The 50547-nt window shown below is 37.9% G+C and overlaps 4 protein-coding genes and 2 pseudogenes across 4 annotated transcripts; 3 read left to right on the plus strand and 3 right to left on the minus strand.

Annotated features, from left to right (window-relative positions):
* The first annotated feature begins 1596 nt into the window (after positions 1-1596).
* On the plus strand, positions 1597-2553 carry LOC108408888 (olfactory receptor 51H1-like). The gene has a single exon (XM_017679163.3). It carries the CDS (start codon positions 1597-1599, stop codon positions 2551-2553), a length of 957 nt encoding a protein of 318 aa, XP_017534652.2.
* An 8238-nt stretch (positions 2554-10791) lies between these two features.
* OR51T1 (olfactory receptor family 51 subfamily T member 1) lies at positions 10792-11769 on the plus strand. The gene has a single exon (XM_017679162.3). The coding sequence runs from the start codon at positions 10792-10794 to the stop codon at positions 11767-11769; it is 978 nt and encodes a 325-aa protein (XP_017534651.1).
* A 6379-nt stretch (positions 11770-18148) lies between these two features.
* Positions 18149-19028, minus strand: LOC108408896 (olfactory receptor 51A7-like; annotated as a pseudogene).
* A 4795-nt stretch (positions 19029-23823) lies between these two features.
* LOC140844199 (small ribosomal subunit protein eS1-like) lies at positions 23824-24583 on the minus strand (annotated as a pseudogene).
* A 3918-nt stretch (positions 24584-28501) lies between these two features.
* OR51A7 (olfactory receptor family 51 subfamily A member 7) lies at positions 28502-29440 on the plus strand. The gene has a single exon (XM_017679161.3). It carries the CDS (start codon positions 28502-28504, stop codon positions 29438-29440), a length of 939 nt encoding a protein of 312 aa, XP_017534650.3.
* Positions 29441-36471: 7031 nt separating this feature from the next.
* OR51G2 (olfactory receptor family 51 subfamily G member 2) lies at positions 36472-37413 on the minus strand. Its single transcript, XM_017679168.3, has one exon. The coding sequence runs from the start codon at positions 37411-37413 to the stop codon at positions 36472-36474; it is 942 nt and encodes a 313-aa protein (XP_017534657.1).
* Between the last annotated feature and the right edge of the window lie 13134 nt (positions 37414-50547).

A 50547-nucleotide genomic window follows, 5' to 3' on the forward strand; every position in this document is an offset into this window, starting at 1 on the left:
CTTTCAAAAAGGGTACTTTGGAAGATTTCAGAAACATTAATGTTTTTTGATTCATCATGAGCATGAGCAGCCAGAAAGGTTTATATAGCCTGGGGATAAGATATTCAATAATTGTAGAAGAGAGGCTAAATTAGTCAAAAATTACAAGAGCTAGAAAAGTACATGTGATTCTTTGCTGAGAGAAGAGATCTGGTGGTTTTTACTTCTACCAACTGAAAAGAACTTAGACTAAAAAATCCAAAACAATCAAACAAAAAGTAAGAAAGAAACAAATGAAAAAACCCAGTATCAACACTGAGAACATACAAAGAGAACTTTTTATTCCACGTAATCATAATAAAAAGCATACATTTTGCTAAGACCTTTACACTCTTAATCTTCACATTGCCACTGTGGGGTAGGCATTTACTGCCCAGTATTACACACGTAGGACTCTTCTGAGGTATGGGGGAATCTGAATACAAGATGTGTAGACCTAGAGTCCATGTCCTGAATACTACATTGTTCCTTAGCTTGATCCCAGTCAATTGATGAGGCAAAAATAACTAATGGGTATATTAAGGGTGAGAGCTTCTCAAAGGAAGTATAGTTACTGCTACTTGTGTTCATGTCTAAAGCTGAATGACCCCTCAGTGTGTTCTTTGGAATAAATACTAGTTACTGATTCCGTCAATATGAGCATGTCTTCCAGAACTCCACAGAGGTCTCTATACTGGCTTCCTCAATCAGAGTATAACCAATTACAATGGTTACTATGCCTTATCAATAGGAAATTGCCAGATGATCCTGATCCTGAAAAAGTTTTCAAGTAAGCCCTGGGTGTGGATGTTCTCACTTCATTTTAGAAAAAAATGAATTGTTCTAAAAAAGAAAGAACTGCAACTGTTGCTTTCCTAGGTATAATTTTTCCCCCTTCTATTAAGATTTTACTAGATTAGAGATGATAAATGTATTTCATTTTCTGTGATTAGAAATGATATCTGAGGTTCCTACATTGAGACTAATTCTGATTGATTCATCTGGGCTTAGGAGAAATGAAGGAGGGTCGTACTCATAACAGAAGCATAAGCATGTGTACCGGGCATTTCCATCCCTGCCCTAGATGCAGAACCCATTGCCTTCATGAGCATTCTGGGCATAAGGGGGGTGGTGTGTAGGAAGGACATCCCTTTTGGGGAATCAAATAATTCACATTTTGCATTGATTCTGTATTAATTATTATGTCCTCAGCCTCTGACTCAACATCTTATAAGATACTGATTAGAAAAAGGGGTGGAAAGGACAGGAGAGGCAGAACGTTTTACATAATGCATTGACACTGCAGTATGTGCTTTAATCTGAATATGACTTACTTGTACCTGGGTGGGTCTTGTTCCCCCGTTCCAGTGGAAACTCCCTCCACAGGATATACCTTGGAGCAGTACTTCAGGGATTCATTCCTCTCTGATAGTCTCTCCCACTCATGTGAAAGTAAAATTGTTCCACTCCCAGAGAGGTCTGATTCTAATATATTATTAATCCCTGCCACTGTATTTTCAGGAACCCACCCATCAGGATCCCACAGCTCCCTCCTCATGCCCATGTCACATTCGCCTCATGGCAGATAATAACCACTCCTACTTCCAACACCTTTACTTTGTCTTAACTGGAATTCCAGGGCTTGAACAGAAGTATTACTGGATGGCATTCCCACTGGGTGCTATATATGCCATTGCCCTCTTTGGTAATTGTGTCATCATCTCTACCATCAAGTCTGAAGTGTCCCTGCATATTCCCATGTACTACTTCCTATGTATGCTGGCCTTGGCAGACATGGGACTTGCTCTTTGTACTTTGCCCTCTGTGCTAGGCATATTCTGGTATAATTACAAGCTCATCGCCTTTGATGCCTGCCTTGTTCAGATGTACTTCATCCACACCTTCTCAGCCATTGAGTCCGGCGTGCTGGTGGCCATGGCCTTTGACCGGGTTGTGGCGATAGGGACCCCTCTCAGGTATGGCACGATCCTAACCAGTGATGGGGTCTGCAGAGCAGGTGCAGTCATCTTGACAAGGGCAGTCTGTGTGGTCTTCCCTGTTCCTTTCCTCATCAAAAGGCTCCCCTTCTACCGTTCCAACATCCTCTCCCACTCCTTCTGCCTCCACCAAGATGTCATGCGCCTTGCCTGTGCCAGCACCCGTGTCAACAGTCTCTATGGCCTGATTGCTGTCATCTTCACCAAGGGTTCTGACTCACTGTCCATCCTCCTTTCCTATGTGTTCATACTCCGAACAGTAATGGCCATTGCCTCAGGGGAGGGCCAGCGGAAGGCACTCAACACCTGTGCTTCACACCTCTGTGCTGTGCTCCTCTTCTACGTGCCCCTCATTGGGGTGTCTGTCATTCATCGATTCGGAAAGCACCTCTCACCACTGACTCATGCCCTCATGGCTGATGCCTACCTTCTCATCCCCCCTGTGCTAAACCCCATAGTCTATGCTGTGAAGACCAAGGAGATACGAAGGAAAATCATCCAGATATTTGTTCAAACCAAGATCACTGCAGAGCGTTAGGGTCTGTCAATTTGAGAGAGGAAGAATCTACTTTGTAGAGGCTCAGTTATGACTATGAGAAATACAAGTTTACATTTTTTCACATATTCTATGGATGTGAATTGAGCAAAAAAATATTTCCCTGCTCTCAGAGCATACTTTTCTTTTCTTATGCCAAATTATCATTTGCCTAGTATAGAATGAGTGGCATCTATAGGAATTGTTCAGTGTTCTGTCCTGTAGCCCTATACTTATGAGCTGGCATATAGCAGCTGAAGGCAGGAGATATTACTAATTCAATTTTTAATAACTTTTTTGAAGAGAAATTGGCGATTTCTGTTTTATGCCTTTTAAATTGGACCTCATTAAATTAACTTAATAATATTCTAGCTCAAGTTAAGAATGGCCTCCATTAGCTTAAAGGGGGGGGGAAATAAACTATATTCACTAAATAATAAGAGAACACCTGAGGATAATACATTATTAAAATAAAATATGAATCAGAAGAAATATCAAATTTGAGGATTAAGATTATAAATACATACAACTGAGCAGGGGTCAGTTGTGTTGCATAACTTGGGATCAAAAGATTGAGGGGAAGTTTTAGCTCTTCCTTGTGTGACATTGTGTATTCTTACCTTGACATACAGTGTTGTTATGAAATTAAATGTAATCATATTAGTACAATTATTAGTAAACTGTGAAGTGCTATGCAACTCTAAGAAGGGCTCAAGAATCAAATGTAACAGAATAAGAATACTTGTATTTATAGATTGATATTTTATATGATAATTACAGCATCCCAATGAAAGAGAGTGTTATAATGTCTCTGTGATAAGGCAAGTAGAGACAGACTGTTTCAAAATGTTTATGGCAATTTGACTTTGCAGAGATATAGAAGCACATGATTTTGTATACAAACTCAGAACAATAAAATTGCATTGGTTCAATTTTTTTTTTCTTGGTCAGAGTGGGAGCAGTGTTGTGTTTCCCAGGAAGGCAGACAGGGTACAGTTGGAGCTCACAGGGTATGATTGTGGTTTCTGGTGTGAGGAGGCGAGTAAGTGCAGATCCAGATGGAGGGGCAGGAAGAGGATGGGATGAGCTGAATGCAAAAAAAAAAAAATCCAAAAAACTTAAAATTAATTGACCTCATACAGTTTGAGAAATACTGATTTAGTAGAAAAAATGCATCTTATTTTTTTTCATAGTTAATGAAAAATATCTATCCTGTATGTATCTGAGTTAGGCACAGAGCTACATTATAAAGATGATGAAACCCACAAAATCCAAGACTGAAAAATAAAAAAAGTCTGATGATAGATAGGCAAGAAAAGTGCCTGTAAGGGCCCCTGGGGAGTAGGTGTGCCATGTGCTCCCCAGGTAAGGATGGTCCAAGGTCAGGATGCCTTTTAGAGTTTATTAATACTGTGAACCTAATACTCCTAGTGATATGGCTAGATCCTATAATCAGTCTGGAGGGTACATTCATTAGGCCATGGTGTGATTCCAATTTCTTTCTGTATACCCATCTCAGAAATCTAGATAGACTATGACTGTTCTTTAAAATGTTCTGTAACCCGAGTTGTGCTCTTTGCAATGTTGAAAAACATCAGTAAGTGGATCCAACATTATCTGAAGACTTTCCACCTGGCTTCTACCCCAGCTCCCAGAGACACACATTACTCTCTTAAAGTCAGGGAATTTGGTGGTAGAACAATGCATTCCCCAAATTTCCACAACTTAATCTCTGGAACCTGTGAATGTGTTATGATACATGGCAAGGAAGAATTAAAGTTGTAGATGGAATTAAAGTTGCTAATAAAATGACTTTAAAATAAAGTGATTATTCTGGATTACTTTGGGGGCCCCATGTAGTCACAAGGTTCCTTTAAATATGGAAGAGGGATGCAAAGCATCAGTGTAAGAGTGATGTGACAGCTATTGTTAGCTTTGAAAGGGGCCACAGTAAGGAATGAGGCCGGCCTCCAGAAACAGCTCTGTTGACACCTTGATTTTAGCCCCGTGAAACCCATTTTAGACTTCTGACTTCCAGAATGGTAAAATAGTGAATTGATGTTGTTTCAAGCAACTAAGGTTGTGGTGACTTGTTATAGCAGCAATAGGAAACTAATACAGGGACCAATGTTGAAGATGAAGAAATAAAGGTGGAACTTTTTGTATGGATAGGCACACTCCTACGCTATCTCCTAATTCTTTCTGTTTGAACTAATGCTTAGGCTCAATGCAGTTACCCTTGGTGGCAAACACTTTGTACTTATCTACCTGCTGCTTCCTCCTGTGCTCAATCCTATTGTGTACAGTTTTAGGACCAAGCAGATCTGGGAGCTGATTGTCTGAGTGTTCTGTGGAGTCAGAAATCTGTGACTTCTGTGCAAATGCAAATGCAAATGAAAATGCAAAGGGCTATTAGTAGTTATATTTTTGGCAAGTCAAAAGTTATATGTGGATTTTCAACTGCACAGGGGTTTGGTGCTCCAAACCCTCACATTGTTCGAGGGTCATCTGTACTTAATGTAGTTCAGAGCACATGGTGGATACTCAATGTGTATTTTTAAAATTTGTGAATGAGTAAAATCTGTACTTTATCAAGATTGAAAACATGCTTTCTAACCAATTTGTTTCATTTAATATTGGTAAATTACATTTGAAATTTCCAGAGTCACTCATTTTTGCTGATGGGAGCCAGTTGAAAGGGGTGGTGTTTACTGAATATGAACAATACTTGCTGTGTAACTTTATGGAGTTACCTAATCTTTCTAGATACTTATTGGAATCGGCATCTTTGTTCAGTGTGTGTATTAAAGATATAATGAAAATATGGATGGGAAAATGTTTCAAAAGAATGAAAAGGAATTATTAGATATGGTCAGAATTATTAATATGCTGCCTGCAATAAAGAAGTAGATTCTGGTCAAAATGAGGCTTAAAACAAGATGTGGGCATGCAGTTGAGAATCAAATAATCTATAGAATGGACAGACTGAGGACTGTGTATTACAACCATATTTTCTAAAGATATGAGTGGAAGGAGTTGATCATATAAGGAGATATAGCACTTTAAGATAAAGAGCTTTGGAGTAAGATAGACATGGACTTGAATACCAGTTTTGTAACTTGCTAACTTTTGGATCGGTAAAGTTATTCAAAACATCTTGGCGTTTCAATTTTCTCATCTGTGAAGCAACAGAATACAATACATAACTCATAAGCTTAATAATGAGGAAATATGACAATATGTTTAAAGGATATAGTGCAATTTTTGGCATGTATTATGAGTTCATCAAATGCGTGTTTATGCACAGAAGGGTAAGTGGGCTGCAGATGTGACTCAATTAATAGGATGGCTTCTTAGGAGGGGTTCCTGGGTAAGAGAAGGGACATGGAAATGGCCAGGGGGACAATGAGACCTGTTAGGAAGAATACATATTGGAGCAGAGAATAGAGGGACGACTCTGCACAACCCTGATCCTGCTTTGATATCCAGGGAACCTCTGTGGATGAGAATCTTTAGCCTAAGTCAGGGCGAAGAGGAATGGTTGCAGTTAACTGACTCAGGCAGGCAGTTTTTGAAAATACCCATTACTGTCAGCCCTCAGGGCCAGGGCTCTGCTTACAGCCCCTAATGTATGGGGTTTGCTTGGGCCAGGCAGAAGGGTTAGAGGCTGTGCCAGGGACATGTGTCTGAGCTGTTGTAGAGGAACAGCTCAGACATGTTATGGGTCGCATAACTCTTGTTCCAACCAGTGCACTCACTAATGAAATTAGCTCTCTGTTGCCTGGTGACTCTACTAAGCTTCCTATAAAGCTTCCACCCTTGGGAGCTGGTTTAGTCCCTGCTCTGTGATGGAACTGAAGAGAAGTTGGTGTTGTTTCCTGCAGATATGAGCAGGTAAGAGAGTGCATAAGTGGGAAGGGGTGGAAGGGAAAAGGGTAAAGAAGTGAAGTGAGCCAGGACAAGAAAAAAGGGAGAAGAACAATTAAATGATTAGAGCTACAAGTCAGGTGGGATGAAGAAATGGAGAGGAACAGTGGAGCCAGAAAGAAATTGAGATAGGGAGGTGGAAGACAGTAGGGAACAGAAGGAAGAAAGAGGAAAAGGGGTGGGACTCAGAACTTTTCCTGTGGCCAAGAGCATTTAGCAATCAGTTAACATTATTAATTGAACCTTTCTACTATTCCAGATCCTTCACTAGCTAACATTGAGAGAAGAAAAATAGGCATAGCTAAACTTTTAAGGAACTCATATTCCAGGCAGGTAAAGGAGACAACACTTGGATATATAAATTAGCAATGCCAGCTGTGCCTCATTAAGGCAAACGAGTGAGATGTCCAAGCATGAAGTGGTGCAGAGATTTAGAAGCCAAGGGGAAGTTTCAGGTTAAGTGGCCTGGAGCTGTCACAGCAGGCTCCAGATTATGGAGAGAATAGATTTCAGTTGGGAAATGACCAAAAGGTGCTGATTGGTTAATGAGGAGGATGGGTCTATACCACTACTGATGCCAGAAAACAGGGGTGTTGACCTTTGGATCACTAAGTTATTGAGTTCAGTGTATCTTATCCAAGTCATTTAATCTAGCCTTCTGTATATAGATTGGTAGATGTTACCTTCTGCCTGGAGAGGAACTGAAGATAGAAAGCACTAGTCTATTCCAGTTAGTGAGTAATGCAAAGAAAACTTTGAGTGCACTGAACTTGTCCTACAGCTGTCTCCCAGCCTGAGCTCACTGGCACCCTGCTCCTTCTTGGGTATACAGGAAACACACTCTCCAGCAGCAAAAGAAGCCATTGTCTCCTCTTTGCCTGCCCCCTCACATTATCCAGTGCCATCTTTTTGTCCTTAATGAGATACAGTTCAAAGAACAGAAGATGACTGGTGTCTGCTTTGTGGCCATCTTTCCTCTAGATTGCTCCTCCCTCTGGAATTCCTCTGTCCTTACAACAGCACACAGAGATACACAGGATACAAACATATGCAGACAGTCACACATGTATTTCACACAATTTCACATGTATTTTCATATCTTTTTATGCACATGGACTGATTCCATAGGTATTCTTCTTTAAAAAAGCCATGAGGACATTATTCTCTCTTTTACTTATTTCTCATCTCTCTCCCTCCTTTAAATCATACAGATGTATAATAGAATATAAATAATTCTAATATTTTAAAAGAAAGAAATCACACTGCTCAGCTGTTCTACTTCTCTGATAAGCTTGGCTTCTCTAATGGTCTGTGATTTAATGAAAAATAATGGTCTTTGGAGTTAGTCAATCTGGTTTTGAATTTTGAATCTGTATCCAACTATTTTTCCTTTAATATACTATTCTACCTTGCCAGGTCCCTTTCCCTTACTAAAACAGGAGAAAGACATCTTTATCAGTTTTTCATATACATAAGGTATATGAATGTTGACATAAGTAAAAGATTTTAATTCTTTTCCTTTTCTTGTAACCTGCCCTTCTCTTTCCAGCTAATGAGAGGACAGTTACTCTCCTTGTGTCCACTGACGTGTAAGGAAATGATTTCCCTCTGGCTCATCCTTCCCTCTAAACGTTCAGGCTCAATTCCTATTTCCTGCCTCTAGTCTTTTTTCATTTCTGTAATGGTGGGGAGGGAGAAATTTACTCCTTGAGGTCATTCCAGCTGGTTTAATGATCTAATTGCCATGGACAGATTAACAGGACAAAACCCCAACGTTCATTTATGTGTGTATGGGGAATCCATAGATGTAGATTCTCAAGCAGTCACAGATAAGGAGGTATATTGCCATCCTAAACCAAGGAGAAGAGGGTAGGGTAGGGGTCTGAGACTTCAAAGTAAAAGGGAAATAATTCACAGGAACATGAAAGAGTAAATGGTAAACAAACACTTGCTGGGCCACACAAAAACAGTGGGGCAGAGAGGAATTTTAACAGATACAGCCACATCCCTCCCTGTCTACCACACCCAGGTTACATCATAATATAGTTGTCTATGGTGACTCCTCTCCTCCTGGAGCAGTTTCTCTATATAAATAATTTTTATGCAGTTGGAGGTGGGGTATAGTTCAAAGTGTCTTTCTGAATCCTGTACCTTGATTGTTTTAGCTCACATCTCACATTAGCATATCTTGGAGCAACCTGCCCTTGGTCCCTGCACTACTATCTATCATTTATTTATCCATCCAGCCATACATTTAATGTAAATTAGATTATTTGAGTTTTTCTCATGTATCAATCATTGTACTTGTCTCTGGAGAAGCTATAAAGATGAGCACATATGTTTTAGGTTCCCAGAGAACCAGCATTCTAGAGGGAGAGAAATGTGATCAAGCAATATAAATTTGATGCTCTAAAAGCATAGGTAAAATACTATTGAAGGAGAGTTAGGAGATTATTTTGTATTGCAGAGTGATTCCTGGATGGTTATCACAAAGGAGATTCACTCTTAACATCTGTGTTCATCAGACTGAGAAGAAGAATGAAACAGAAATCTCAACAGCTTTCCATTTTCCTGTCTGGCTAGTCTTCCCTCTTCCCCAGGTAGTAATAGCTCTCTATTATTATTTTACCTTGGCTTCTTACATTATTCATTCCACTAGGTTGAGAGAGTTTTGAATGGAAAAACTGTTCTATGGTCATTTCTGTCCCCCTGCCCATTAGCACAGTAACTGGCTTTAAAACAGTCATTCAGAGTGCGAGTGGTTGATTTAATTCCACATTTGTAATCCATACCTAATTTGGCACTAGTTTTCCTGATTCTTAGTATTATTTGTCAACCATGTGTAACATAATACTAAATCTTATAGCAAGAAAAGCAATTAATCTTTTTTCCTTTGGAGTAACAAGTGATTATTTCTATCACCATCTTCAGTAAACTGAAGAAGGGGAGACTAACAATCCCTCCTATTTATTCTTATATAGAAACTGGTAGGGTCCGGTACTAGAAAATTCTTTGTATATACCAAGATAGAAGGTAGAGAGCCTAGACTGCTGAAAAATAAGAATACCTGTAGTTGGTCATATCCATACAACTGGGCCATGTATATCATTCCTTGTTAGCTCTTTGTTGATAACTAAATGTCCTGAGCAAAAATGTAAAAATCAGCAATGAAGACACCAGCACTCAGTAAATAGAGTGCTGAATAAAATTGCAATGATCATCTTAAATATAGATCCCAGAATCTACCTTCCTTCTGACACTATTTCCATTTTCTTTAAGCTGTCATTTTATGGTATTTCTCACCTAGTGAACTACTACATTTGTGATGCGATTCCTCAGCTTACCTGTCCCTGAGTCACTTTTAGTTATTCATCTCTACTTTTATCCCATTCACACTTTTTACAAAGTCATTCATCAAATGTTGCTGAGTATATCCCATGCCTTTCATTTGGGTGTTTTGTCTAGGCTTATTTATTACATCCGGATTAAGATGCTCAAAATCATATATTCCAGAATTCTGTTTGGAATTCTTCACAGGATTCATGAGGGTGTTGGTCCATAGTCACATGGTGGATACCCCTGGGAAGGAGTAAAGTACCCCAAGGTATAAGATGGAGAAAAGGAGAACAAGACCCAGTTATTTCAATATATCTGAAAATGTACATAGAGAAACAGAATTAGAGCACAAGATGAATCTAAGTCCCATACACATGTGGAGTGGGAAAGGGAGGAATTATAGGAACTTTTCATTACAGGAAAAGGAGTAAAGAAGCTGTGATACCCAAAGGAGACTTCTAATAGGGTCTACAAAGACAGGGTGGCTGATGATTCCGGGACAAAGATACCTCTGACTACAAAACATCATGGAGTAGACTACAGGCACCCAGTAGCTCTTCTGTGCTTCTCCATTATTTCTAGACCACTTCTATAGCTCAGAGACTTAATACAAAGACCCATTGGTTATAATTGTGGTAGAGGTTGTTTTGTTGGTGTATGCATGTGAAATAAATCTATAAGCATTTCCTACTTCAAGTCGGAGCAAGTCTAGGCAGTAGGGCAGGGAGGAGACTAGAGAGAATGATGGTTCTAACTGGGAGAGGGCAGAGGAAGAAAAATGGAGCCAGGTTCTGACAAGAAAAACTCAAGATACTGTTGAATTATGTGACAGATACCATGATTAGATTGGGGTTTTTAATACACAGAAACAATTGTGTCATTTGGGCAGAGTTTATGAAAGAGTTAGGGCTTGGAAAAGGATCGATATGACAAACACTATCACTCTTGTCTCTTTTCAGCGTGCGTCCTCAACCCACCATGGCAATTTTGAATAACACCACATCACCCCCCACAGACTTCCTTCTCACTGCGTTCCCTGGGCTGGAACTTGATCATGTGTGGATGTCTATCCCTGTCTGCTGTCTCTACATCATTGCCCTCTTGGGAAACAGCATGATACTGTTTGTCATTGTTGCTGAGCGAAATCTCCACAAGCCCATGTATTATTTCCTTTCCATGCTGTCAGCTGTTGATCTATGTCTGACTATCTCGACTCTCCCTACTGTGCTTGGGGTTCTCTGGTTTCATGCTCGGGAGATCAGTTTTAAAGCTTGCCTCATTCAGATGTTCTTTGTACATGCCTTCTCCTGGATCGAGTCCTCGGTGCTGGTAGCCATGGCCTTTGATCGCTTCATGGCTATCTGCAACCCACTGAAGTATGCCACTGTCCTCACAGATGTGATGATCGTGGCGATTGGAATGATTATCTGCATACGGCAAGTGACTGTCCTCTTCCCCATGGTTTTTGTCTTGAATAATGTGTCTTTCCAAGGAGGCGGGGAGCTTTCCCACCCATTTTGCTTCCACCCAGATGTGATCAAATACACAAAATCCAACCCCTGGATCAACAGCTTCTTGGGCTTGTTTCTCCAGCTCTACCTAACTGGTACTGACTTATTGTTCATTCTTTTCTCCTATGTTTTGATTCTCCGTACTGTCCTGAGCATCGTGGCCCCTAGGAAGCAACAAAAAGCTCTCAGCACTTGTGTCTGTCACATCTGTGCTGTCACTGTTTTCTACGTGCCAATGATCAGCCTGTCCTTTGCACACCGCCTCCTTAGCTCCACCCCAAGCACAGTCTGTAGCATTTTGGCCAATATTTATTTGCTCCTACCCCCTGTGCTAAATCCTATCATTTACAGCTTGAAGAACAAGATGATCCGCAAGGCTGTGCTCAGGCTGCTCCAATCGAAAGGTTCACAGGGCCCCGATATGAGGGGTCTTAGAGGAGGGTGAGCTTGGTGGAGAGAAATGGCCAGTACATAAATTATATTTAACTAAGAAAGGATTTTGGGTCCATATCATCCTCAGGCATTTTGGTTAGTGAGGCATTTTCAATTAAATTACAGAAAAAGAAAGAAGAGAATAATTTTCCTCTAAGCTTATCAGAGTTAAAAAAACAAACCACCATGATCACAAGCCAAATCAACTGTATATATGAGCCTTGAACATTTAAAACAATTACATGTATTCCTGTGCACATGAAAAGTACACTAAATCATTTTATTCCAGTTGATCAATTTAATTATCTGCTTAAAAATGGTCATTCTCAGACCAAAAATACATAACAATATTTTATTTTTGCATCCAGATGAGCAAAATCACTTATTTCTGTGGCCATATTTTCTGGGGTCAATGAAGATTTTTCTTGGAGCTGGTAAATGGAGAAGTTACAAGTGTGCTCAAAGGTACACACACATAATTTTGCGGTTTAAAACTCTAGAAAATTCTTGCACATTGGTTTCAGTTCTTAGAGTTACCTTTAGAGGGCCCCATCTCCTCACAGATGCACTCCTATCTTAATTCCTTTTTGCTTTAGCAGAAGTGAACTATTCAGTTCTTTGCTATTTGTTATTCCTCCAATGAGTCCAATATACAAAACAACACATTGTTTTTCACTATTTTTACCATTGCCTAGATATTCTAACACAGTTCTGATTCTGATTCCATATTCTTTCTTCTGGGTCTGCTCTGACTCACGACCATACCTTTTTTCTACTTGCCCTTCTTTCTTAGGTTGTTTCTTACCTAGCTATTAGGCTGCTTGACCTTTTGGTGTACTTGTCACTGTAGAATTGCACAGTGACTTTGATGCATTTAATAGAAAATCTTTGGATTCCCTTTATTACTAAAACTTGTTTTGTGAAAAAGTACCCTCAGTATAGGGTTGATGGGATGTCGGGAGAATTCTCCCAACTTCTCTTTCACACACAGTTAAGAAACCTTAGTTCCACCCAAGATGAATCATGTCTGAGCACAGAGGACCAAGCAGCTGTTCTATCCGAGCCACCGATTTCCTCCCTTAGCATCAACTTCCTACTCCTGGCGGACAGGGAACACCACCCCACACCCTGAGTCGTTTGCCTCGGCTTTCTGTTCAGCTCAAGCACAGACAACTTCATGATTCTGCTTTCCCCAAACTCCAAGCCCCATTTCTTTAATCATGATCAACAATATCCACATATTATTTATAGTTAAAATAATTGTGTGATTTCCCTTTTATGCAGTATAGTCAGGTGCTTTGATACCTTCCTGGCATTGTTAAACATCACACAAGACTGTATGTCAGAAGCCAGTATTTTAAGTGGAGGAAAACCAGTGTGGGATCATCCAGAAAGTAGTGCAAGTGGAAATGAACTCAGTTTTCCAGACTCCAGGGCCAGCGCTGCGGCCAGAACCTCTTTGGTCTTAAGCACATTGTGGGAAGTCTTTATACTCCATTATACCACAGTATTTCACATTTCAATTTTCCATTCTCACATTGCTGCCAAGTAAATGTCCCTTTGGTTCTGTCCTTCAACAGTATAAAATACAACTGTTTTGCAAAAGTTCAGAATCTCAAGATGCATCTAGTTTTTAAATCTCTGGGACCAAAGACTTTTTCTTAGTAAGAAATACTCAAGACTAGTTAGTAAGCTCAGAAGAAAACAACCTAAGGACAGGGACTTAAGTAAGAGAATGTGTCAGTTTAGATAAGGATATTAGACATGTGAATTTAGATAAGAATTGGAGGAATGAGGGAGAAGCACAGGAAACTGGCACAGAATTGAGCATGTTAGAAGCCTAGATGAGGTTACATGTATTCCCTTTGAGAACTGCAGGGAATGATACGATTATTTTTCAATATATATGTTTTTGAGCCCTGATTTGCTGTGCCTAGTGATGGAAGAGGGCTTGCACAACAGCTAAGAAAGGCCAGTGGACATGAAGAACTATGAAATTAGAAAGGAGAGAGAATTTTCCTTAGGCAGCATTACATTCCAACAGACTCTGACCCTCAAGTCATGTACAGGGTAGTCATCCCACACCGCACCCAAATCCAACCACCCAAACTCTTCCTCATCAGTTCTTACTGATATCCACAGCACTTTAATTACTTCTTGGGAAGACTACTCTAAAAGTTTTCCTTGGTAGACCCACAATTCTATTCACAATTCATAAATTTGAAAACATCTGAAAAGAACTTTAAAATAAAAAAGAAATTTCGTAAGTTTGGTGCCAAAACTAATTGGCAGCCAAAGCTAACCCAAACTGATGTGGGTATATTTATGGTTATTTTTTATTCCACATTGAGTGACTATTCACACATTTCACTTGGGAAATAAAGCTGAGGCTTGAGTAATGCCTCAAGGGTTGTTTTAGGGCCTTTTTAAGTATGGAAAATTCTGGATTCCAAGGGTTTTCACAAACTATTGTAGAAATGTAAATCATTCTTCCAATTTTGTGAAGGTCAGTGTCTAAGGCAGTCTGCCATATATGTATTAATCTGTTATTATTCCAAACGAGCTTTTCATATCTTGTTCAAAACGCAACTTGCTGGCTCAATATCAAAAATGTTTTCACCGGTATACTTCATCCCTATTGTAACTACTAACAGTGCAAGAGTTTGTATTTTGTTGATATTTAATATATTTGGAAGCTGTTCTGATCATAAATGTCACATATATATATAATACACACACACATATATATATATATATCTACACAAATGTATATTGTATAGAATTAAAATTTTGTGAACATGTTAAGGAATTCAGAAAAGAATTAAAAGTTAACAATAATCATTCACAGTCCTGTTAATGAGAAACTTTGGTATATGACCAAATCCTTTTAATAAGCAAACATATGTGCACACATATATTTATTAACTAGGATAATAGTTTATACTCAAGGGCTTGATATTATTCATTATTTTCTATTAAGTCATATTTTATATTAGACTTTACTTTCTTTAAGAAGCTCTTCCTTGTTTTTCCAGTAAAACTGTCAAGTTGCTATTCTTCTATTTGTGCTTTCTTACATATGTGCTTAAACTTACCATACTTTACTCAGTGAATCTAATTTTTTATTTACTTGTTTTCCAACACCAGACTGTAAGCTCTTTGATAGTAGTCCTCTGTTTTATGTCTCATTTAATTCTTAACATCTAATACAGTGTTTGGCAAACACCACTTACTTGTTGATATTGTGTTACATAGCTGAATAATATTTAATATTATTTGAATATCATGGTTTATGCTGCCATTTTCTATTATTTAACACCAGTAGTTTATAGTACTTTTATTATAGAAAATTATTGCCAATTATACTCTTATAAATGTATATTTGATCACACCTTTGATTATGTTCTTAGACACCTAGAATGTGAATTATTAAATTTAGAAGGAGGCAAAATAATAGTTGTTTCAGTGTATTGGATGAGGTTGTGGGATCGAGAAACATACTCCTTGGGTTTGATTCAAGCTCCTAACACTTTATAGTTCAGTGTCTTTGGAATTTGGAAGAGTTGTTTAACTTTTTAACCCACAAAGCGGGGAAGGAACTGAATCTATTTTCCCATGTTCTTGCAAAAGTTAATGGAATAAATACAGATAGCCTAGTATACAGTCCCTGGCAAGCACTGAATATATCCTATTATTTTCTAAATCATAACTATTTCAATGTTATTCATAAGCCTAATTTCTTTTCAATAAAAACACATGAAACTTTTCTGCTTTTTCATTTTTATTATTTCTTAGAAATTTATTACTAGAAAATTACTAGAAATTTAATCCCATCCAGAGATAACAATATATTTACTTATATTTAAACAGATTTTAAAATTTTCTTTGTACTTAATTATTTTTTATTTTTGTCTAATACAAGATCGCATACACATATTTGTCTTTATAAATAGGTCGCAATATTTTTCTACTACTATGATTTGAATAATCAATCTATTTTCAATAATTTCTGACAGTCTTTAATTGTATATTGTTTTCATATCATGTATGGTATATTGCGGTGTGTTTATTCCATTTCTTTGTTCCTCGCATTGATCTGCTGAGCAAACTACATGCAATTTATAGCTGTTTAACATCTATTACTATCATATGAAACTTTGCTACAGTTTCTATTTGTCTTTACTTTATCTTCTCCAATTCACCTCTTGTAAATTTATTTTTAGAATTCTTTTAGTAAATTCTCAATGAAATATCACAGGAAGCTTGATTAGAAACACATTAAACCTGTAATATAATTGAGAAAAACAGACAAGTTCCAGCCTATTAATTCTTCTTATACAGAAGCAACATGTGTTGACATCTCACAACTTGAGCCATTTCTGTCTTGTGAAAATTTGAATTTCTAAATTGAGGACAAATACTAAAACAAGGCAGATAAGTATTCTTCCTCATTCCTTTCATGACAACTTGTTTGCATTTTCTTGTGGCTGAGCAGGACATGAACTGTTTCTCAGGGAAGCTTTTTTGACTGAAAATTTACAGTTACTCCTTACTGATTTTGGCAGTAGGTTTAATACCATGCCAGATGGTCTGTGTGCTTGTAATTTATCATCAGATTCTGAGTTGCCAAAGGCTTTTTGTTGTTGTCTGATTGTTTTGTTTTGTTTCCATGCAAGTTGGGATATGCATCAGACTACTATCCAGATGTCATTTTTCTATGCTGTACAACTACTGGAGATATACCAACAAGTCTGATGTACACAGTTCTTTTAAGGAAACAAAATTTTAAAAAAAGAGACAGAGATGCGGACTGTGGGTAAAATTTCAGTATTTCCAGAATCTCTTACCAGGCCTTAGTGTATCTCCATATCAGTAGGTGTTTCCAGGGGATGGAGAGAAGTAGTCCATCTCCATATCAACAGGTAATTACACGGTGAGTAAGGGCATCTCTGGACTGGAGAGGTTGGATGGGGCTCCTTTTTTGCAGCCCGGTAGTGAGACACATAGGCAAGCACAAGTGGGTGAGTGCTTGTAAGCAATAAAGAGATTTCTCCCACTTTATTTCTCCCTTTAATTGATTTTGGTTTTAAAGATATTTTGCCCCAGACTGGGAGAATATTTTCCCCCCAGAGTTACAGGACTAATTAATAATAATAACATAATTGGAAACAACCTTGGAGGAGGCAATTAAGTCCCTCCCTCCCTTCATGAGGCTATGAGCATCTGTACATGGTCAGCTATTGACTTAGGGTCTTAAGAATTGGTTGACGTATTCTAAATTTTATGTTTTATACCTTTGTCTGCTATGAGGTACTTAAAAATAACAGATGAACATGAAACACATTAATTTTACAGAAAATAACTTTAGATAGCCAATTCATTTTTAGTTGGCTATATTTTAAAAAAAATAGAACCATATATGCCTGAAGATAATTTTATATTGCTTAATATGTGGTCATATTTTCTGCTCATTTAAAATTAGTTCTGACTTCTTTAGTATAACTGAGTATGTCATAGTTCAAAATATCAGGTATCTAAACAAGCATGAGTCATTATTTTATAACATGTATTTTAAGGTATTCTTTAACCAAGAATATCAGTGCTTTAAAAATCACCATACTACTAGTTTTCTTATTTCTTATCAGTAGCAGAAGAGTTCCTTTGTTCTTCTTTTGGTAACTATAACTTCTTGGAATTCTGTTGTAATATAGAGAAAAAAATCTAGTCTGTAAAGGAATGTTATAACAGAGTTTACTGTCATAATTCAAGGCTGTGAGAGCTCTAAGGTAAAAGAGAATCACTAGTTATTGCTATCTGATTACTAAAGAAAGAGCAAAGGGAGAAAATCTTTAACAGACATATACTTGACAATAGACTTCTTTTACTTAAATGGGAAATCTAGAATATGCATTAAATTGACTGAAGACTCCCTTAACTGATGCATGTCTAAAGGCTACCCAAAGGAAAATCAGTAACTGGATTGGGGTAACATCCTTTAATTTCCAGTTCCTTTAATATTCATTCTTTATAAGGGTGAGGGAGGCTTCAATCTATACTACCATGCATGTTTATTCTTGTGATGTAAACACTGGAAATAAAATTCCTTATCAATGTATTGATTCATGTTTTGAATAGTATTGCAAAACTATGGCATACTCACCTATTAATCCCCATATCAGTCCAAAGCTCACAGACCTCAGTGCCCAGCCCTTATGTTGTACTGGTTATAAGGAAGATTAAGAAAGAGAAGAATGAATCATTCATAATACTTTGCTTAGAAAGGTATTATTTTATTTTCTAGTCCATGGCTGACCCTTTCTCACTTTATCCCATACCATTATTTTAGACCCAGTTTCCCCAAAACCTTCTCATGAATTTGCCGTCTTCGCACACTAGACAATGGGGTTCATCAGAGATGGCACTAGCAAGAAAATGTCAGCAAAGAGGATCATGGCCAGGGAGGATGTGTGCTGGCCAAAGTGATGCATGGAGGTCAAAGCAATGACTGGCACATAGAAGATGATGAGCACAGTCCAGATGTGGGAGACACAGGTGTTGAGGGCCTTCAGCTGCCCCTTGTGGGATCCAGTCCCATCATGGTCTCAGGATGAATATATAGGACACAGCAATGAGTAGGCTATCTGACATCGTACAGAGAGCAATAAACAAACCATAGGAAAAGTTGACTGTGTTGTCGGAGCAGGCCAACTTCATGACATCCTGATGGAGACAGTAAGAGTGAGAAAGTAGGCTTTTCCTACAATATGTCAATCTTTTGAGAGTGAAAGGAAACAGCAGCACTGAAAGTATGATTTTAACAAGAAACACTGTGTCCATTTTGGTAACTGTGGCATTGGGTGAGGAGGGAGCTACACCTCAGAGGGTCATATATGGCCAAAAGCGGTCAAAAGACATGACCAGGAACACTGAGGACTCCGCATCTGTGAACCCATGAATAACGAATTATTGAGCAAAACAGGCATTTGGGGAAATTCCTGTGGCATTGAAAACAGAGGTCCTCAGTATAGTGGGGAGAGATAGGAGGGACAGGCCCAGGTCAGAAACAGCCAGCATGGGTAGGAAATAGTACATGGTTGCGTGGAGTGAGGGCTCTGTCCTCATCACAAACAGGATGGTGCAGTTGCCAAGGATGGCCACCAGGTACACGAGTCAGATGGGAATAGTGATCCATAAACGAACACGCTCCAGTCCTGGGATTCCAATCAGGAAGAAGGTGGTGATCTCAATTTCGGAGGAACTGAGAGTGTGCATGATGAGTCAGTTGGAAGGTATTTATTCCCACATCTGAAATGACACTTTCAACATAGGTTGTTATGCTCATAGCTTCTCCAAATTTGAATTAAACTCTCCTCTTGTCTAACAAACATAGCTCCAAGAAAAACTTCCTCTAGCCCCCACTTCAATTTTATTATTTATTTATTTACTTCTAAGCCCTTCCTATATCAAAATTCTGAGGCTTCCATACAGTCACCCTTACTTATCACAGTCCTAAAGTCCAGTTCTCCGAGTATTCATGTTTCAACATACTTGAGGATACAAAGCCATATTATAAATATTTCGTTAGGGCCCCGTTGCACTTACCGTCTGATCACATAATGAAACAAAATGGCTTTGGGCTACAGGTTTCTCAGTCGCAATGTATCACATTTATTAACCAAGTCCTTTATCTATAAGATCACAGACTCCTTGAGTTGACTTCTGAGTTTTGGACTTGTGGGACAGCAATTCTGTCAGCTGTACTACTTTATGTAAACAAATTGTTTCCCTGGGAAATTTCCTAGAAACTCCCACAGGAAGGTCTGGTTCAGGGCCTTAGTTTTAACTGATTGGTTCTCATGAGGCCATGAAAAGATCAGACTGAGATGTTCTACAGATTTTGGAGACCTGAACATATCAAGGAGAACCTGCCCCAGAGATCAGGGAAAACACTGGAGGCTACCAAGTAATCATCTAATTCCAAATTAATTGCTGTATTATTTTTGGCTCACCATTTCTTTGCTTCTTTTCTCTTAAAGTCAGTGAAGGTGTTTCTCTTTCTTTATTATGGAAACATAATTTGCATTTAGTAAGATGCAGAAGTGTGAAGACTACACCTCAATTAATTTTTACCTACATGTGTAGCCAAGTAACATTCAACCAGGGAAGTGCTAAAATCTCCAAGTCTGATTGTGAATTTGTTATTTTCTTTTTACTGCTGTTACTTTTTCTTTCTGTATTTTGAAGCTTTCCTATTACATGTATAAACATTAAGGTTGTTATAACTTCTTGATGAATTGACCCCGTTATCAGTACAAACTGTCTACTTTTTTCTCGGTGCTGTATCTTACTTTAAATTCCACATGCTGATAAAATATGGCCACATTCACCACATGTATTGGTATGTGCAACATATTTTTCCGTCCTTTTCATCTTAACCTAACTGTGTCTTTATATCTCATGTGCAACTTTTGTAGTCAGCATGTCTTTTCATGCTAAATAAAATCTGCTGACACAAGTGTGGCATGTGCTGTTTTATAACCGGGGTCTTTAGCCCATTGTATTTAATGTAATTATTAAGACATTTGTTTTTATGTCTATCGATGTTGTATATGTTTCCTCTTTGTCCTATCTGTGTTCTCTTCTCTTTTATAGCTTTGTTTAATTCTTTTGAATCTTTAAATCATATCAATTCAAGTATGTTTCAGTATTCTCTTTCCTCAGTTGGCTTTTTGGCTATACTCTTTTTTTTTTAGTTGGTCCCTGATACTGATATGCTATCTTAATTTATCAGAGTGCACTTGAGTTAATATTATACCCCCCTTAGGTAATGTAGGAAACTTTTAACAATCTAGTTCCATGTATCTCATTTTTAATCTGTATGCAAATTATTGCCAAGTACTCATTTCTACCCTCTACGAATTTCTCAATACATTCTTATTCTTTTACTTTAAAAAGGTAAATTATCTTTTCCAGCAATTCAGAAAAGATAAAAACAGTTTTATGCTTACTCACATATTCATGCCTTTTAGCAGTCTTCACTCTTTCCTGTTTATCTGAGTAACCACCCTGTATTATTTTACTTTAGCTTGGAAAACCTTAGCTTTTGTTGTATGCAGGTCTCACAGCTATGAGTTTTCTAAGGGTTTGTTTATCTGTAAATACATTTGTTTTACCTTCTGTTCAAAGATAAGTTTGACAAATATGGAATTCTGCATTGACAAATTTTTGTTTCGGTTCTTTCAAAATGTAATTCTACTGTCTGTCTTACCATTGTTTACCACTATTCAGAGATATCATCATTTTTCTTTGTTTTTAACATGTCTCTCTTTTTCTTCAGGACTTGACTATGATGTGTTTTGGGTTTGATTTTCTTTGTATTTATTCTTTGGATTTGCTGCTGTACTTTCATCTTAAATATGAAGGGTTCACTCTTCTCAGAGTTTCAGTTCACTAAAACTTTCTTCAATCTACCACTGTCTTATGACCATATAGGAAATTATGACTTTTATTCTGTCCAGAACTTACTCATCTTTATGGAAATTAATATATTTATATTTTTCCACATTCTAATTAGGGACAAAAGTCTTTGAATTATATTACTAAAAGTAAGGAGAAAACAGATATTTCTATTATAAATATTATTTATCTGCCTCAAAAATGTCTGTGGGTATGTTCTTTAACATATAAAAGACATTTAATTACCTCCTCCAAAAAGAAAAAATTCCCAAACCAGTGTCTCTGGAAGTTATTAGTTCGGACCTACTACCTAATTTAGGGTCCTTTAGAGAACAAACTCTTAGATGAAGGTTAGTGTGAAGGATTTTTCTTCTCTCTTATTTTCCCTCCTCCTCCCCTCCCCTCCCCTCCCTCCCTTCGTCCCTTCCTTCCTTCCTTCCTTCCTTCCCTCCCTCTTTCTCTTTCTCCCTGTGTGTGTGTATGTGTATGTGTGCGTACATGTATAGACTTTCAGCAAAAACAGTTGTGAGGGTGTGGAGGAATCTTGATTGGTTAGAAGAATAATTTGACATTTAAGGCAGTTATAATGCAGGCTTCTGCCAATCCTACAGAAAACTCTGAACCTGGAATGTCCCTTTAGTGTTATGCCAAATTAAAGCAAAGAGGCAAGATTCATGTACCTCTGCTTCAGTCACTGAATGAAGTCTGCCCACCTACAAGGGGCATAACTTGGGTGAGGCAGTTTCATTTGGATCAGAAAAATTCCAGAAGGACTCAGTTATATTCCAATAGCAGCCAACATTCCTAGAAACTGGGAAATGAGTGCCTCATTCTGATATAGGGCTGACTGAGAGATGCATTGAAACATTTAGTATGGTCCACCCTAATACCACTCATATACCAGCATTTCTTACAGTACATTCACTCAATCTTGGAATAGAGCCTCCAGTATTTGGGTTAGTTCCTTTGCCTGGGAAAATATAAGTATGAAAATTTAGTAAATGAACTACAATGAACACCACTCTCTGCAGGTGTTCTTGAAGCCTCACTTGATCTTCCCATCTCCCAGCTCTATTACCCATTCTAAATTCCCTCACCCTTGGCTAGTACCTTTATTGTGCAGATGTACATCATGGTGGGTGACCCAGATCCTTATGCCCAAAATTCTCTTAAGCCTCTGGACACCATACCCTTCTCAGGGTAGGGTTGCTACACTTATTCATTTATCATCAAAATTTGACAGGGGAGCATCAGGAGACAGCCATCAACTCCCTGGCACCGAGCATTTCATTTCACCCGTCCTTGTTTGGCAGCATCCCTATATTTTCCTGATGACCAGGGACTGATGATCCCTATCAAATTGGTGGCTTCTTTCCTCACCTGCTGTTGCTTGGGCTTGAGGACATCACAGTCACCAGGCAGGATATGAGACTCAAAGTTTAATTGGACACTTTCTAAATCCACTACTCTGTGGATGAGGGTCTCTAACACAATCAAGCTTGAATTACAGGAATGGAAACAAAATTCCCAAATATGTCACTGAAAGTGATGGTAAGTGGAGCCACTTTTACTTTCTACATCTTTGTTCCCAGACACACACATGCTAATTATTTGGGTCCCAGCTCTAGATAATGATTGTTGATGTATGTACGTACTGCATCTGGAATTCTGGAATATGTCATCTCATCCTCATAGGGTATCATTTATAAGGCAACAACTCGAGGGCACCTGTTCTATTCTGTACCAGCCTGGAAGATTCTGGATGGTGCAGTATGTGACAGGATCATGGCCCTGTGTCTACTGTTGCAATTTGCTCTAAAATGTATCCTTTTTTAAAATTTAATGTTACATGAGTCCCTGTGCTGGCAAACCAAACACTCTGTAAGCCATAGGATAGTAGGCTGGCCATGGTCTTGCAGAAAAAAAAGGCAAATGTTTATCCATTATATGTGTCAGTTCCTGGCAAATTGATTTGATACTGCTTCCAGAGTGGAATCACTTTCCAACTGGCTAATTTCTTCCCAGGGGATGATGCATATTAAGTGCTTAACCCTGTTCCGCTAGGTGGATGTTTAGTAGAAAGTAAAGTTTGATAGCCTTGAGTGAGGAATCTATCTGTGGGTCCATTCCTGACACCATAACTACTTCATTTAGGAGCCCCATTAAGGTTGCTTATGTTAAAAGCTAGCTGATATCATTTATCAGATCCATTCTGTGTTCTTGTTTTTCATGTAATCTTCCATAATTGAAAGACTGATTACCATTGGTCTGTAATATTTAGAGATACAGCAAAAGTTTATCGTGACAAAATCTGACCCTTGATCACAGCTGCAGTTAATCTCTGATTTACTTTCTGTTGTTACAGATTATATTTGTTTTTTCTAAAATTTCCTATAAATTGGGTTATATACTATATAATCTTTGTGTCTGACTACTTTCAGGGAGCATCAGATTTTAAAAATTCATCCATGTTGTAGCATGCATTAGCAATCAATTCTTCTATATTATTATATAATACTTTGTTGTATTAATATATTGTCTTTTCCACAAATAATACATTTTATTTGTCACCATTATAAGTATAAATTTTAAGCAGACTTTGAGCTGGTGCCTAATATCCATCACCTCATTCAACTTCAGCACCTGTCCCATCCCTTAGAAGCTTTTTCAAAACCACCACCTTTACTATGAAGCTCCATGAGTTTCCCCTATTCAAACTTGGGCTTATTCAGCATTTTTATGTTTCTAACAAGCATATCATGGAAAATATAAATCGATGGGAAAGTCTTTTCTATGTCTTTCCTAATGCTGTCTGAAATACATTTATTGACCACTTACTTCAAGTTTGTATAGACCTATTGGGTCATGAATTCCATTATCTCCTTCCCTATTTGTTGGATCTGTCGGTGTTGAAAGTAAGTCTTCTGGATCTGACTGTTGCATTTTCTCATAATTTCAACATAGGATAGATGAGCAAATAACCATTAGTAGATTTAACATCAATATCAACTTCAATCAAGATCTACCACATTTTAACTACAGAGTACATTTTGTCATAAGTAAAATCTATGCCATAGAAGTTGGTCAGGAAGTTTTTGCTTGGAACATCCTCATAATTAGCTTGAATTTTCTAAATGCAGCTCCACTGTTCTGCAGGTCAATAAGGCTCATTTCAAAAACATGACCTTTGAGGCCACCAGACACAATTCTGGTTGTAATCCTTGTGATTATTTTTTCCCAATATTTTTTATATTGAACATAGCTCGTGTTTTCACATCATACTGATATTTCTTAGAAAATGGATCAACCACTTTATTCTTGGCTCCTTTCTTGACACCTTTTGTAAGGTGCTTGTCTTTACCAACTGCCATGGTTCTACTGCTCAGAGAGCCTGTCACATTTTTTATATGAACCTATTAATGACCATGATTTGTTTCAAGTTTTTGGCTACCACTCATAGATTTGCTATGAGCGTTCATGAAGAAGTAATTGTGTACACAGTAATCATGTTAATTTCTTTTGAGTAAATACCTAGGCATGTAAATGGTATGTGACATGGTAGGTTGATATTTGACTTACTTAATGTATGTTTTGAGGATGTACATTTAGGTTCTATGACATAATGGAAAGAAATCATTTTTCAATTTCTCCTTTTACTGGTATCTACTGCCATTATCAGTAATTGTGTCTTGTGTTAAATACCCTTTGTATGATATTAATGTTTTTTCCTTTGATTTTATATTTGCCCCATAAATAATTTTTCTTCCTTTTTAAAAATTCTTTCCATGTTTTAATTCATCTTGCAAACAACATATTATTAGTTCAGTACCTACCTTTCTGTTTTTTAATTGGGAGGCTTAATCCATTTAAATTTCTTTCTTTCTTTTTTATTTAGAATTCTTTCTGCCATTTTATTTCATATCTTATATTTTACTTATTGTACTTTATTTTATTTCCCCCTCTTTTCTTGCTTTCTTTGAGAAGATCAAATCTTACCTTGCTCTTTAGAAATTGTTTAGTTTTTATTCTTGTAGATATTTCACTTAAATTCAGACCTGAATAGTAACAACTAGTCAATGAGGAGATCTCTGGGCACCACAGAGTTAATGTGCTTGGCCCAGCCCTTTCTGTGTAAGTTTACTGGAGATCCTAGAGAGCACCCTGTTTATCTATTCCTCCCAAGAGTCTAAGCTCCTGAGGGAAATAGTAATAAGTACATCTAGATAAAGTTGAGGTCAAAGTTAAGAGTTCTTGCCCATATCTTTCAGGGACATATTGGGCATATTTTGGTAAGTGCAGGTATTTAAAAATTCCTTTAGAAAGCTAATGCTAGGGTTTTGTTAAACAGTTTATATCTGAAGAAATGATTATGGGGAGAAAAGGAAGATACTGAGATGCTTGTATGCACACTCACGTGTGTTGTGTGTGTGTGTGTGAATGAAGTATGGATGGGATTGCATTGTCTGAAGGTTAGAAAGGATTTTATTAACTCTGATATTAGTAGGGTCCCATTTAGTTGATAATAGGACAAGTTAAAGTAAGCCTTATTGTCAATTTTAAAAAGAAAAATATCCTCTTTGCCTGTCTAAAACTTGATGGAAGGAATAGTTAAGGAATGTTTGTTGAAATAATTATTAATAACTGGTATTTACTGATTATCTTCCTTATGTTAAAGACTATATCAAACTATTTTATATAGTTATGTATATACACATATGTAGTTATGGTAGTTATATAATAACTATTTTAGATAGATACTACTATTTACAGCGTTTAACAGAAAAGTAAACATCTGCTTGGAAGCCTAAGCACCTCACCCAAATCCACACAGATGGTGAATTGCCAAGCAGAGATTTAGACCCATACTTTAAAGAACAGCAATGTTTGATCCAATGACTATCCTCCTTGAAGCACTCTCTTCCCTTGACACACCCTGCATCCCACTCTCCTGACTTCTTCTCCCAGATCTCTAGGTATTCTTGCACAAGATGTCCTCAACAATCTTGCTGCCCCTCAGGGTCCTATCTGTGATTTAAATTTTGTATTTTGTACATTTTTTTCTGGGTAATTTTGTCTACTCTCATAACCTCAGACACCAACTCTCACACCAATATTTTTGAATTCACAGCTCTATTGAGCTGTTTCTCCTGAAGTTCAGACTTCATGTCCAAAAGCATATTCTGTGTAAAAATGAGTTCACCATTGAAAATGTAGGTAAGCAGAGTGAGCATAATATTCTTTGGGTACTATTACATAAGAAAAGGAGAAAGCACTAAAATATGATTCTATATGTCTTACAGTTTTTCCACTCACGTTCACGTTTTGTGCATTTGCTAAGAGCTTTTATGTTCCAAAAAATATGAAGATAAAATCCCAACTTTCAGGATTTAGCAGTCAGTATATATGATGGTAAGGTGGTTGGATTGGGTAGGGATACATGAAAACAGTACATTATAAAACAGTGTAGAAATGACTAATAAGGGAAGCACAACAGAAGTATTTCCTGAAAGACCTAAGTCATACCCCTCAGCCAAAGAGAAAAAGAAAAGGAAGTAAGGGACAAGTGTTTTTGGAAATGAGAATTTATATATTCCAGGGAGGAGGCATCAGAATAAAATTTGTTAACTAGGCAAAGTCTGACAGATTACATATAGAATGATTTTCATGGCACTTGAAAATCTACTACTATTTCTAAAGTACACTTTCTGTGGCTTGGAGGATTATGCCTGCTGCCATGATGGGAGATAAAAAAAGATATGTCCAGCTGTTTACGAGCTCCCAGGCTAGCAGATGCAGCTTCATTTACAAGCTGACAAAACTGATCTACATAGATACTACCTAGAAATATCAAATATATTGGTCCAGGGATGCTTGTTATTTATCATCTTTTTCTTAGTTTTTTTCTAAAAAATTACAAAATAAATTATCAATTCATGACCAAGTTTTAATTTAGAGGAGCCCAATCATTTCCAGTGTCATCTTTGTGTCCAGTGTCCAGTGTTCCATTGAATATTGATTTTTCTTCTATTGCAAGGTGAACTTTAAAAACATTCTGGAGTGAGGTTAACATCTCATGTGAATTCTAGCCTCCTGTTTGCTCTCCCTTCATTTTTGCATCTTTGCCATTTTTTGCAATTAAAATTATTAATTTAATAAATTTCATTTATTTATGCATGTATTCATCAGGCTTACTAAATACAGATGGGATTTATAGTTGTTATCTTAGATATGTGTGTTTCTCCCATGATTTGAACCAGTCATTCGACATTGGGATATTCTGAAGCTCAAAAAATCCATAAGTTGTAAGAGTGTGCATTTTACTTTTGAAAATATAATTTGTTATCTCTTTAATAAAGATCTAACAGTACAATCAGGGTTTAGTTTAATATGTAGGTAGATTTAAATTTTTTACATTACAAAGAAATTTGAGTGATTTGGATTTTTTTTCATTTAGAATTTCTTTCACTAATTCAGTCATAGAGAAAAATATTGATAATTTTATCAAGCGAGATAAGATGAACATGTATGTTATACTATTGTATGACTTCAACAATTTACCTTGAAATGATAAAATAATAACCTGAAGTATGGCCCACAGATGTTTGAGCTAGGAGCTTTCACATTTCATGTAGGAGTACAAACATGAAGACAATAGGGATACATAACTTCTAAGGGTATATCCATGCTTCATTTCTCCTTCTTTGTCTTTGGCAACCATGGTATAATCAATACTAATATTTTACAGATGCTTCTTTATGATTTATTGAGCCTAGGTTGGTGTTTATACTCAGGTGCAAAGTGTGGATAGTAAGCACCTACTTTATAAATTTTAAGACAGAAATTAGTCTAAAAACTTACTTTCTAGCATTTAATATTTACCATAGTGTAGGTATTTTCAGGAATGCCTGATTATTTTCTTTGACTATTATGTTTAAACCTTCTAAAGTCAGGAATCTTGTTATGAAGCCAACAAGAGGCTTTTGAGTTCCTATTACTGAGTCAATCAAAGCATCTCTGCTTTGATAGGATTTTCATATTTAGCTAAAAATGTTGGAAAACCATCCTTAAGGATAAATTGTTTTAAGTGAAATTCCCATATTGGAGGACATTAACATGTGTTAAGGACTTTTGATAGATGTTGAACATTTCATTTTATGCCAAATATGCTCCTGAACATAGTATATGAAAGAACTGCTTATCCCTGTAATACTGAATTTTATCCAGAAGTATGATTCCTTTTTGTTTATGTGATTTCAGATTTAACTAAAGAGCTCATATCCTCACTCATTATGTCTGTTCTCAATAACTCTGAGGTCCAGCTTTTTCTTCTGATTGGAATCCCAGGCCTGGAGCATGCTCACACCTGGATCTCCATCCCCATTTGCCTCATGTACCTGGTTGCCATCACGGGCAATAGCACTATTCTCTTTATCATAAAGACAGACCCCTCACTTCATGAGCCCATGTACTATTTCCTCGCCATGCTGGCCGTTTCTGACCTGGGCCTGTCCTTCTCCTCCCTTCCCACCACGCTGAGAGTCTTCCTGTTCAATGCCGTGGGGATTTCACCCAGTGCTTGCTTTGCTCAAGAATTCTTCATCCATGGATTCACTGTCATGGAATCCTCAGTACTTCTAGTTATGTATTTGGATCGCTTTCTTGCTATTCATAATCCCCTGAGATACAGTTCTCTCCTCACTAGCAACAGAGTTGCTGGAATGGGACTGATCTTAGCCATCAGGAGCATTCTCTTAGTGCTTCCATTTCCTTTCACTCTAAAGAGATTAAAATATTGTCAGAAGAATCTCCTTTCTCACTCATACTGTCTTCATCAAGATACCATGAAGCTGGCCTGCTCTGACAACAAGATCAATGTTATCTATGGCTTCTTCGTTGCTCTCTGTACCATGCTGGACTTGGCACTAATTGTTCTGTCTTACATGATGATCTTGAAGACTGTACTCAGCATTGCATCTCTGGCAGAGAGGCTTAAGGCCCTCAATACCTGTGTCTCCCACATCTGTGCTGTGCTCATTTTCTATGTACCCATCATCACGCTGGCTGCCATGCACCGATTTGCCAAGAACAAAAGTCCCCTTGTAGTAATCCTTATTGCAGATATATTCTTGTTGTTACCACCCCTAATGAACCCCATTGTGTACTGTGTAAAGACACAACATATCCGGGAGAAGGTCTTAGGAAAGTTGCTTAACATATGTAGGAGATAAGAGCTTGAACATTAAGGTAATAAATTATCAACCAGTAAGTATTTGTTGGTACTTACTATGTTTCAGTGCCACAGTGGTTGCCACCCAGTGGAAGACTGAGGGGAGAGTGAAAAGCTGTGTGGTACAGAATTAATAGTCAGGAATACAATATTAAATAAGAAAGATGAAATAATCAGGTGATGTAGTATGTGATTCACAGAGTTTAATGAACATGTTAAGGGTGGTTGAAACAAAACACTATGTGATGGAGTAGTTGTATTTGTGTCGGCCCTTAGAGAATGGATAAAATTTGTGTACAGAATGAGATTCTTATTCAAGTGGCATTTATTAAATTTATATATATATATATATAATGTGTGTGTATATATATATATATTTATAATGTGCACTCAGTATTCTATCAAGGAGAAGTAAACTAGCAGGGCACATAGCAGACATGAAGGATGCTAGTCTGGTTTTAATAGAGAATTTAATTTGGCATAAGGTGAGGGGTAATTTTGAATAGTATGAGTGAAACCAGATTTTGGAGTACCTAGAAAATCCATGAACAGTCTAGATTCAGGATACTGGTGAGACAATATAAACTCTAAAACAAACACCTAACATGATAAATAAGTTTTTAAGAATGGCGTGTCTGAATGCATGAGCAAGATAGGTTGAATTTGAGAGAGATTAAAGGTGGTCAACAGGAGATACTGCAATACTTCTACAGTGAGGCAATTCTGGGAATGGACAGAGAGAGAATAAAATAATTTAGGTTTGTTGTTGGGGGTGTTTATTATAAAACAAATACAATTTATAGGAAATTCACAAATTCCACTAAGCAACTAATGTACAGACATAGGAGACTGGATACTCAAAGACAGACATACGAAAGCGGTTGGAAATAGGAGGCTGGTGTACTACTTATCTGTCATGACTAGAAAAGTAACATTGTCCTTATTTTCAAGACCATAATACTTAGGTGTAGACATGGAAGTAACTGTATATTTTAAAGGAGTTTCAGTCATCACACCATGAAGATCCTCCCTTACGAAAATATCTCCAATATTTTTCACCCATCGCTTCCCCATGCAGCCGTTTAAGTTCAGATTTAAAACTTTTCCTGGATCATTCTATCATCCTGTGCATTGATCTTAGCTATTTGAAAGATCATTGTAAAATGTAATGTAACCACACTGAAAAGTCTTAAGTAGCTGCCCAGTAAGTTACAAGATAATGGCAAGACTCCATACATGCCTTCCATCATTCAATACCTGCTTTTCCTTACTACTTTATCCACTGACATTCTGCCTGCACTTCAACAGTGTAATATAAATACATCACACTGTTATGTACACCTACACCTTTGATTATGGTGTGTTTTATGTGAGGAATGCTTTAATAGTTTTCTACTGTTGCATTAATTAATTATCATAAACTTTAATGGCTTAAAACAACACAGATTTATTATCCGACGATTCTGTAGGTTAGAGGTCTAGCACGTATCTTACTGGGCTACAATCAAGGTGTTGGCAAGCCTGCATTCCTTCCAGGAGGCACAACAGGAGAATCTGTTTCCTGGAATTTTCCAGCTTCTGAAGCCACCCACATTTCTTGACTCAGGGCTCCCTTCCTCCATATTCAAAGTCAGTGATGTTGCATCTGCCTCTGCCTTTCTTCCATAGCTATGTCTCCCTCTGACCATAGCCAGGAAAGGTTCTCTGCTCTTAAGGATTCATATCATTAGATCAAACTCACCTGGATAATCCAGGATAATCTCTCTATCTCAAGGTCTCTAACCTTAATTACATTGTGAAGTATCTTTTTCCATATAAGGTAATATATTAACAAATTTCAGGAATTAAGATATTGAAATCTTTAGTGGGGGGCTTCATTCAGTGTAAGACAAATGCATTTCTTCAACTGCTCTTTCTCCCATTTACTTCTTTAGCAGGATCTAACTGAAATAAACTTTCTCTGTTAATATGTTGCTAATACCCTCCACCTCCAAGTATTCATTTATATCTGAATTTTGTTCCTTTTCACGATGTATTAATTTCTACAACATAATTTCAACAATCATTAGCCTGTAACTGTTTACAAGTTGTTTGCCTTTGTTTTATTGTAAATCCTGTGATCTACATATGTCTCTGCACCTTATTTTTGCATCCCTATTGCTTATAACTCCTGTGTGAACAAATAATTTGATATTTTGTGATCAGTTTATGAATTCATGAGTGACCATCACTGAGCAGAAATACTGTTCATTTCCTAAGCTTACAATCTTGAGCATCTGCATGGATGGAGACCTGAGCTCATATACTGTGTTGTCACCTCAGATCAGAGCACATGATCGGGCTGCTCCTTTCCCACTGCTTTGGTCGTGCCATGAAGGCCATAGTGTCTGTCTACTTTGCTACAGGCCAGGGAGCTTCCCTTCCCTGTTACTTCTCCCCACTCAAATCTATACTTACACGAGTGTTGACGATCTCCTTTTATTTTCCATATCCAAACTGACACTAAGTCCTGTAGATAAATGGTTTCTCCTAACCATCTATCAATTTTTCCTTTTCTCTCTCTCTCTCTTTTGCTGTAGCCCTCATTCAAACCACCATCCTCCTATGCAATAACTTTTCCATTGCCTCCTAATTTGGTCCCTTGCTTCAATCTCAGCCTCTAGTTTGTTCTCCCCTTTTTGTAGCTGTAGTGATCTTTAGTAAAAGTAAAACAGATTATGTTAACCACTCTTGAAACACTGTCATTGTCTCCTACTACCATTAGGATAAAGAATGAAGTCCTTTACTCAGGCCAGGAAAACAGACGATAATCCAAGAATGGACTGTTACAGGAGGGAGGGAGCCCTAGAATTCACTGATTACAACTCTCTGGTTTGCAAATAAAGGAAACAGCCCAGACAAATGTAGTGCCTTTCTTAAAGCCATATAGCAAATGATAACTGTAATAGTTAAATAATGGAGCTCAGACATGTGAAACCTGAGCCTAAGATTGTATATCAATGATGCCTTGATAAAAAAATTATTAGTGGAGTGCAGAAAGCTTCCATACATTCATATGCTTTGACTCTTAACACTAACCTATTAAAATATTATTATAAGTTCCAAAAAGTCTGGGACAAAATTCCAATGAGATAAAAGGAAGGGAGAAATTGTAAGAAAGAGGAACATTTCCTGGGTCAGAGATGTGTCAGACTGAGCCTCTTGTCTAGTCCTTCTGAAGGTGGGGTCCCTGTAGGATTGGTCCTGGGTATTGTAGCTGGAATAATTGAAGCAATTAACAGTGAGGGAAGGTAGGTGTTGAGATTTCATCCTCTTTTTCATTTGTGTTAAGATTGACAGGAAGAAGTAAAATCCTAGATGGATAAACTTAGTGCTCTGGGGAGTTAAGGTCATATATCTTGAGAGGCAAATATAGTGCATACACTTAGTTGACAGCATATTATTTGGTTCATACTTTACCAAATATATTATGCACACTGTCTTATTTAATCCTTATCTAATTATCTGAAATAGGTAGTACTCTCATCTAGATTTTATGGTTCAGAGACACTGAGTAATTACTAAAATTACAGACCTAAGGACTGGGCTCAGGTCTTTCTGGGTCCATAGCCTTTGTTCTAAAGCTTTATGCCAGATTGTCTTAGAGTTTCTAAACAAGCAATGTTCATTTCTTGACTCTTTGACAAAAAATACTTGCTTTATTTAGAAAGTTATTTTTTCCTCATTTTCAACTGGGTAACTCCAACCTGAACTTCAGGACTCAATATGTAGGTTTCCAGTTACCCCCAGTAGACAGGAAACTCTTTTGAGTGGGAAATTTGACTTTTTCACCATTTTATTCCCAGTAACTTTCACAGTAGTCAATCATTAAGTCTTAAATAGTGAATAAATGAATGAATGAATGAAGGAGGATCCACATTCCATGCATAAAGGCTGTTATGCATCCTTGACGGCAGCCCCAGAACCAGCTACAATTATTAGTATTGCCTCCCTTTTTAAGGGCTTCAATGGAGGAGTTTGGGCCCAGGATTTTCATGGGAAGGTCCCTATACCCACCAGCTCTGCATTAGATGTGCTGCAACGTTCAAAAATAATGATCTTAGGTACAGAGTGCTTGATCCCAGGGACCTCAAGTCATTTCTAACTCCTCATGGTCACATCTGGTCAGTTTCTGAATTAGGAATTACTTCTTAAGTCAAGGAATCTTTTCTGACAGTAACCTTGAAATATCAGTTTTGTCTAGCACTCCTTTCTCCTGTCTTTAATACCAAATTATTGTTTGCTAATTTTCCATCAGTTAACAGCCTCTTGCTCACTTAGCTCTGAGCCTTTTGCTATTCCTAGAACACTCAAGTTTATTTCCACCTCAGACCCTTCCCATTAATTGTGACTCTTAGAATGCTCTTTCTTTAAATATTTTCTTATCTCACTCCATCACATAATTTTAAATTTTGCTTGAAAACTACCTCCTTATGGAGGCCTCCCCAGCTCACACATGCCTCCACCACTCTCCATCCATTACCCCACTTTATTCCTTTCAGAGCACTTGGCACTGTCTTAAATGGTTAATCACTTACTTTTCTGTTGTTTGTCTCTGCCACCAAATTATAAGTCAAATAATGGAGCTCAGAAAGTTTCTATACATTCATATGTTTTGACTATTAACACTAACCTATTAAATATACAAAAGCAGTCTTTTGCTATTCTTTGCCCACTCTTTTCATAGAATGTAGACTGTCTGGAAAGTAGCACATTTGTCAACTATTTGTGGAATGAGGAAATGCTCATCCACCCACATACTTTTTGCCTATCTAACTTCTGTTGTTCTTTAAGAGTCAGCTAAGGCAGCCCTCCTGGAAAATTATCCATGGTTCTCTTTTCCCTCGGGGCTGTCTCAGGGCTCCCTCTTTTACTTATCACACATTCTCCATGATAATTTTACTCTGTGTTACAAGGTTTTATTTTAGGAGTGCAAGTAACTAAACTGTATTGTAAGCTAAAAAACATGCTAAGACGTTTCTTTGAAACTTTCATATGTATCATATTTAAATAGTGTAGAGAGTCTTGTGGGATAGACAGTGATAGATTAATTTTCATAGAAAATTGAGCTCATATAAGTAAAATAATTTTCCTAAGTCACATAGTTAGAACTTTTCAAACATGATTCTAAGTACAGTATGCTTTCTAGTGTATCTAAAACAGTCTTTATTCATTACAAAATATAAGAGAACATGTCTTCCAAATGAGGACTGAAATTGCAAGTACACCGCATAGATACAGACTCCAGCCATGGAGCTGGAAGCATGCTTCAGATTTTGCAGCAGCTTTATGGTTTTTCTGAAGTTTTGTGTGTACACAGACACACAGGACCTAAACCACCCATGACACTCACACACATTCTGTTTTATTCTATCTGCTGTGCAAGTTATCTTGGCTCTTCCACATGATGCCATCCAGGATTTACATATACCCATCATTGCAGAAACAGTTTTCTCCTGCCAGATATAGGGAGGCACTGGTGAGGGGTGGGGGCATGACCTGTAAAGAGTTAAATGTCAAGTGCTGCGCAGCCTTAGATGCAACCAGCCTCATGTGAGAACTGGCTCCACATAAATCTCACCCTGCAGCATTTCATCTTTGACCCACTTCCACTCCATTTCTTGATCCTGCACTAAAACTATATAGGAACATGACATCTTCATGCTTCCCTCTGGATGTTCAAAGCTCTCCTGGTAACAGCTCATCCAGGCCTACTTTCCTTACAGATACCTCCAAGCCTAAATTACAAAAAATACTACATGCACATGTATTGCTCAAAAGACAATTTTTTATTTGAGGCAATGTGGGGGTACAATTGTAATGCACAGAGAGGAGGGCATAAGGAATTATCTCTTTTTGGTTCACTGGCTTATGGCCCTGCTGATATGGTCAGGGCCTCGGCGCCTTTCCACTTACCCACCCCCGCCCCAGCCACCACCATGTTCTCTGCTCTTTCCTGGCATACTAGGCAAGACCATGGTGACAAAACAACGTCAGATACTTCCCTAAACGCATGGTCCTCTCCCTCACCACCATCTCAGCTTCACACATGCTGTTGCTCCAGACTGGACTATAATTTTCCAGTTTTCCCAGTTCCTATGTCTGTTAAGTTGGCTACTGTGTCAACTCAAGGAAACTTTTCCTGACACTCTCTTCCCCCAGCTAGAGGAAGATATCTCTTTTTCTGATCCTTTATACACTTTTTACTTTGAGCAGCACAACTAACATACGGTCATATATAAAACCATCCCAAAATTTCATGTTTTAAAAAAATAAACAAACACTTATTTAGCTTACACATCTGCAATCTGGGCTGGGTTCAGAGTAGGACTGATTATCTGTTTCACCAGGTGCCAGCTGGAGAGGTGGGAAAGATAGGGGTTGGGAGTAATTTGTTCACTCACTGGTAGTTGATAATGATCCAGCTAAGGCTGAGACCTTAGCTGTATCTGTTGGCTGGGATACCTATATGTGGCCTCTCCATGTGGTCTGGGCTTCCTCTCAGTATAGTGGCTAAGTTAGAAAAGCAAGCATTGAGTGAGATCGATAGAGATGTAGCTGGATATAAAAAAAAAGAAGGTGGGAGAAAGAGAGGAGGGGCGCCAATGAAAAACTATTATGAGCTAGCCTAGGAAGTCTTATGGTGTCATTCCCACAGCATTCAATTCATTAAGGCAGTTATACAGTCCTGCCCAGTTACAGGGGGAGAAGAAATAAATTCTGTCTCCTGATGGAGGAGTGACAAGTTTCTGGAAGAGCACGCAGATCAGAAATATTTCTGTGGCCATCTTTGGGAAGTACAACCTGCCGCATCATACTACATTGTATCTGCCCCCAACCCACACCATAGTTAGTACTGTGAAAACTATGACTCCTTGTTTATGTGACCATTCAGTAACTAACAGTCTCCTCCATTTCATGCACATTAGATATTATAAAGGAGAGAGGAGTAAGGGTACATTTAAGGAATAGTGCCTCCAAAGGTTGACCCAGCTAGTAACAAAAGGCGTGGATCACACGATCTCGTATCTGTTTGGTCTTCACGCTGTAGATGATGGGATTCATCAGGGGAGGGAATAAAAGGTACACAAAGCCCATGATCACCTGAACCAAATGAGGTGCCTGCTTCCCAAAGCGGTGGATGACAGACAAACCAATCATGGGTGTGTAGAAGAGGAGCACAGCACAGATGTGGGAAACACAGGTGTTAAGAGCTTTGAGTCTCTCAGCCCGGGAGGCAATGGACAGCACAGTTCGTAGGATCAGGGCATAGGAGAAGAGAATGAGCAGTGAGTCTATACCCACTGTGGAAACAATTACAAACATGCCATACAGGCTGTTGGCTTTTATGTCTGCACAGGCCAATTTCATCACTTCCTGATGGAGACAATAGGAATGTGAGAGGACTGGGGAACCACAATAGTGGAATCTTTTCAGCATAAAAGGCAATGGGAAAATGAGTGCTATGCTCCGGCCTAGGGATGTCAGGCCAATCCTGCCAATGACTGTGGTGGTGAGAATGGAAGCATAATGCAAAGGACGACAAATGGCCACAAAGCGGTCAAAGGCCATGGACAGTAGCACAGAGGACTCCAGGAAGGACAAGCAATGAATGAAAAAGAGCTGGGCAAAGCAGGCATCATGACTAATATCACGTGTCCCAACCCAAAAGATGCCCAGCACTGTAGGGAGGGTACAAAGGGACAGACCCAGGTCGGTCAGAGCCAACATGGACAGGAAGAGGTACATAGGCTCATGGAGTGAGGGCTCTGTTTTAATGATGAAAAGGATTGTGCAGTTGCCCAGGATGGAAGCCAGGTACATGAAGCACAATGGGATGGACAGCCAGGTATGCATGTGCTCCAGCCCAGGGATGCCACTCAGCAGAAAGGTGGATGAAGCACTGCTGCTGTTTACCAGGGACCCCAGTGTCATTGTGTGTGGAGGGAGGGGGTGAATCAGGCTCCCTCCAGATTCCCGGAGTGAATGAAGTAAAGGCTAGCGATTGCACCTGGGAATAGATTTTAGAAAAGGAAAAGATTAGAATCAAATAGACCTGGACCTGCACACTCCTCCAGAGGTCATTTTCTTCTGGTTCCCAGTTCCCCTCAACATTTTTTTTAAAAGAAATGTTCATCTTTGAAATTTTTTCTCTTTGCTCCTTCAGACTCAGAGGTATAAGCATCTTAATCATTTTTGTTGGTAATACTTAACTCTACCTACCCCTTATGAGTAGACCTTTAATTTTTTTTTTTTTTGCTAGGACTCTCACTAATGTTCCAAACTTTCTTTCAACTTTTCTTCTTTTCCCTTCTTTTTCCTTACTTCCTTTACTGTTCCTTTATCTTTTTCCTTCCTTCCTCACACCCTTCCTTCCTTCCCTCCTTCCACATTGATGAGTCCTTCACTTACCTTCTGCTCTGGTCTTCCTGGTACAGAAGCCTAGCTTGATTCAGATAGTTCATAAATGCTACTTAGCCCACTGAATCCCAAAGAGAATTGGAGAGTGCATGAATTGCCGTCTGTAAAGTTATTCTTGACTGTTGGAGTGAGAAAGCAAAGCTCTGATCCTCATATCAGTCAGTAACTGGTATTCCCTAGAAGTCTTGGAATTCAACTGCTCTGAACCTAGGTGGGAGGAGAGACTGAAGCACCATTAAGCAGAGCCACACTCCCATCACAAGGCAGAGTCCATAGAACAAAAGGCAATGACGCTGGTAGGGCTCATTTTCTATAGATGAAGAACTGAAGGATCAGGAGAGGACAGTCACTGGGCAGAAGCCTTATGCCAATATGATTTCCAGAGTAGTGATCTTCCCAGTCCCAATTAATAATCTTACTAGAATGTGAGCTCAAAGATGTCAGGGACTTTGCTTTGCTTACTTCTATAAAGACAATACTTAGGATGTGCCCTGGTATACAGTAGGTGCTCAGTAATATTTTTAATGCATGAAATTAGGATTAAATTTTATTTAATTAGCTGTTACTAACTTGATTCATGTTTTATCTCCTTAAAACAATCCTATGAATGCAAGTTTTTAAGAGTACCATGTTATAGATGAAGACACAGAGGGTTGGAGAAAATGAACATTTCTAAGATCAAAGACATAAAATGGCCAATGGGAATTGAACCAAGATCTGATTTTTCTCTAGATTTCAGGGTCTAGGCCCCCATTGTACTTTCTCCCCACAGAAATAACAATTCACTCTCAAGTAGCAGCAGCTAACATAAAATCAGGGCCTTAACAGACCTCCCAAAAATTGATGATTTTTTTGAACTAATAAACTTACTGTAGAAATACACACAAATAACTACATAGACATTTTCTTTTTCACTCAAAATACCAGTGAAATTAAGAGCATCATTAATTCAATGTCCACTTGAAGTGTTCCTCAGCTTCTGCTTTGAAAGGCCATGATCAGTGGTCAACACAAAGTGAATTCGGAAGATGTGATAAACATACCTATGAGGGGCAGGCAAGATATATAGTGGTAACAGTGTAACTCAAAAAACCTAAAGCAGAAAATATTTTGACATGAAAATGAAGTAGGATAGAGAAGGAAAGAACTATAATTCCTGATGAACATCTACTATTTGTTAGGCACTGTTCCGGAAACATTGCAAGAGAAATAGTATTTAGATCTTAGAAGATCCATGTGAATTAATATTATTACCTTAATTTGCAAATGAGAAGAGAGAGGCTTAGAGAATTTGATAATGTGCCTAAAGTCATACCGCCAATCAGTGGCAGAGCTGGTATTCAAACTTAGATCTCTGGAGCTCTGAGGCACATTGTAAAAACATCTGGAAACATTCGGGCTAACAAATCCAGGCAGTTTTTAAAGTTGAGACAGCCCTAAATGGGTTGAGATTGAATGACAGATCATATAAAGAAATATCAAAGTCTTGGGGCCCCACCTTCTTTTAGCTAATGGTTCAAGACAGATTCTCTTTAGAATCAGTTTGTGTTTCATGTTTTAAGGAGTAGGATGGAATAGGAATCTGAGAGAGACAGTTATGAGGACAAGGTGAAAAAGAAAATCTGGACATAAAATAAAATCCAGAATAGTGAAGCCAGGAGATAGCTGCTTGAGAAAAATCACTTTTAGCCTGTTGGCTGGAGAGATCTGGTGAGGTAGCTCTTCTAAGAGCTTCTTACTTAAAGGTCTTCAGAATATCCATTATCAGGTTTTGTGAAGATGTCATTGTTCCTGACCAGTACACAAAGCAGTTGTCCAGGGTAGAGGAGGGTGGGGGATTCTAACAAATGGCCTTTTTGCCCTGAATTGTTCTGTTTTCTAGAGAATACTTCCTAGAGGGACTTGAGTAAGTTCAATGACTGCTTTAAATTCCATACTCTCCGGTCAGTGAGAGAAATGTCCTTCTATGTCACAGACAGGCTTCTCTCCCAGAGGATCACATTACTTCCTACCCCTCTATCTCTTTGATTCTTGGAAACAACTCCTGATTCTATTGACCCTGTATGTGAGGCTAAGGGCTGGACACTGAACCTATAGCTCATCTCATTCCTGCACCTCAGTTTTGCCACGTAACTGGCCTGTTTCCCTGGGTGTCAGTAATATGCCTACTGTTACCAGACATGACACAGCTCTCTGGGCAGGAAATCAAGTATGTGAACAGATGTGAGAGAGCTGTTGTCTCCTTTCTGAGCTAGGGCTAGAACCAGACCTGGGATCCCATGAAGTCAATAACATCTGACTGTAGCAGTTGCCCCCTTCAGCACATACCCACTACTACCTTTCTTGAGCCTCAAAGTCCCTTCTTTCCTTTCCCTTTCCAGAGCTCAGATTGAGCCTTTGGAGACTTCTTCTTGGCTCCACAACTCAGCACCAAACACTTGCCCTTTGTACTGACTCTTCACATATCACAGCTAGGTCCAGAGACTCCAGGCCTTACAATGGGGGGAAGAAGGCTAAAGCTAGAAGCTCCGGGGTTATGGGGAGACTGGAGGACGGATACGGAATTCTCAGATGTTTGTGAAACTGCCTGAGGTCCCCACTGAGACCCTTTCATGGATCTTTAATCAATTCCCTACCAGTACTGGCCTCCTGGACCTCATTATTTCAGACCCTAGGGATTAGGGAAAGAAGGGAGTAGAAAGTGGTTTGTGAGATGTCTAGATGGGAAGCCCAAAGAATGTCAGGCACTGTAGCTACTTTTTAAAAATCTGGTGAAGGTTTTGAATATCTCCCACAAGCTCAGAAAAGCAGAGTGGATGTTATTGATAGAGTTTTATGTATGATATATCATAACTGTATACTTATGCACACCAGAGCTGACAGTGTGCAAGATGAATATATATAACATATGTAACATTAAAAGGGGCTTTTTAATTTAATACTTTGCCCATCATCAAAGGGGGAGAAAGAAGTCAGGCCAAGTTCTTAAAAATAGTGTGATTGTGTTGATGCTTATTCCTAGTGCCCCAGTTCACTCTCTATGTTCCTGACAACTGCCTACACTCAGAGACTCCATCTCTTCCTGTCTCTGATCCACTCAGATATCAGTCCTTTGTTCCTAGACATCAAGGAGCTAATTGGAGAAACTAATTTATTCTTACACTCTTGTGGGCATCATAAGCCCCTGCAAAGGGTAGTTAAACCTGAGAGGGAGTTTTCTATGTTAATACAGGGATATGAAACATTAATCATCCATTTTTTGGACTCTGAAAGCTCATGGAGAAGACTTTTAGAGAGATGAATGGAGGGCTATTTCAGTGATTTCATTACCCACCTTAATTAGTAGCCAGCTAAACGGAACTCTTTCTGGAACGTAAAGGTATAAATATGAAGGAATGCCTCAGAATCCCCAAGCCAATTGCAAGAGGTTATTTCAATTAACTGGCCTGACTGGTCCATTTGGAATATAGTAGGCTCCCTTTTGTAGCCACATACCATGAACTTTTACTCAAGTGCATTGTAGACACATTTGAGGGTTATGAAGCAGTATTTCTCAAATCATAGTCCTCAGATGGTCAGGCTCAGAATCACCTATGATGCTTGTTAAAATGCACATTTCTGGGCCCCATCTCTGTCATACAGAATCAGAAACTGACATTTGTGACAACCACAAAGGCCTCTTCTAAGGCCTCCCCCAGGCATGCATCTGGCCCCCGTCTTGCTGTGTCCTCGCATAGCCTTTCCTCTGGGCATGAGTATCTTTGTTGTCTTTTCCTCCTCTTATATTGGATTAGGACCCACCCTAAAGGTCCAATTTTAATTTAATTACTTCTTTAAAAACCTCCCAAAACAGTAACATCTTGAGGTTCTGGGGATTGGGACTTCAGCATATGAATTTTTTGGGAAAAATTTTAGCCCATAACATTTGTTTATCCATACATCCTATCATCCAGTATTTCACCCCATCTGAGGCAGTTGTGTTGTCCTTCAAAAATGTCCATATTGTTTTTCAGTTGTTGTTATTGAAACTTTTCCATGATAATTTTTTGATAGAAGTTTATGAGAGGAAGAAGAATGATTTAGAAAGAAAATAATAATGTTTTTTTCCCTGCACATCCTAGTTGTCTTGTGAGTTAAGCTGTTGCCTATCTGTATTTACCTAATTCTGACTATGTATAGTTCTCATAAACGTGCCATACTGTTTTACATCTCTTCATCTCTTTGTCTCTATTGCTGAAATAATAGATGCCTGTTAATCCAAAATGTTAGCATATGTGGAGAAACTAGAGTTCAGAAATTCTCAACAGAACAATATCAAAAGTTCAGATTTCGAGGTCAGACTGACTTGAATGTGGTTTGAGGCTCTTCATTCATTTGATATGTTATATTGAATAAATATAGTAATTTAGTAATTTATCTCATTGAACCTCCTATTTAAAGGCTTATATGAGAATTAAAGAGGAAATGAGCTATTTTACTGTAGTAAAATAATAATAAAAATCATTTGAGAAAATTAAAAATTTTACAGAATAATTGACATTTAGCATTGTAGTAGACAAACATGACCATTTAAAAATGTATGCTATAAGCACACTATAAGCACATTTACTCACTAAAATTCCTGAAGTTTTTGTAAGGCATACCTTTTTCACTCCATCTTAGATCTTTCCTACCATACTTAAGTGTCTAGGAGGCCCTTCTCTACAAATAAGCACAGGAAAATTCTTGGACTAGACCCTAGGTTATACAGTTCTATATAAAAGAAAGCTCTTAGTTTTGACATATCATGTGTCAAGTAATCAGGGTGTGGCAGTCTTCTCCTGCTGACTGAGAATACGTTCCTGCTGTAAAGTTTTTATAACTGACAGAAATCTTATTTTAAGATTTGATTCTGAAATCTTAATTTCCAAAGGAGAGCCAAATTGAATATTGCATGCAAGTACTTTGAAGCATTTTGTGGCATATAGACAATGCTCAATAATCGTTCGGTGCTATTGCAGTATTATCAGAATTATTTATTGTTATTTCCCAGCTAACCAGTAGGAAATCTGGATGTGAGGAAAAGGAGATTCATGGTGCGGTATTTCCTTTTGAAGTTAAAAAAATGTATAAATAGTAGAGAATCCTCCCAAACCCCCAAAGCCTCCTATGTCCTTTGAAAGAACTTTGAACCTCCAGGCATGGTGTTCATAGCAACACAAGATGCTATTTTCTATCCATTTTGGCTGAAAGTTGCCCTTCTACTGCCTTCTGAAACTTAGTTTTGCAGGAACTCTTCAATAGGTGCTAGTCCAAGGATGGTGCAAAGTCTCAGATTCCAGAAAAACATCTTAAACTTCAATTGGTTGAGGTATGGAGGAGGACAAATTTGAGGTTCAGAGAGTGTGAGTTTCAGTTGAAATAGGATTCATTTGGCAAGTCACAGTTTCTAGATGTGAATTGGTTCCATTAAGGTACTAGATCAAAATATGAGGTACATCTGATAAAACAGAGAACTTGCTTTGAGCAGTGTATTAGTTAGGCTCCAATCAAGAGATAGAAGCCACATAGCAATTTTAGCAGATATGTTTAATATAAAAATATATTAACAAGAGATTATAGTAATAGAGAATCAATTAAGAGTGGGAAAACCCAGAGTATCCTTTGAGAGAGTCTTCAAGGAAGAAAAAAGTTTTTACAGGGTGGATCCTTCCCAAGGTTGGCATTTAGATGTTGTTGGAGGGAATGTAGTTGAAGTTCACTGATGGCAGAAGGTTGACCAGGCCATTCTGGCCCAACACTGGTCCTCAGTTAGTAAGTGGAGGCTGGTGGGTGGACAACCACTTGATGGAAGACTGATTAGTTTTCCCAGAAGCTGCCATCTTGGAGGTTGATGTTAAGTTTCTGGAGAGCCAGTGAAGGCACCAGCTGGAATCACCAGAAAGTTTCTAGAAGCTGCCTAAGGAGGGGGCTTCTGTTGACTCACAGGAAAGTGGTCACAGCTGGGGCACCCCTGGATTCATTACCTGCCGTTGGGAGTGCAGATGAACCATACAAGTTCACATGAAGTGGCACTTGTGGCTGTATTTTGTATTTTACACTTAATACAAAATAAACTCTTAAAATTTCAAAATCTGCACAATTGATCTTTCCTTTTGAGAAACTGGACAAAGAATTGATACCCTCCTAACATTTTTTTTCATGAAGAGGATTTCTAGAAAGCCTGCATTAATCTTGCCCTTCTGCCAGAACTCTCTCAAATAAATTCTATTACTGATGACCCCTTTAGGAATCAGGAAATTATTTTTAATATAATATGATACAAAGTACTATAATCCTATAATTAGTATTCAATAGTAACATAACATAATGTTATCATATTACTTTAGTATGTAATGCATTGTAAACTGTAATTTTGAATATTAATTTATCTTAATTTACACATATTACTGTTATTATTTTGTTCTAATGATTATCATCAGTATTATTATTAGCTGTCCCTTTATTCATCTTGGGACATGCATTTTTTAACAAAAAATCCAGGAATCTGGTATATATGGAGTTTATAAAGAAATATTTCCTAAGAGATTATTACCCCTAATACTTTAAAATGTGTTTAATTATCAACATGGATCTGAAATTCTTCACAAAATCAAATCAGTGACTTTAACCTTTTTAGTGGTAATATTCCTATCAAAAGGTGGAGAATTAGAGCTACTGCTAGTGCAATCTGTTTGCAGTTTATGTGTTTTTTAACTGAAGTATCTTTGATATACAATCTTACTTTGGTTTCAAGTATACAACAAAGTGGTTCAAAGTTACCCATATTATTATTTTTTTGGTCAGCATATTTTTTTCTTTGTTAATTAAGGTGTCATTGATATACAATCTATGAAGGTTTCACATGAACAACATTGTGGTTTGAACATTCACTCATATTATCAAATTCCCCCAAGCCCATTGCAGTCACTGTCCATCAGCATAGTAAGATGCTATAGACTCACTAGTTGTCTTCTCTGTGCTGTACTGCCTTCCTGTGACCTACCTGTATTGTGAGTGCTGATTATAATGCCCCTTAATCCCCTACTCCCTCCCTTACCCCTTCCCTTTGGCAACTGCTAGTCCCTTCTTGGAGTCTGAGTCTGCTGCTGTTTTGTTCCTTCGGTTTTGCTATGTCATTATACTTCACAATGAGTAAAATCAGTTGGTACTGTCTTTCTCTGCCTGGCTTATTTCAAGCACAACACCTTCCAGCTCTAACCATGTTGTTGCAAATGATAGGATTTGTTTTATTTTTATGGCTGAATAATATTCCATTGTGTATATGTACCACTTCTTTATCCATTAATCTATTGATGGAAACTTAATTGATCCATATCTTTGCTATCATTTATAGTGCTACAATAAACATAGGGGTGCACATGTGTTTTTGAATCAGGGATCTTATTTTCTTAGGGTAAATTCCTAGGAGTAGGCCAATTTGCATATTTGCCATCCTAACTGGTCTGAGATGATATATCATTTTGTTTATAATTTGCATTTCCCTGATGATTAGCTATGTGGAGCATCTTTTCATGTGCCTTTTGGCCATGTGAATTTCTTCTTTAAAGAAGTATCTGTTCTGATTCTCTGCCCATTTTTTAATTTGGTTATTTGTTTTTTGGATGTTGAGGTGTGTAGGTTCTTTATACATTTTGGATGTTAACCCTTATTCATAAGTTGTTTATGAATATATTCTCTCATATTGAAGAATTTTTTTTTGTTCTGCTGATGGTATCCTTTGCTGTACAGAAGCTTTTTAGATTGATGTAGTCCCATGTGTTCATTTTTTATTTTGTTTCCCTTCCCCAAGGAGGTGTGTTCAGGAAAAAGTTGTTCATGTTCATATTCAAGAGATTTTTGTCTATGTTTTCTTCTGTGAGTTTTATGGTTTCATGATTTACATTCAGGTCTTTGATCCATTTTGAGTTTACTTTTGTGTGTGGGGTTAGACAATAGTCCAGTTTCAGTTTCTTACATGCAGCTGTCCAGTTTTGCCAACACCAGTTGTTGAAGAGGCTGTCATTTTCCCATTGTATATCCATGGCTCCTTTATCATATATTAATTGGCCATATATGTGTGGGTTAATATCCAGGCTCTCTATTCTGTTGCATTAATCTATGGGTCTGTTCTTGTGCCAGTACCAAATTGTTTTGATTATTGTGGCTTTGTTGTAGAACTTGAAGTTAGGGAGCATAATTCCCCCAACTTTGTTCTTCCTTCTCAGGATTGCTTTGGCTATTTGAGGTCCTTTGTGGTGACATATGAATCATAGAACTATTTGTTTTAGTTCATTGAAGAATGCTGTTGGTATTTTGATAGGAATTACATTGAATCTATAGATTGCTTTAGGCAGAATGGACATTTGACAGTATCAATTCTTCCTATCCATGAGCATGGGATGAATTTCCATTTATTGATGTCATCTTTAATTAATCTCATAAGTGTCTTGTAGTTTTCAGGGTTTAGGTCTTTCACCTCCTTGGTTAGGCTTATTCCTAGGTATTTTTTTCTTTTGATGCAATTGTAAATGGAGTTGTCTTCCTGATTTCTCTTTTGGCCAGTTCATCATTGGTATATAGGAATGCAACAGATTTCTGCGTATTAATTTTGTATCCTACAACTTTGCTGAATTCAGTTATTAGTTCTAGTAGTCTTGGGTTAGATTCTTTATGGTTTTTTATGTCCAATATCATGTCATTTGCACACAGTGACAGCTTAATTTCTTCCTCACCAGTTTGGATTCCTTTTATCTCTTTTTGTTGTCTGATTCTAGTGGTGAGGACCTCCAGTACTTTTGAATAAATGTGGAGAGAGTGAGCAACCTTCTGTTGTTACCGATCTTAAAGGAAAGGCTTTCAGCTTCTTGCTTCTAAGTATGATGTTGGCTGTGGGTTTGTCATATATGGCCTGTATTATGTTGAGGTACTTGCCCTTTATACTCATTTTGTACAGAGTTTTTATCATGAGTGGATGTTGAATTTTGTTGAATGCTTTTTCAGCATCTATTAAGATGATCATGTGATTTTGTCCTTCTTTTTGTTGATGTGGTGTATAATGTTGATGGATTTTTGAATGTTGTACCATCCTTGCATTCCTACAGTAAATCCCACTTGGTCATGATGTACATTTTTGATGTATTTTTTAATTTGGTTTGCTAATATTTTGTGATAATTTTTGCATCTATGTTCATTAGGGATCTGTAATTTTCATTTTTTGGTGTTTGTCTGGTTTTGGTATTAGAGTGATGGTAGCCTCATAGAATGAGTTTGGAAGTATTCCTTCCTATTCTACTTTTAGGAAAACTTTAAGGAGGATGCATATTAGGTCTTCACTAAATGTTTGGTAAAATTCAGTGGTGAAGCCATCTGGACCAGTTTTGTTCTTAGGTAGTTTTTGATTACCAATTTTATTAAATTTCATTGCTGGTAATTGGTCTGTTCAGATTTTCAGTTTCTTCCTGGGTCAGTCTTGAAAGTTATATTTACTACAAAGTTGTCCATTTCTTTTAGGTTATCCAATTTGTTAGTGTATAATTTTTCATAGTATTCTATAATAATTCTTTGTATTTCTATGGTGTCTGTAGTGGTTTGTGGTTTTTCCTTGGTCATATCTGATTCTGTTTATGTGTGTACACCCTTTTTCTTTTATAAGTCTGACTAGAGGTTTATTTATTTTATTTTCTCAATTAACCCGCTCCTGGTTTCATTGATTCTTTCTATAGTTTTATTCTTCTCAATTTTATTTATTTCTACTCTGATCTTTATTATGTCTCTCCTACTGACTTTAGGCCTCATTTGTTCTTCTTTTTCTAGTTTCATTAATTGTGAGTTGGACTGTTCATTTGGGATTATTCTTCTTTTTGAGGTAGGCCTATATTACAATACACTTTCCTTTTAGAATTGCCTTTGCTGTATCCCACAGTTTTGGAGCTGTTGAATTTTTGTATTTTTTTTTTGTCTCTATATATTGCTTGGTCTCTGTTTTAATTTGGTCATGATCCAGTGATTATTTAGGAGTATGTTGTTAAGCTTCCATGTGTTTGTGGGCTTTTTTTTTTTCTTTGCATAGTTTATTTCTAGTTTTATACCTTTGTGGTCTGAGGAGATGGTTGACACAATTTCAATATTTTTTAATTTACTGAGGATGTGGCCTAGTATGTGTCCTAGTATGTGATCTATTCTGGAATATGTTCCATGTGCACTTGAGAAGAATGTGTATCCTGCTACTTTTGGGTATAGAGTTCTATAGATGTGTATTAGGTCCATCTGTTCTAATGTGTTGTTCAGTGACTGTCTCCTTACTTATTTTCTGTCTGGTTGATCTGTCCTTTGGAGTGAGTGGTGTGTTGATGTCTCTGAAAATGAATGCATTGCCTTCTATTTCCCCCTTTAATTCTTTTAGTATTTGTTTCACATATTTAAGTGCTCCTATATTGGGTGCATAGATGTTTATAATAGTTATATTCTTTTGCTAGACTGACCCTTTTATCATTATGTAGTGTCCTTCTTTGTCTCTTGTTACTTTCTTTGTTTTGAAGTCTATTTTGTCTGATACAAATACTGCAACTTCTGCTTATTTTCTCCCTATTATTTGCATGAAATATCTTTTTTCATGTCTTCACTTTTAGTCTGTATATGTCTTTGGGTTTGAAGTGTGTCTCCTGTAGGCAGCATATAGATGGGTCTTGTTTTTTTTTTATATATTCTGTAACTATGTCTTTTGATTAGTTCTTTCAGTCCATCTACATTTAGGATGATTATCAATAGATATGTATTTATTGCTACTGTAGGCTTTAGATTTTGGTTATCAAAGGTTCAAGGGTAGCTTCCCTAATACCTAACAGTCTGTCTTAACTCACTTATTATGCTATTTCAAACACAATCTAAAGGTTTTTTTTACTTTTTACCCCAGAAGCTCTATTCTCTGGAGCTGCTGAGCACATGCAGCAATGGTGGGGTTTTCAGGTGAGCGGAACCAGCACCTGCCAAGAGAAAAGAGCTCTTTTCTGCCTTCCTGGCTGTAATGCCTGCCTCCACTGCTACATCCTGTGGGCCAAGCATTTAGGGAGGAGACTCTGCATTATGCCCCTGTAGCTGTCGTAGGTGGTTCTACCCTCTGGCTGGCCTGGCATGATGACTGGGGGAGCAGGTGTGTGGGACCAGTTCCTGCCAGGATGAAGGAGCAGTGGGCTATATATACTGCAGTAGGGGGTCTCAAGACTGTTTTGCCAGTCAGGCAGATGGAGCATCTGAAGCTCCTGACAATTTCTAACCTGCTGGGCTGAGTGTTCCGGGACGATTTTGTCCACCTGCCCTTTCCTTGAGCAGCAAGCTGTGTGTAATATTTGCCACTTTAGCACCCCACTTGCTACTGGGATGTCTTTCAAACTGCCTGCCTTTCTTTCATCCCAGGAGGACTGGTAGTCCATACCACTTGTTCTCCGCAAGTGGCTAGAATCTCAGTGTCTCCCAGTATTCCACCCTTCTTTGCTTTCTAACCCAACTAATCTCCAGAGCACCATGTAATATGGGTTTGTGCTCCTGGAGCAGATCTTCAGTGCTGGGTGTTCAGCAATCCTGGGCTTCTACTCCCTCTCTGCTCTGTTTCTCTTTCTCCCACCTGAGGGCTGGTGTTGGGGGATGGCTTGGGTTATGCTGGATCATGGATCTTCTACTTTGCCATTTTCTGTGAGGTCTTTTCTCTTCCCAGATGTAAGCAGTTTGTTTTGTAGGCTTTGTGTCAATCTTTCAAGATTAGTTGTATTTGCTACATTTTTGTGTTTAATGTGGTTTTGTGAGGAGGTTTCTGCCTCACTTCTCATGCCACCATCTTTTTCTGACTCCCAGTTACCCCTATTATTAAATCTTCACCCCCAATAGTGCTGTTAGCTCTCTGTCAACATAGAAAGATGTTACTGCATCATTGACTATATTCTCCATGATGTACTACTATCCTCATGACCATCTTATAGTATGATTGACAATTTTTATGCCCCTTTATCTCCCTCAACCTCCTGACCCACCCACCCAACTGGCTTCCTGACTGCAAGCTATACTACAAAGCTTCAGTAGTCAAAACAGCATGGTACTGGCAGTTTACATATTTGAATGATACTCACCATGCTTGGGCATAAATGCTTCTTTTAAAAAACAATGGATTACTCAGGGACATATAGAATATATGCAAGATCCCAAGACTGAAAATCAGGTTAAAACTAATGCTCTATTAGTTGGAAAAAAACCTGAATGTACTAGTAGTGAAAAAAGTAGAATTGAAATTTTTAAAAATACTATTTACATTACCATCTCCAAAGTGAAATTCTTAGGTATAAATCTAACAAAATATGTACATGATCTATGCAAGGAAGTATACCAATCTCTGATGAATGAAATTAAAGAACTAAACAAATGGAGAGAAATTCCATATTCATGAATAGGAAGACTCTATATTGTCAAGATGTCAGTTATTCCCAATTTGAGCTATAGATTCAATGCAATGCCACTGAATATCCCAGTAAGTTCATTTTTGGATATTGACAAACTAACTTTTAAGTTTATATGGATAAGCAAAAGACTCAGAATAGTCAACAAAATATTGAAGGCGGAGAACAGTGTTGGAAGACAGAC

The sequence above is a fragment of the Manis javanica genome, chromosome 11 (assembly GCF_040802235.1).
Source record: "Manis javanica isolate MJ-LG chromosome 11, MJ_LKY, whole genome shotgun sequence".
NCBI classification, from domain to species: domain Eukaryota; kingdom Metazoa; phylum Chordata; class Mammalia; order Pholidota; family Manidae; genus Manis; species Manis javanica.

Bases quoted from the DNA above. Each gene is read 5' to 3' on its own strand.
- LOC108408888 (XM_017679163.3), top strand. From the start codon at position 1,597: ATGGCAGATAATAACCACTCCTACTTCCAACACCTTTACTTTGTCTTA.
- OR51T1 (XM_017679162.3), top strand. From the start codon at position 10,792: ATGGCAATTTTGAATAACACCACATCACCCCCCACAGACTTCCTTCTC.
- OR51A7 (XM_017679161.3), top strand. From the start codon at position 28,502: ATGTCTGTTCTCAATAACTCTGAGGTCCAGCTTTTTCTTCTGATTGGA.
- OR51G2 (XM_017679168.3), bottom strand. From the start codon at position 37,413: ATGACACTGGGGTCCCTGGTAAACAGCAGCAGTGCTTCATCCACCTTT.